The sequence below is a fragment of the Dipteris shenzhenensis genome, chromosome 8 (assembly GCF_047967505.1).
Source record: "Dipteris shenzhenensis isolate YYH24624 ecotype China chromosome 8, Dip_SZ_1.0, whole genome shotgun sequence".
NCBI classification, from domain to species: domain Eukaryota; kingdom Viridiplantae; phylum Streptophyta; class Polypodiopsida; order Gleicheniales; family Dipteridaceae; genus Dipteris; species Dipteris shenzhenensis.
The window spans coordinates 11,234,571-11,306,659 of record NC_141603.1 but is presented as its reverse complement, the minus strand read 5'-3'; the positions used below and the strand labels follow the sequence as shown (position 1 = coordinate 11,306,659).

At 41.4% G+C, this 72,089-nt stretch overlaps 1 protein-coding gene across 1 annotated transcript; it reads left to right on the top strand.

Moving 5' to 3' along the window:
• Window positions 1–58,607: 58,607 nt before the first annotated feature.
• LOC147899100 (65-kDa microtubule-associated protein 1-like) lies at window positions 58,608–62,597 on the top strand. The gene is made up of 12 exons (XM_087378240.1): window positions 58,608–59,056; window positions 59,143–59,294; window positions 59,378–59,575; window positions 59,753–60,010; window positions 60,127–60,342; window positions 60,437–60,592; window positions 60,670–60,829; window positions 60,931–61,082; window positions 61,309–61,396; window positions 61,509–61,582; window positions 61,761–61,835; window positions 61,933–62,597. The coding sequence occupies exons 2-12, from the start codon at window positions 59,232–59,234 to the stop codon at window positions 62,266–62,268; spliced, it is 1,776 nt and encodes a 591-aa protein (XP_087234366.1). The 5' UTR covers window positions 58,608–59,056; window positions 59,143–59,231; the 3' UTR covers window positions 62,269–62,597.
• Window positions 62,598–72,089: the final 9,492 nt, after the last annotated feature.

The following is a 72,089-nucleotide window of genomic DNA, read 5'->3' as shown; positions in this document are numbered from 1 at the left end:
ATATAGTCATTCAACCACTCAAATTGATCGGAACACCCCATTTGAGCACATCTATGGAGTTATATTTTGGAAAATCTTTCATATATAATATTAAATATTGCATTTATTTTATGAGAGTGATATATAAGCCTAAGTTAATACTTATTTATAGTAATTTAAACTTCTTTAGAAACATGTCCATAAATATGCTATAAAAACACTAAAAAGATATTGCCATATGATATAAATGTGTTAATAAGTAATTATATATGCATAGTATTATTACATTGAGAGTGATTATGAGGAATGTTTCTTAAAGGAATCAACACTTTTTTAAGGTAATAATAGGGGTACAAAGGGATGTCTCTAAATAAGAAAATTATGTTGGGTAAAAATGAATGAGTGACTAGTCTGTATATTTTTATGATAAAGGGATCTAGTTCTAGTGAAAATAAAATTGTAAAAACCATGTTTCCTAAAGAAAAACATTTTTAAAAATCTCTTGAAAAACACGCTCAGATAAACCTGCTCATAGGTTTTTGCTCGTAAAATTGACGCATCCCAAGGATGGCAATGGTAAGAGCAGTCATTGCTATGGCTGCATCAAAGGGATGGTCTTTACATCAGATGGATGTAAAGAATGCCTTCTTGCATGGTGATTTGTAAGAAGAGGTCTTTATGGAGCAGCCACTAGGTTATGTTCATGCTGTTCATCCTTAGTTTGTTTCCAGGTTGAAAAAAGCCTTGTATGGCTTGAAGCAAGCACCTAGAGCATGGTTTGACAAGATAGGACAATATCTTGTCACTATTGGCTTTCAGATTTCCAAGGCAGATTTCTCACTTTATGTGAGAAAAACAAAGAAAGGTATTATGCTGCTTGTCATTTATGTTGATGATTTGATCATCACGGGTGATAGTGATGAAGATATCCTTCATGTGAAAATGCTATTGAAGCAGAAGTTTGAGATGAAGGATTTGGGAGAGCTGCATTACTTCTTGGGCATTGAGGTGATTAGATCACCAAGTGGGATACAGCTCTTACAGAGGCAGTATAGATTGGACATGCTGTCTAAATATGGGATGACAGGCTGTAAACCTATTTCAGTTCCTTTGGAGCAGAATGTGAAGCTGAGCGTAGATGCAGGTGAGCTTCTGGAAGACCCTACTATGTAAAGACGCATAGTAGTAAGTTTGACTTATATGACTATTACCAGGCTAGATTTGAGCTATGCTATTGGATTGGTAAGTCAGTTTACGTAGGCTCCAAGGAGATCGCATTTGGATGCGGCTAGACGCATACTCAGGTATGTGAAGTCCACATTGCAGTATGGACTATTTTATGAGGCTGGGGTTCAGATACAGCTGCATGGATACATTGATGCTGATTGGGCTGGTAGTATTTCTGATAGACGATCTACCAGTGGATATGCGTTCTCTTTTGGGAGTGGTGTAGTCACTTGGAGCAGCAAGAAACAACCTACAGTTGCCTTGTCGAGCACAGAGGCTGAGTACAGGGGTGCAGCAATGGCTGCATGTGAGGTAGCTTGGTTACACAAGCTACTTTATGATATGCATCAGTCTACAGATGGGCGAGTTCTCATTTATTATGACAACATGAGCAGTATACACTTGGCAAATAACCTAGTCTATCATGCTAGAACAAAGCACATTGAGATGCATTATCACTATGTGTGGGAGAAGGTTTTACTAGGTCTTATTGATCTAGTTTATGTCAGCACAGAGGATCAGGTAGCTGACATATTCACAAAGGCATTGGGCACAGAGAAGCTGTGCAAGTTCAGAGACCTGCTTGGTGTGCAGGAATTGGGATTGAGCTCGAGGGGGAGTGTTGAGATATCGAGCTCCACTCATGATATGCCAGGGTGATCATTGTGCATTCATGTCACCGACTTGTTAGCTGCAGATGCGGTTGGTACACCACAATGAATAATAGCTAGATGACAGCTATCCTTATGTACTCTAGTTCGTGGCTCAGTTAGTATGCCACCTTAGTTATCTGAGTTTGGTTTGAGACCCACATACAGGGTTCTCCTATTTCTTTGTACTTGAGTTCTTTTGGCTTTCACAACTAAGAAGAGGAAAACTGTTTTCAGCCTCCACCTTTGTGTGTATTCCCCCATTGTGTATGTGAGAAAGCCGCAAGTGAGACTCCTTCCTTCTCTCCCACTATCTTCACATAGGAAGGACCACAAACAGGACAAGCATGGTAACCGGATGTAGTGAGACCTGATCAATAGATGCAATTAAGAGTTCAAGGTGGGTTCATGGTGCCACATCGATTGCCTACTCATAATTAAAAGTTCAATGCTTACCTGAACACTCGCCATAGCCTGGGAAGTCATGCATCGTCCACATCAAGACTCCTTTGGTGAAGTCTCATGATGAGGGAGGCTTGCTCATGTCATGCACCTCAATACCTCTCCAAAGTATCTCTAGCTCATCAATCAAAGGCTCCAGATAAACATCAGGATTTTTGACTTTATGTTTCCCTAGAATTGGAAGGGATAACATAACGTGTCCTTTCTTAATTGCTATAGAGGGTGGAAGATTATAATTCACCAATATCACTAGCCATACAATGTAAGAGGTGCTTTTGAGACCAAATGGGTTCACACCATCCATACCCAATCCAAGTCTGAAGTTCCTAGGCTCTTCCTTCAAGCTTGGCCATGTGTCTTCAATATGCTTCCATGCAGGAGTGTCTGTGGGAGTTCTCCATTTGCCATCGGTTGATCGATGGGAGGAATGCCATGACATGAGCTCTGCAATGGATTTGCACTTGAACATATGTTGGATATGAGGGATTATGGAAAAATGTCGCAGAACCTTACAAGGCACATCCAAAGTTTTGAGATCTACTCTATATCTTGCCTCGCCACAAGTAGGACACTCTCTTACATCCTTATGTGGTCTACGAAACAAAACACAATCATTGATGCACGCATGGATGCGCATGTAATCCAATCCTCCAAGAGAGGTCACATGTTGCCTTCCTGTATCTCTTGAGGTCGGTAATTTATTCTCCCTTGGAAGCATTTTACACAATAGCTTGCACATGAAGACCATAAATGAGAAAAAGCATTCGAGTTATTGACCCACTAGCATAATTCACCATGTTTGCAAAATAGACTTTAAAGCTTACTTGAGTAGTCATTCAAACTCTCGTTCAAACTTGCATTGCTCCATCCATATAGATGGTTTGCAAGTTTAGTAACTCAAGGGAGGCACTTAGAATAGAGAATATGCACCCCTCAAATAGTGGAGTCTACAATAACATAAAGCAACTATAGACGTGTTTGATAGATGCGCAAAATAATGGGCATGTCTATAGGCGCTACTAGAATAGCAAAAATACAGGCGCATCCAATAGTGCGTCTTTTTGCACATCTATTAGTGTGTCTATTAGTGCATCTATAATGTGACTTAGATGCGGATTTAGATGCAAAACAGAGAATACAGAAAGTGAAAATTTGGTGCAGGCTGGTAAATGTGCATCACTGCTTTCCTTACATTGCTCATGATTACCAAAGCACGTAATTTTAACAAAAATATCAATGCTTTTTGGTAAACTCACATATACAAAAATAAATTGAGGTGAGGAGAATGAGACAATATGTAAAATAGTTTTTCCAATATCAATGATGGGCTACGATTCAATCTCATCCTCAATGAGATCAGCCCTTGCCAAACTATCTACTTCAAAATCCAAACCAGTGTTGAGATCTACAAATACATTCACCCACCACTACTTGTGCTACTCATGTGCTCATCAAAATTAGCATCACCAATGGTAGGCTCATCCTCATGGGTAATGGCCTCAATATCTGTATCTCCTATCTCATGATCATCCTCCTCTCTCGTATCACGATCATCATCACCTCGATGGTGGCCATGATCATCCTCCATACGCTCCATATTAGTAAATGTACTATACATCACTTTGGAACGTGCCGTAATAGGTATGACATGCCACCACCTATTATTATCCACCATTGGTTGATAGCAGACAACCTAATTCAAACACAAATATAATCATGCTATTTTCCTTGCATCAAAGGTATCAAATATTCAAAAGTGAGTATTTTTAAATGTGTGTACAATACGTGTTCACATTGTTGCGATAGTACTAATGTGTCCTTACTTTGCCAAAACTTTGTGGAGTCAATAGTTACAAAGCCACTCGCATGGCATTTGATTGTTGCATTAGGGCCTCTTTCCACCAGTTCCTTAAACCACTTTACATCCAAAACATACACAAAGAAGCGTAAAAAATCAAGCTTAATAATATCTTGGATTATGCCAAAATAATCATCCATGGCTCCATTGGCTCCCTCAAATCTAGAAATGATGCCACAATCTTGTGTGTTTCTCTTATCATCAATCTGTTATGTTCGAAAATGCTTGCCCTCACACCATATAGCATTGAACATAGTACACTACACCAAGACAAAATCAATTAAATAAGCAATCTAAATTGTTGAAATCTCCTAACTTATGCATAACATTCTATATACTGACCTTGCTCATGCATCCCCTAACATAATCCCATTCTTCCATTGTGATATGCATCCCCTCATCTCTCTCTATTCTCTCTCCATTTCGCCAAGTAGCCAATCCACATGAATATCCTTTGGAAGTGCTCTTAGATGCTGAGGGTATGGCACACGAGATCCGTGGTGTGTACGAAAGAGGGCCCTTTCTCCTTGTCTTCTTGCCTTTGCATCCTCATATCTTGTCACCCATCTTTTCATCACTTTACTATTAAGCATGCAATAGAGGTTGATATTATTAAGCAACTCCGTGTCCATTACTTTTTTGCATCCTTTCCCTTGAGGCACAATAGAGGTCATCCTTAGGTCTTCATCATCCCTCCATAGTCATGGGAGAGAGCTATCCACATCAACAAGAAACTCAAAAATATATACAAGTGACTCTTGTACCAACCAACCCTCAGCCATGTTACCTTTGGGTCTTGCATTTTGTCTCACGAAACCCTTCAAGGTCTTCATGAAGCGCTCGAGGAAGAACAACCATCGTGCATGTACAGTACTGCATATAGCAATCTCATCCACCAAATGCACTATGAGATGTAGTTGGCTTGTGAGAATAGAACGTGGAAATGTCTCCTCCACTAAACAAATCACCTACACTGACATAACTCGAGCATTCTCAAGTGTGGTGGATCTATTTCCTTTGAGCTCACATACCTAGAGAGGAAAAAGTATGCAATATTAGCAATATGAACACCTTGCATCCTGTAAAGTACCTCACGAGCTCGCCCATCTTGTAAATACAATATTCACTTTTGTATCCTGTAAAGTACCTCACAAGATTGCCCATCTTGTAAATACAATCCTTCACGTCCTTCGATGCACTACGAGAAATGCTAGTAGGTAGTATGACCTAAACACATGAGGAATGGTTGATTAGTTGCTTCTAATTGACTCACAAATTTGGAAGGAAAATGATTTTATGCACATAAAATACTTACTTGGAGCATCTTGTGCCAATCATGAGATTTCAAGCCTTATAATTGCTCTACACCTCTTTTCTTGCTCTTTGTGAAGACCCCCTTCAAACACCGCATGCATCTAGTGGGAGTATGAACTATAGTGATAGCTTGCTTCATTGTCACCATCTCTAGATTTGATAACCTCCACGGTGCACGAGGTAAAAAGACACATCCATTTGACCTCTCTTGTGGCCAAGCTTCATGCATCCTCCCTATGGTGCATAGATCCTCCCTTATGCCTGCGGAATCTCATGTCCTATTTAAATGTTCCCAAATGGTAGATGCCACATTCTTGAAGATATGCATGGGATCAAGCAGGTGATTGGTCTTGAGGTGGGACCAATATGGCAAACGATAAAACATGGAGTATCTAAACAAAAGTTGGTGTTAGCAAGCCATCTTTATTTCCAGCCAATATAGCACACAATAGTTACAAACCCTTACCGGCTCATGCCAAGTGGTGGAGGAGTCATGGATCCATCCCAAATTCTCATCTAATCTTCCACACTGAGTGATTGTGGGGGGACTTCATTCCAAGGGACGACACATCTAGGATGATCAGGTGAGAGAAATCGATGGTGATTCTCACAGATCATCTTATTCAATGTGTCTGCCTGTAAGGCAACTAGCGAAGGACCACAAATAGGACATGCATGGTAACCCGATGTAGTGAGACCTGAACAATAGACACAATTAAGAGTTCAAGGTGGGTTTAGGGTGCCACATGGATTACCTACTCATAATTAAAAGTGCAATGCTTACCTGGACACTCGCCATAGCCTGGGAAGTCATGCATCACACGCATCAAGACTGCTTTGTAGTTGAAGTCTCGTGATGAGGGAGGCCTGCTCACATCATGCACCTCGATATCTCTCCAAAGTATCTCTAGCTCGTCAATCAAAGGCTCCAAATAAACATCAGGATTTTTGACTTTATGTTTCCCTGGAATTAGAAGGGATAACATAATATGTCCTTTCTTAATCGCCATAGAGGGTGGAAGATTATAATTCACCAATATCACTAGCGATACACTGTAAGAGGTGCTTTTGAGACCAAATGGGTTCACGCCGTCCATACCCAATCCAAGTCTTAAGCTCCTAGGTTCTTCCTTGAAGCCAGGCCATGTGTCTTCAATATGCCTCCACGCAGGAGTGTCTGCGGGAGTTCTCCACCTGCCATCGATTGATCGATGGGAGGAATGCCATGACATGAGCTCTGCAATGGATTTTCTCTTGAACATATGTTGGATGTGAGGGATTATGGGAAAATGTCATAGAACCTTACGAGGCACATCCAAAGTTTTGAGATTTTCTCTATATCTTGCATCTTCACAAGTAGGACACTCTCTTGTATCCTTATCTTGTCCACGAAACAAGACACAATTGTTGACGCATGCATGGATGTGCTTGTAAGCTAATCCTCCAAGAGAGGTCACATGTTGCCTTGCCATATCTCTTGAGGTTGGTAATTTATTCTCCCTTGGAAGCATTTTACACAATAGCCTGCACGTGAAGACCATACATGAGAAAAAGCATTCGAGTAATTGACCCACTTTCATAATTCACCATGTTTGCAAAATAGACTTTAAAGCTTACTTGAGTAATGCATTCAAACTTGCATTGCTCCATCCATGGTCTGCAAGTTTAGTAACTCAAGGGAGGCATGTAGAACAGAGAATGTGCACCCCTCAAACAGTGGAGTTGATGCTACAGCAAAAAGATCGTCTTGCTCCATGCTATCATCCCTACCTGAGGATTGATGGACATATAAATCCTGCACCATATCATCAAACACCTCCTCCTCCACGGCCTCATGAGGTAATGGTGGAGGGCTATTATCACCATTACTCCATGCATCCATAATGGTCACTCTTGAAGATCCCACCTCATATCACTGACGCTTCGCCTCCTCATGACGAGCATAGGGCAACATATGTGGGTGTGGCACTGCATCCTGTATCAAATTAAAATGGGATCATAACTCAAACACATGAACACCCATAGGTATCTCAATCAACCTTAACTCTTTAACACTTACCATGTTTACAGTTGCATCCCATTCTCCATACTTTGAGACGTGATTGAGTGTAATTCTATGTGCATGATACATGTTTTCTCGACATTGATCACATATACATTTGATTTTTTGCTCCAACCACATTTCACAATGGTGGATACAGAGGGATTCATCATCATTGGAGCTACTAGTTGAAAATGAAGACATCCTCACTACAGGGCATAGGTCCTCTTCCGATGAAAATACCGACGATTTTTACACTATTTTTTTTTAAAGAACGGGCGCAAATGTTGTTTTTAACGTTGTTATAAGTGTCAAAAAAGAACGGTCGCTATATAGCGACACTGGTAAACGTTGCTATATAGCAACGATTGACAAAACTTAAAAAAAAGCATCAGTGGGGCTAAACAAGGCCATAGCAAGCCCTGTTTTGCCCTACTAATGTTTTTTTTTGGTAATTACCAAAAAAAAAATTTAGTACAAAATTTCTCTTGCGAAAAGGGTGACCCTAAGAGTGAAACCATATTAATTGAAAACTAGATTGGAACTCAAAGAATAAACAATTTAAAAAGTGAGATTACAAGTAGGAGTAGACTTATACAGTGCGAGCAGCCAACTCAGCCCAATCGACCATCGCTCCCATTGCCTTTTGCTCAATAAACGACGGCTTTGTTCCTATGCGAAACGCGCGTCACATCTCTACATCTGTAGGAAGACGACCCATCGCAGCTTGTTGTGGACCCAATTTATGAGAGCTAGATAAAGTGCATGTAATATGTAGTAAAACAAAATAGAACAATACATTAAATGAGAGGAAGTAGACTTACCATGATTGCCTCGAATGCCAACCGTTTTCTTGCACCAAAGTGTGAAGTACCTACGGCATCCAGCCATCTCCTCGCAGCCCTCCTCTGACCCTTGAACATTTCGGGACGGTTCCTATTCTGCTTCTTGAAGAACTTCCAATCAGCTTTGTCTGCCTAGCTGGGTGTAGCCATCCCCTTTGCGATGGAAGTATGCAAGGTTGATCTACGATATTTCAAGACCAAACCCATGCGCTCTCACATGTAGTTCTCATTGAACTCCCAATTTGGTGGGTTAGGGTATTTTTCTTTTAATTCATCGATGACCTGATGGGATATCTCAAGGTGTATGCCCCAGGCACACCTTGGTTTCTATGTGTGTGTGCTAGAGGCACACTTAGGTGCCCATAAGCACTATTAGGTGGTAGTAGATGCCACATAGGATGATTGAGAGAATCTAGGAGCAGATTGAGGAGATGATTGTGGAGCTCAAAGGTCATCAGTGATGTCAGTGATCATGTAAGAGGTTCCTACTTAAGGACCTCACCTCTCTTCATTCTATAAGCAAGACTTCTCAGTTTGTGTTCACTCCATGCTTTCCTTTCAGTTCACCAACATGGTATCAGAGCCCTTTTATCCTCCTTGAGCCCATGTGTGCCACATCATCTTCTTCTTCTTCTTCTTCTTCTTCATCTTCACCATTTCTTCCCTTTCTTCCCAAATCTTGCTAAAGCTTGTTCTCCCTCATTTCTTTGCCATTCTCCAAGCCCTTCCTGTTGGAGATACCCCTCGAATGGGCAAACTTCCACCTACAAGCAATTGAAGAAAGGTCGTCGCTATTGGTGGCCATTCCATGAAAATCATCAAAACTGTCTTCTGTGTTTTCTCTGTGTCTGCTCCACCTTTCTCTAATTCATTTCAAGGGAATATTCTCCATACCTTGGGCTATCTTGTGTTGAAATCTGAGTAGCAATGGTTGCATATTCAAGGAGAACAGAGCCAAAAACTAGTCGATTTTGACGACGCTCCAGCCAGCAATATCGCACACCATTTCGCCCAACCTCTATGTTGGATCTTCTTTGGTATATGAGATTTCTTTTGCTTTAGAAATCCCTATTTTCTTTGCTTTGAAGAGTGAGACACAAGCCCTCCAATTTCAGGCCTCTGTTTTGGACAGTTTTGACAAGGTTGTGAGTTTGATGCTACATTAGATGCTACTTTAGCATTTTTGAAGTTTTAAAGTATTGAAAAGCATCAGTACAACTATGGCTACAACTTTCTTTTAAGTTGCTATACCTGGATTTGCTTGGAATACTTTCATTTAGTCACCTCTATGAAGCATGCAAGTGAAAGCATCATTGATTTATAGTATGGATTTTGGTTGCAAGCCTTGCTACTCTAAATGCTTGTATTTTGAAGCTCTTCAACTCTTTCTAGTCTTATAAGAGAGTAGACACTGCCCATTTTGGGTTAGACCCTCTCATGGCTACCATCTTGAATATGGATAAGTTCAGTGGTAAGGGCTTTCACACATGGCAGATGAAGGTTAAGTTTGCATTGATGAGGGAAGACCTCTAGGGGCTTGTCAAACCGGCTACAACTTCTTCAACAGCCTCCAATGCTGGAGAATCCTCAGCTCCGACATGCCCGACAAGAGATCCTGCTAGAGAGGAGAAAGCCTATGGCATCATTGCTCTTGCCTTAGGAGATGACTATATTCATCACATCTCTAATTTGGAGTCTCCTTCTGAAGCTTGGCAAAAGCTTGATATTATTTTTGGTGCTAGCTCTCACATCTCAAAATTGTCACTTAAGATTTCTTTCTTTGAATTAAAGATGACTAGTGGCACTCCTTTGGCTGCCCATGTCAATCATATGCAGAGTCTCATGACTCAACTTGCTTCTATCAACTCTCCAATCACTACAGATGATGCAATGGCAGTGTTGCTCAAGACTATGCCTGGAGATTATGATTATGTTGTTACCACTTTGAAAAATCTTCCTAATCCTAATCTTGAAGGTCTTATTTCTGCTCTTCAAGAAGAAGAAAGGCACATGGAACTCTGGAGAGGCGATGACACAGCCTATGCTGTGAAAATCTAGAAGGGCAAGTTTTCACCTTGCAAACATTGTGGGAAGACTAATCGCCTCTCAAAAGACTGCTTCAAGATCAATCCACACAAACACTGTGGCAAAAACAATCACCATTCTTGCTCTTCTTCATCAACCTGTTTTGTCAATGACTGTGAAGTCGATGCTTCTATCTCCTGTGTAGGTGAGGTTTTCCATTCTGATTCCTCATCAAAGATTACATCCTTGGAGATAATGACTTTGCGGTTGATGGGATCATACAATTTGTATGCTTTGCTTTCTTCACTATAGCCAACCATGATGCATTTGCATGACTTTGTATCCAATTTCTTGCGATGATCATCATGTATGTGGGCATATGCTATGCAACCAAATTTTTAGAGATGCCGAGGAGATGCCCAATGTGTGGCTTGTGTCCAGTGAATGCTTCATAAGGAGTCATACCCTGTATCGGTTCGGTAGGAAGCTGATTAAGCAAATAGTTTGCAGTGGCTATTGCTTTTGCCCAATACTAATTCGAAAGATGCTCTTCACTAAGCATTGCTCTAGCACTGTCTGCTAAAGTCCCATTCTTCCTTTCAGCTCTTGCATTTTGCTGAGGAGTATCTCCACATGTGAATTGTCTTCGTATGCCATGATTTTTGCAAAAGTTCATGAATGCTGAAGACATGTATTCACCTCCTCTATCTGATCTCATGACCTTGATCTTTCTGCCTGTTTGGTTTTCTACCATGGCTTTGAATTCTTGAAATCTAGGAAACACTTCAGGTTTCTCTTTCAGAAAGTAGACCCAATAATATCTACTATAGTCATCGATGAAGGTCAAGTAGTAAAGTGAACCATTGATGTTGTGGGTCTGGGCATAACCCCATACATCTGTATGAATCAAATCAAGAATACCTCATGCATGAGAGGTACTTCTGACAAAGTTGGTTTGCTTTTGTTTGCTGAAGCAGCATGCTTCACAAACTTTTCCAAGAAACTGTAGCTTCGGAATCCCAATTGCCATATTCTGATTCCTGAGATCTAACAAGTACTTGAAATTGACATGACCATATCTCTTGTGCCATTTTGCCGATAGTGGCATCTATTGCATTTGAGCTAACATGGCATGCTTATCTAGTACTATAGCTAGCATTCTGTCTAAGCAACCTTCCTTGACACCTTTTGCTACTAGCTGACATCTTTTGGATTTGTCTCTGATAGTGCATTCATCATCGTCGAAGATGACTTTGTAATTGTGTTCCGTCATTTGACCTACCGACAAAAGGTTCTTGCCGAGCTTCGAAACATAGAGCACATCTTTCACTAATCCTTTTGTACTGGTGAAATTGTTCAGAGGGATAACACCTGTCCCTTGAACTGGATTCGGTGTATTGTCTACTGTGTAGATGACATTTTTCTATCCTTCTAATGGCTTCATTTCTGTGAACTATTCCTGATGATTTGTCATATGAGATGATGCACCACTGTCGATGTACCAAGGATCCTATTCCACTTGGTCGACTTGATAGCTGAAATCCTCTTTGGGATTGAAATCAGTGTGTAGGTACAATGTATCAGTCTGATGCAATTTCTCACTTGTAAGAAACATATTTCCATGAACTTCATTTGCAAAATGACTGTGACTAGAATGTCCACCACGATGATCTCCTTTGCCTCGATAATTTCCTCGATTACTGCTGGATTGACCGCCTTGGTCGTACTTCTTCTTGCAGAAATCTCTTTCATAGTGTCCAAACTTGTGACAGTAGTTGCACTGGATGTTTGACACATTGGTGGATGCATTCCCTCATCCTTGGAATCTTCCTCAATTGGAATGATTTCATCTTTGCTGATTTTGATGTTGATGAGGATGATGCTGATGCTGATGCTGATTCTAACTTTGGTTTTGTTGATGATGAGCACTTTTTTGGTATGATCTACCTCTGCCTTTTCCTTTGCCTCTGCTTCTGTCTGAAGCTGTGAATGCCTGATCATTAGAATGACCTTTACATGCTTGAATGGCCTGAGTCCTGAGTTCTTCACCAAGTAGGACTGCTAACTGAAGTTCTTCCAGTGTTGGACCTTGCCGTTGGATGGCAATACTCTGGACTAGATTCTCGTATCCCTCTCCTAGTCCATTCAGGATTACTTGAACCATTTCTGCGGGGTTCATAGGATCTCCTACTGCTGCAAGTTGATTGTTGTAGTCTTTTATGTGGAGTACATAAGCATGACTGGTTTCACTACTGTTGCAAAAACTTTGGTTGATCTGGTTTCTCAGTGTGAGAATCCTGGATGTGTTCTTGGACTCGTAGAGAGCTGCGAACATATCCCATGCTTCTTTTGATGTCTTGACTGTGTTGAGCTGTCCTAGCATGACCTCGGGGGGGTCACTCATCATATGTAACCCTGTCACGTGAGTTCAACAGAAGGATATTTTTTATTTCTAAAATTTACAGAAATAAATATACATAAGGGACTATTTAAAATAGTTTTGGAAAAAATTTATAGATTTGTATAGAAAAGGGGTACATTTTATTAATTAAAAAATTTACAGATAAGGGATTTTAAATATAGGCCTTGAACGCACATTATATAGAGGGTTTATACATAGTGACCCCCCTGAGAGCATGACATCTTGCACATTCTGCTTGATCAGGTGATAGGCATACTTGTCTTTCTTATCCCATTCTGCTTGAGCTCGGATCTGCTACTGGTGTGGAAACTGTTTGTGTAGATGTAGATCCCGTTGCTGGTGTTGTGACAACAGATGGAGTAGAGCTACTTGTGGCTGGATCGTCCAATGTTCTAGGTATAGACCCATTGACATACTCCCATTTGTCTTGAAGCACAAGAATGGTCTCCATTCAATATTTCCATGTACCATAATTGGAGTTGTCTAACTTAGCAGATGCCTCTAGATTGAGGTTGCTAGTCGACATGGTGCAAGAAATGTACTCAAAAGTGTCGTGAAGATCTCTGTATGAATCAACTGCAAAGACACTGAATATGCCAAGTGAAATCTCTGTACCGTCAATGAAGATAGAACTGCAGTATATAAAATCTGATCTGTATTACAAGGCTTGTGGCAATGATGCTGGGAATAGCCAAGAGGTTTTACAAGGCTGAAATGATGTGCACGATTCCGTGAGATAGCCAAATAGGCTTTACAATGGTGGCATGTGTGTGTGAAATCAAATGCTATATGCCCACTGAAACAATCTGCAATGCCTCTGAACTCTGAAGTCTGCTCACTGAACTGATGAACGTAAGGTTTCATGTAATGTAATGATGTGAAACCGTATGTGAGCATATGGACTAACTCCAAGTAGGTACTAGTCAGGAATTTTGGGCATGGCTTAGATTGGCAACTTGGGGTATTTCAAAGCGTCCCCTCTATGGCGATCTAGTCTACTTTGATCTAGATCTAAACCAACCATCGATCGATGAAAGAATAGCAAATAATTCCTTTTCTTTTGTTCCTTTTAAGTGCTGGGTCAGATGCATCGATGCAGAGGCAAATGTGCGTGAAGGAAGTGGTTTTGTCGGTGAGGCTCAAATGTGAGTGTAACTTGTGCCAAAATGTGCACGTGATGTGATGAGCATGTAGAGCATGAAAAAACATGCTTCTTTCCTTTTTGAAACACCCTCAAATTCTTCCTGGATCAAGAGATACGACTTGATCTAAGTGGAGGGACAAAAGGAGTGCAAATGTGCTCAATGATGATGTGTCACTGTGAGTCACATGCAGTGATCTTGTGGTAGGAGTGGTCACATGAAGTGATTGTGAAGCATTGTGTGTGCCTATAGAGGTCAATGCTGACTGGATAGCTGAGGTGGCACTACTGAGGTGGTATAGATGATGATGTCAGCAGGTGATGTGGCAATGCTAACATGGCTACGATGATGTGGCACTAATGATGTGGCCAGATGATGTGGTGGTGATGACATGGATTGCTGACGTGGGTAAGCTGATGTGGCACCTGACATGGCAATGATGATGTATCAACTGACGTGGTTGATGATGGGGGTAAGCTGACGTGGTAGCTGACGTGGCAATGATGATGTGTCAACTGACATGGCACGCTGAGCGAGGGCGATGATGTGGCAGATAGGGTTTGCCACGTGTCACAATGTTGACCAAGCTCTCTGACCTATGATCAATCTAACTGGGATTAACTTACCCTGACCCAAGTTGGAGCTTATCTGCCACATGGCACATGATAAATCTAATCGGGATTAACTTACCCAGGTTGGAGCTTATCTGCCACATGGCACTCTATTGACTAGAGACCTCTACCCCAATCTAACCAGGGTTAACTTTAATGTGCCACGTGTCGATAGAAGGTCTACCAAAATCTTTTGAGATTTTGACAGAATCTTTATAGATTCCATCCTCGTTTCCATCGAGACTGTGTAGGAAATGGCACTAGGCAAGGCGGAGCCATCGGCAATCTGTCAGTGCTGTAGGTCACGGGTGGCACTTGAGCCTTAGGAGGCTATGTCGACTTAGAGCTGAGCATGGGAGGCGTTCGATGAGAGTTGGAGCTACATTGCATAAGAGCCGCTGACAGAGCGGCTGCAGAAGGAGCGAGCGCTGCTAGATGCAGCTATGCAGATTTGGAGCTTTATCCTTCATGTCAAGGATGCTATGAATCATCTGTGGGGCTGCTTTTGCTGAAGGTCCGTCTAGCCGATGGGTTCGTTTGGGCAAGTCACTGCAGATGCGACTACAGATGCATTGGCATTGCTCGTTGCAAGGCTGGCGAACTCTTCTCGATCACAATGGGAGCAAACAACTTTCTCAACAATAGTAGTAGAGTTGTAGATGACCTGGGAGCCACATCGGGTGGCTATCGCTCCTTTAGGCTCGTGGAGGCTCACATTTGACGGTGACCTACTGGTGGACCTTGTAGCTAGACGTAGAGGCATATGGAGGCAACTTGAAGATGCAACTCATTAGAGGCACCCGTGTATGTAGTAGTGTGCACTGTAGAGGTTGAAGAAGCAGCCTTGAGTGTTGAAGAGATGCCTTTGCCTCGTCTTTTCCTTGAGTCAAAGCTTTGTGCTCTCTATCGTCGATGAGCGGCCTATGAGCTGGTGCTGAGCATGAGGCATTGTGAGCTTGGAGCTCCTTCGTTGTCGGTTGGAGGAGCCTTCGGTAGGCTATGGGGCTCCTTGCTTGTAGGTTTAAGAAACTATGGCACTCTCTCTCTCCTTCAAAGGCTCACTAGTACTAAGAGAAAGTACAGAGCTCTCTTTCCTACATATTTGGAATTAGAAACCTCTGTGACAAGAGATGAATCTCTTCACAAAAGAGCTCTCAAAACTAAATCTCAGGAACTCTCCCGAATGGATTTCGTCTTCAAATCTCTCTCACAAGCAATGGATTCCTATATCAATGAAATCTCTCTCTCACAATAAGAATGAACCACCAAATGAATTGAAATCCTTACAAGGAAATCTCAAGAAATGAACGGAAATCTCTTAAGGAATGACGGAAATTTTCTCTCAAATGGACGGATGAAGATCTCTCACCAGAAGTGGACTCTCACGGAGAACATTCAAGAGAACTCTCAATCTCACAATCTCTCTCACACTCTCAAGAATCACAATGCCTTAGCGGAAGGCAAGGGAGCTCTGATACCATGACAAAATATGAAGAGGGGAGAGGAGAAGAGTGGAGATGAGGATAGAGGGCACAGCTAGAGAGCACACCACAAATGACTAATTGTACACTAGATTTAGTTGAAAAAATAGAATATATACAAACCCTTTTAGGGTTAGGGTTAGGGGATCTAACCCTCTCCTTTATAGCACTCTATAAGGTTAGTGCTATGCACATATGATCACATGATGGTGCTATGCACACATGATCACATGATGTTGAGCGTGAACTCTCAACAGATGTTTTGAATGGTTTTGTTTCATGTCAATGTCAAGTTTTTCCCAAAAATTTTATAATTCTTTTTATTTTTTATATTTAGAACATTTGGGTATATATAGGTTATAAAGTTACTTTAGTTTCAAAGTTTCACTATCATAGCCATAGTTCTCCTAGCTACAAACTACCATGGATTCTGCTTGGTCTGCCTTCCACGATTTCATTTGCTGTACTCCCTTTCACATGTGCCAAGTTTCAAATTCCAAGAGATTTGGGTCCCACCCACATGTGTGAAAAAACGACTCCATTCCACACATGTGAGATTTAGCATCTGCCTTGTTTTTATTTTGCACTAATCTTTTCCCTCCTGTTCAATCTCTCCTGTGTCAGCCCTCCCGTCTCAGCTCTCTTGCCTCCCTACCTCGGTACTCTGCACCATCAGCACCCTGACCAGTAGCACAGGTTCATCCCCAGCACAGGGTACTCATCAGTAGCACAGCACACCCACATATAGTTTCTAGGTCTGTAGGACTCTTTATATCCTGATCTTCTTGTTTAATAGTATAACACACATGGCTATAGGATGTGATGTACCTTGGATATTAGGATAAAGATTATAGGTATTCCTAAGGTTTTTCCATTACAACCACAAGCAGGAAGACTTTTGAATTGGGCTGGTTGAGTGAGAGATTGATCATCTCTATAGATTTAGCAATGTTTGCAGATCTTAATGTGTGACAATTGCATTTAAGGATAAAACTTTATCTATGGGTTCCTCCTTTAGTCGGTGCACTCTTCTTGCCTTTCATAGGCTCAATCCATCCTGCATGAACTTGCAAACACATTGAAATGACTAAAGGCATGTTCCAGCATGCTGCCTCATGAATTTGCAGGAAAATGCGAGGAGAAGGCTTTAGGAATTTCAAACAGCCGAAATTGCGTTTTGTTACAAATATTGAACTATTGCTTCATCCAACCCTGTTATTCTGGTTTTGTGTCTTTCTAAGTTGTCCATGACTGGACTCTCCTTGCATAAACTCAATCCATATTGTATTTTGTTGTAAGGATTGTTGTAAGGATAGAGAAATCACTATAGGAATGCACCAGCATGTCAATCTAGGTATTTGCAGGAAAACACGATTTCGAGCGGTTAGACATTTTAAACTGTCCATATCGCGTTTTATTGAAAATTTGTATATGTTGCTTCAGCCACCCCTGTCCATGGCTGTACTCTCCTTGCATAGACTCAGTCCATATTGTATTTAGTTGTAATGACAGAGAAATCACTGTAGAAATGTACTAGCATGTCAATTCAGGTATTTGCTTCATCCGCCCCTGTCGTTGTGGATTTCTGTCTTTCTCCAGTCAAATCCTAGAATGATCTACCAGATTCTTGGATAGTGAGAGTTGGATATGTAGCAAGAAGAGGGGAGCTGAGTAAAAATATTCATAGGAATCTGTCTAGGAAGGGGTGATTAGAGATTATTGTTGCAAATATCTGGGATGTTCTATGAGATTATTGGACAGCAAGACTAGGACATGTGACAAGAAATGCTGGAGCTTAGTGGAAAATGGGATATGGGATGTGGTGGATGGAAATTACCCAGATATCTGGACATCAAGAAGTCTATGTATGGAAGAAATATATATCAAAAAACATTGAAAAGAATCTAGAACTCTGACCTTTCTTTTCCTGTGAATCTCCTGCTCTCTCCCAAACTTGATCTGTAGCCTTGGTAACCTGGAGCTCTGGCAGTGGTAGTATCTTTAGGCAGGTTGCAGTCTAGATGGAGTGTGGTGGGTAGGAAGGGATCCAAGAGGGAAGGAAAAGGATGATGGGAGGGTGCTGGTAGGGATGAAAGATTGGGAGGCAGGGGAGGGAAGAGTGGTTATGGAACTGATTATGAAATCATGAATGGCACAAGTTCCAAGGCAAAAAGTGTCCCTTTCACATGTGCCAAGTTTCAAACTCCAAGAGATCTGGGTCCCATCCACACTGTGAAAAGACGACTCCATTCCACACATGTGGGATTTAGTAGCTGCCTTGTTTGTATTTTGCACTAATCTTCTCCCTCCTGTTTAATCTATCCTGTCTCAGCCCTCCAGTCTCAGCTCTCTTGCCTCCCTACCTCTCTACTCTGTAACATCAGCATCTTGACCAGCAGCACAGGTTCATCCCCAGCACAGGGTACTCATTAGCAGCACAGCACACCCACATATAGCTTCCAAGTTAGTATTTATGGGTTCTTCCTTCAGTCTCTGCAATCTTCTTGCCTTCCATAGACACAATCCATCTTGCATGGACAGGCAAACACATTGAAATGACTGAAGGCATGTTCCAGCATGCTGCCTCATGAATTTGCAGGAAAATGTGAGGAGAAGGCTTTAGGAATTTCAAACAGCCGAAATCGCATATTGTTGCAAATATTGAACTGTTGCTTCATCCACCCCTATCATTGTGGTTTTGTGTCATGGTTGTACTCTCCTTGCATAGACTCAATCCATATTTTATTTAGTTGTAAAGACAGAGAAATCACTATAGGAATGCAGATCTTCAAGTGTGATAATTGCATGTGAGGGTAAAACTATACTTATGGGTTCTTCCTTCAGTCTGTGCACACTTCTTGCCTTCCATAGACTCAATCCATCCTGCATGGACATGAAAACACCTTGAAATGAATGAAGGCATATTCTAGCATGCTGCCTCATGAATTTGTAGGAAAATGCGAGGAGAAGGCTTTAGGAATTTCAAACAGCCAAAATCGCGTTTTGTTGCAAATATTGAACTGTTGCTTCATCCACCCCTGTCATTCTAGTTTTGTGACTTTCATAGTTGTCCATGGCTGTACTCTCCTTGCATAGACTCAATTCATATTGTATTTAGTTGTAAAGATAGAGAAATCACTGTAGGAATGCACCAGCATGTCACTTTAGGTATTTGCAGGAAAACGCGATTTCGAGCTGTTAGGAATTTCAAACTGTCCATATCGCGTTTTATTGCAAAATTGTCAATGTTGATTCATCCACCCCTATCATTGTCTTTTTGTGTCATACCATGTTCTCCATGGCTGTAATCTCTTTCCATTGCTTTGTATGCAGTTTGTCAGAGTGATGGCAAGAACCAAGTCAACTGCAAGGAAAGCTGGCAAAGGTCCAGGGCTTGCAGCAACAACAGCTGGGGCAGGTACCAAGAAATTTAGTGTGCCTCCAAAGGGAAGAGGTGCACATGGCAGGAAGGGTAAGCCAATGAGGCTGCTCTAGCAAAAGGCCAAGAGATTGAAACATGGTGTAGGTGTGCTAAGGGAGATCAAGAAGCAATAGAAAGCTATAGGCTTTGCAATCCCCAAGGCACCTTTTCAAAGACTGGTGAAAGACATATGTGATCGTTGGCACCTTGGGTTCAGGTGGAACAGGACTGCCATTCTTTCCTTATAGGAAATGCCAGAGGATTACTTGGAAAAATATTTTGAAGATGCAATGCTAGTAGCAACCCATGCTCACACTCTGCTCACAGGGTGACTCTAATGGCCAAATACTTCAACACTTTGTCCAGAGTGAGATGGAGGTATGACAAGCTTGTTCATCCTGTGGAATGGCAGGACATAAAGATGAGAGACATATTATTAATTCCACCTACAAGGAAGTCGAAGGTAGATGAGGTTAAGGTTGTTGAAGTAACCCACTCAAAGAACACCAGAGGGAAGGCTGCTTATGAGGAGTCACTGAAGCAACAAATAAAAGAATCAAAATCTGTTATAGATGTGGAGACTGGAAAGAGGGAGTTGTAGATACAAAGAAGGTTGCAGGAGCTGGGCCCTAATATAGTTGTCCATATTGAGGATGAAACTTTAGTGAATGATTTTGACTTGACAAAACCATGCTTGGCAGCATTGGCTCATAAGAATGAGTATTGCTCAGATACTATCATTCTTGCAGTGCTCTAGTAAGTGTCTATTATTTTACATTTGTTTGCAAAACAATCCTCCTTGTACCTCCTTTATACCCTACCCTAATTATTTTTTGGTCCCATGCAGCATGATGAGAAGCTGGCTTCACCACTTTGTACAGCATATAGTTCATATTATTGATCCTGCCATTTCTTCCAAGTTAAGAGATGCAAAGGAAACTCCCATCGGTATTTCCAAGTGGTTCAGACACTGCAATTTTGAAGTTATCGATATTTTGCTACTTCCATACCATAACAAGTATGTGGGTGACTGCTTCTTTTGGGATTCTTCTTTAAGATTGAGAACTCTTGTAGCCTTTGATTTCTTAATGCTTTTTTCCTTACGCAGTGACCACTGAAGCAATGCTTTATATTCAACTCTCTTAAAAAAAAACACACAGAGAGCTGAAATTGTAAGTGCTGTGTGTGCTTTTTTTAACTTCAAACTTCATTATTTTGATTTCATACTAACTAAATTATATGTATTGCAGTTGTATTAGAAGGCTTCTAGATGCATTGGATCACTGTCCTCCTAATGTCTCTCTTTTGGATTCAATAGAGCCAGTAAATCTAGAGGTAAAAATCGTTCCCTCTATTGATGTCTATTTCATGCTATGCCTTTGAACTTATTGAATAGTTTTGTTTTGTTCAGATGTTAATAGTTTCTAATATATCTTTCCAACTGTACAGACACCACAACAAGATGATTCAAGTAGCTGCAGATGGAGAGTGCTGATCAGTGCCAAATATCTACTTTCAAGATATTTTGAGATAGGACAGCTAGACCTTGTAAGAAAAAATAATTTTCATTTGGCTTCAAGATAATTGATAGTGGTACAAAGTGTTCTAAATCATCATATGCCATTGCAGATGAGAGAAGATAGCTTCAGCTCAAACTATGTATATAATTTCAGAGCTGATACAATTTGGAAGTTTTTGAGCTATGCCTCCCCCAAACATATTGTACCAGCTACTATCGAGTTGGGTGAGAGCTCTAAAGTCCGAGAAGGTGTCATACACCTTGATGACACAGATGAAGCTAATGTGGTGCCACAGGAACAAGGACCTACTGCTGATGTTGTTGAGGAGAAGATGGAGCAGTAGCAAATAGATGCTCTAGGGGCAGTAGAGGAGACAATGGAGCAGCACCAAGATACTGTACAGGACAGGATGGAGCAGCAGAAAACAGATTCTCCAAAAAATGATGATACAGAGAGCTTGGACCATGTAGAGCAGCCTTTGGATCAAGCTGTAGATAAATAGAAAATGGTTGTTAAGAATATGTTCTACATGTACAATTAAACACTTCTGTACAAAATTTTACTTTATTGAATACAATACCTTTGTTTATGGAGTCTGTGTTATCTCAATTTTCAAATTTTCAATCTCTTTGCATTTTATTGAACTCTCTCTTCTTTTGAGCACCTGCAAAAAAGCAATATGAATCAATAGGGTAAAGTAAACTAATGGCAGTGCTTAATGAGACTAGGATAAATCAGATGGTGTACCTTTTTATTGTTGTAGATAAATAAAAAGTCCTTTGAAATAGAACCTTCTGTCTCAAACAGAATGTCATTGCACAATTGAGCTAGGGAGCAACATTCTCTTAATGAGATATTGACTAGCACATCACCATTCTCAACAACATCAATATCAAGAAGTTTATTTTCTGCACCAAAAGAATCTTCATCTCGATCCATTGGGATTAGTTTTGTGCCTAGCATTCGACTGCGCTTATAATAAAAAGAAAAAATAAAATTTTGTGATGCAACCATGTATTCAGTTGCATAGAAGGTTGGACAACCTCACAAAACACTGAACTATATGTCTTCTTATCCCAACTTTTATCCAAAATTTGTGGCATGCATGCCGAACTTGTTCCTTTAACTATGAACATTGTTTTTGAAACCTTCACTGGAAAGGTATTAAACAAGTCCACAAAAACTGTGAGAGGCATGCATAAAGAAATTTTTATTACCCTTGTGGCAATATTGGGCCTCAGAGATTTCTGTACTTCTTTGAAAAGCTTGGCCCTATATGCCTCTGTAACACTAAAATGTGGGTGAGGCCAATCCACTGAATTCCATGCCGGAAGGTGTTGTTTCCTTAACACACCATGTGTGTTAGCATTGTCCAGCAACTGATAAAAATGATCAATAAAAAATATACCCGATTGAGCTAGCTCTATTGCACATCGACCTTGGTATTGGTGTTCTCCTATCGATCCATGCAAAACATCTATAAATCCTAGAATGCAATCGATGTTTTGCCATGTCTCTTACGATGAAGGATAGAGGATTACATAAAGGCGAGTGACAAAAAGCGAGTGAGCCAAAAAAAGCGAGCAATAAAAAACAATAAAATATTTATAAATCCCCCATTTCAGTAGCAAAAAATAATAACTTATTCAAAAGTCCATATGTTTCCTCAATGCTAGAAGGTTAAATATGCATATAACTTTCTGAGCTACTAACACTAATTTCACATCATCCATGAGATAGTTTGTATGTTCAATTTCCAATTCATTGTTTGTATTGAAGACAAACCCTACAGTAACTGCAATCAAGTTCTCTCTTTCCACTAGAGTAATTGAGATCATCAATGCAACCTTCCACACAAGTGGGGTGTTTCCAAGGCTCTTCCAAGGACTCCTTGCATGGATTAGTCTAGATTCCATGCATATGTAAATGCTTAGATTTTTTAACTCTGTTCACTCTTGGAATGAAAGCCATGTTTCTTTGTTACTGGAAAAATATCCTTTCCTAATAATTTATTCTTAGCTCCCACTAATCTAACCAATGCAACACATTAACCACAAATTCATATTTTGGTGCATAAAATTTTACTAGAGGGTGCACAAAGACATGGTAATCATCTAAAGTACACCTTGCCATTTGATTTGATATGTAACATGACACTGTTTGGACTTGTAAATCAAAAGATACAAGGACATGAAAATGCCCTCTTTTGGGCCAAAACAGGGAGCGCGTTAATGCGCTCCCTGTTTTGGCCCAAAAGAGGGCATTTTCACATCCTTGTATTTTTGCAAGATGTCAACATATGATTTTTTTGGCACAAAAGATGACTTTTTAACATCCCTACATCTTTTTATTGTCAAATATAAATGGCATAATGTTACATATCAAATCAAATGACAAGGCATGATTTAGATCAATATCATGCCTTTTTGCACCATCTAAAAAAATTGTGTGCATCAGAATATGAATTTTGTGAGATTTTGTCTAATTTTTTGCACCAAGTTTAAAGCAAGATCTCCCATATTAATGGGGAGCGAGAAGACCTTGTCTATTTTGGCAAAAAAAAAACCAAAATTTAACATCCTCTACCTTTTAATTGCACTCTGGGGATCACTCTTCATAAACCCATAGAGCATGTGCAAGCAAGCATGTATTAAAAATTACCCCTATTTTTGCAATTTACATTTTGTCATGTAAATGGTTGAACCCATGTATGTGTTTACATTTTAAAATATCTACATATATAAATTACATTAAGTTGCTATTTTATAAATCCCCTCATGCACACAAACAACATGTAAGTCCCCCCACTAAAAAATACCCCTCGATGCACAAAAGTGGTATGTTACATGTTTATGAGTGACCCCCCAGGATAATTACCAAACCCAAATGGGGTCATGCTACAATAGTCCTTAACTTTAGACTACTCAATTTCAAGAAATGTGACACATAACCACTCTTTTGAATACTTTATACTTCAAGCAATTATTTTATAAAAAATTTAGATTCTTTCTTTGCTTGCTTGATTTTCCAATCACTTCAACTAATTGTCGCTCACTTTTTTGGGCTTGCTCGCTTTTTCTCGCTCGCTCTATTGACTGCCTCGGATAGAGGGTATAAATCTGAAATAAAACAACACAAGAATGTCAATAAGCAAAGAAAGAAAGCTTCATCTTAAAAATCCATACACCTCGTAAAGCAAAAAACCACAATAGAAAAATATACAATTAGGCCTGTGTCGCGAAAGATCATTTGGATAGTCTCGCAAGACAAGTTCTTTATGCATGTACACATGCTGAATCAAAACTTCTTTCACTGATATCTTCCCTTTGGTGATTTTAAAATCTCGTACTCTTCCTTTCCATGATGCCAAGAAAATGTTTTTTGTCTAGGGTCTTTTTCTTTTGCTAGGTTGCATGAGCACCCATGCTCCTTTCAAAACACTAAACCTTTCCCAAGTTCCTTCCATTTTGACTGTACTTTAATTCTCTACCAAAGAAATAGAAGAAGTAGGTCGACGGGGTAAGGATGTGTGGTATAATTCTACCTTCATAGCATTATCATCCACAGAGTGTCTTCCACAAGAACGGCCATGGTTTTTATTCACCATGGAGACCTTGTGAATCTATAACAACAGCAAAGTAATGTAAACAAGATAACAAATTGAAGTTTCAAGAAAGAGAAAGTGGGCAGACAGACAGTTGACAAGAAACATCTTACTCTACGCCAAACAGGATCAAGGGAGCAGTTTTGGAAAAGAAGAGGCTGCTGCACAATGAGGCAGTGGTGTAGAATGGTAGACCTTTGGAAGGAAAGGTAGCACAACATTTCAAAGTTCAAAGGAAGGTGGAAGCGGGAAGGCCCTTGTCAGATAAAATGTCAGACTAGATTCTATCTTCATGTCCAAAGATCTTGTGAGAATAAAAATCAATCTCCACATTAATGTAGCACGCTTGTACCTACATAAAGTATTGTTTCTTTTTCCTATTTTCTCTTATTTTCATGAATTTCCAACGTTATGTTGGCCCTCTATTGATTGGTTGAGAGCTTATTTTTCCAAACTGTAAAAGGCCCCAAAATGAGCTCCCTTTTTTCGTAATGTACCTTGCTTTGTTCAAGCTTCCATTGCTTTGTGACTAGTGATACTTCCACCTCTACCCAGAATCTCAATCGAGATGAGTAAGATGATCTAAAAGATCACGACAGTTTCTTTCCTACTCATGATCTCGTCTAGAACTTGACTATTTGTGCCCAACCTTCTGAACGAATAATCTTCTAAACCAAACTCATCCACTCTGAATCCTTCACAAGCGACCACCACGAGCCCACAAATGGAGCTATCAACCAAGAAAAATTATAATCTTGGTTTAAAAGCATAACATAGAACAAGAATCAACTAGTATATTGCAAACCAAGGTAGGCAAGCCCCACTATAAATGGAGATGAGCAAAAAGCTCAAGATAATATGATCAACTGCCCTCTTCAATATGGAACGAGCACGAAGATGATTTGAATCATCCCACCACCCTTCTTTATGAAGCGCACATTGGCAGTTTCCTTTCATGTTTCCTACCTCATGTCCCCTCCTTTTCCATGCAAATCTTTGGCCATTGATTGGCTCTTTTTATCTCCACCAATGGGAGCCATCCCTTTAATTCTCTTCCCTTGTGGCCCACTCTTTTGGTCTATGGTTGTGCAAAGCGCTCCTTATCTGTAGTCTTTTTAGGAAAACACTAGTCCTTCTCTAGTACTTTAGTGACCACTCCTTCCATCATCCATTCCATGTGCCAATGCAAGATCCAAGGTCCACATCCAAACTCCATGGGTCATCCAATCATCAATTTTGGTCGCAAAGTTCTTGTCATCATCTCCTGCAATCAGGGTTCTTCATATAAGCACATAGTTATATAAATTCAATACAAAAATCTTCTCTAAAAATAAGAGAGGGCCAATGTCATGATAATCTCTAGCTACTATCTTCTATTTTATCCCTAATATCTACATGTGTGCCTATTAGTGCTACTGCCTCCTACATGTAAGTGCTCTTATATGTGATTTACATAGCATATTTCATCTGATACAAAAAGATACCAGTCACACAAGAAAAGCCCATCATCGTGATGGTCCACAGTGGCTCTTCTTGGGTTGCTATAATCACATGTACAAGGACTTCTCTAATTCCTTTCAGGGGGAGTTATTCCATACCTAGAGCTATCCTGTGCTGAAATCTGAGCAGCAATGGCTGCATATTCAAGGAGAAATCAGAGAAAAACCAGTCGACTTTGAAGAGGCAAGATAGGGCGACCTGACGCGTTTTGCACCTCTTCTTCCCAGAGGACGTTTTGTGGTATACCAGCTCTCTTTTGCCTCAGAAACCCCCTTTTCCTTTGCTTTGAAGAGTGAGCTACAAGCCCTCCAAGTTCATCTTTTCAGTTTTGACAGTTTTGGACAAGTTTTTGAAGATGATGCTACATAAAATGCTACTCTAGCATTTCTGGTTTTTTGAAGCTTTCAATAACTTCAATACAAGTGTGGCTTCAGTTTTGTTTTGAGTTACTAGACCTGGTTTTTATTGGAAAGTATTTATTTCACCCACTTCTATGAAGCATGTAAGAAGAAGCATCATTGTTTAAATATTGCTCACTAGTCTTTGCTACATCAAGTGCTCATATTTTGGAAGTCTTTCAGTTATTTTTGCCTTATAAGAGAGATAGACACTACCCAATATCTGGGTTAGACCCTCTCATGGCTACCCTATTTAATCTAGAGAAGTTCAATGGAAAGGGCTTCCACACATGGCAGATGAAGGTGAAATTTGCATTGATGAGGGAGAACTTATGGGGACTTGTCAAACCTACTCCTACCGCTTCTTTTACGGCCTCCAATGCTGGAGAATCCTCAACTCCGACACGACCGGCAAGGGATCTAGCTAGAGAAGAAAAAGCATACGGTATCATTGCTCTTGCTTTAGGAGATGATTATATTCACCATATCTCTGACTTGGAGTCTCCTTCGGAAGCTTGGCAGAAGCTTGACATGATTTTTGGTGCTAGCTCTCACATCTCTAAACTATCACTTAAAATCTCTTTCTTTGAATTGAAGATGGCTAGTGGTACTACTTTAGTAGCTCATGTCAACTATATGCGGAGTCTTATGACTCAATTAGCTTCTATCAACTCTCCTATTACTCCAGATGATGCTATGGCAGTGTTACTTAAGAGTATGCTTGAAGATTATGATCACATTGTTAGCACTTTGAAAAATCTTCCTAATCCTAATCTTGAAGGTATTATCTCTGCTCTCCAAGAAGAAGAAAGGCATATGGAGCTCAGGAAAGGCAATGACACTGCTTATGCTATAAAAGTCCAGAAGGGCAAGTATACCCCTTGCAATCACTGTGGAAAGACAAATCACCTTTCAAAGGACTGCTTCAAAATTAATCCATGCAAGCACTGTGGCAAGAACAACCATAATGAGAAGTTTTGCAGAGCCAAAGCAAAGATAGAAAATGCAAATCTACTTACAGTTAATGAGCCTCCACAAGATGAGGCATCCTTTGAAGATTATGCATTTTAAACACATCTCTATGTATGCTCCAGATCTCTCTTTTTATGTCAAGGTACTCAGCCTAGATAGTCCTCCAAAATGAATGAAAATAAACTATTGTGTTTTGTGTGTTTTGTAAACACCTCTGGTTACCTTATGATGTAGGCCATGTGTATGTTTTGTTCCATGGTACCTCCTGCAGACATTGTGTGCATGTACATGTAGGGGAGATAACCATTGGAAGGTCTTTCTATATCCCTTTTTTGTTTACCTTACACCCAAGGGAACTCTTGCTAGCATGAGAACCTAGCCATAGATTTATCCTTGATGACCATGAGATGGAATAAGAAACTATGAGACTAGATGTATCCTTGACATAGCCTGAGGCATTTCCTTGAGGGGGGGTTTGTTGGGATATCTCAAGGTGTATGCCTCAGGCACACCTTATGTTTCTATGTGTGAGTGCTAGAGGCACAGTTAGGTGCCCACAAGCACAGTTAGGTGGTGGAGAGCCACATAGGATGATTGAGAGAATCTAGGAGCAGATTGAGGAGATGATTGTGGAGCTCTGAGGTCATCAGTGATGTCAGTGAGCATGTATGAGGTGCCTACTTAAGGACCTCACTCTTCTTCATTCCACAACCAAGTAATGCAAGTATTCTGAGTTTGTGTCCATTCTTTGCTTTCCTTCCAGTTTCACCAACAAGTCCTTGGCGAGATTTTGAGTTTTCTCATTGGGCCTAGCGGGAAAAGCATATTTCTCGAGGGGCCCGATAGGAAAAGCATATTTCTCAACAGGCCCCAGCGGCATTTTGCCAAATCTTGGTGGGTTTTTGTAGGTTATCAGGTCACCCTAAACCAGCTTGTTACCAAGCTCTTAATAATGTGATGATGTGAAGTTGTTATTGACACACATTATTAACAAAAAAGGCCAGTGATTACATAACTACTTGAACCATGTACACACATAAGCTGGAAGCATAGTCATGCATATTTTGTTTTGTTTCCTATTTTGAGGGATGGTTGCTTGTCAAGTAAATTATTTTATAAGGAATTAAATTCTACTTTCCATTTCCATTGCTAGCCTTTGTTTCTTTGAATGTAGGATTTCACTCTACATGAGGGTTCAAGTGTGCATCAATGGGCTATTAAGTTTCCAATTGTGCATCAACAGGCTACAACAAAGTAGACTAATGACTCTGGAAGAGATTTAGAGGCATAAGAGAAGATATCTTATGCATCATTTTCAAAAAAAGGTGTATCTTTACACCACCTCTATGTTGATAAGCAACAACTCTTGGATTATCATATACATGTTATTTAATTTATTTACAATTCAATTAATAAATAATAACAAATTAATTAGTAAATGATTAAGAAATAATTTGATAAATAATTAAGGAGGTATTTAGCAATTAAAATTATATAACAACTAGTTTGATGATTAATTAACAATTCATTATATTTTTTAAGAGAAGTTAATTAGTAAATATTGATAATTATAAAATTAAGTAATAATTATTCACAAAATTAATGAGAAGATAAAATTAATTGGAAATTATGCTTGTCTCTTTGAGCTTATGTACTTTGTGATTTTTGGTTGTACCTTAGTGATAACCCCCAATTTTTAACCTTCCCCTATTTCCATCATAACTTTCACTAGAAATTTGAGAAAGTAGTCATGTTTGTTGTCAAAACAATGGGAAAAGGCACAAGACTTTATTTATGAATCAAATGTGCAAAATACTATACTAAAAATGAATTTTCCTTCCCCTCACATTCTCTTCCCTATGCACTATACCTCTACTCTTGTTTTGTAGGCCATAGTTGTGTGCAAGTGAATATATGTAGTGCTCTAACAATACCATTTTTTGAGTGTACTAGGTGAATATGATGTGGAGGTGACCTATTTGGAAAAAAAGTCCAAAATAAGAGAAAAAGTTCAAAATTTTTTAATACAGTGTTTCAATACAATCAAACACATAAAATATAATTTAATGTATTTTTGTCATGAGCAAGCCATTGACTACTCACAATGAAAGTAATGGAAAAGGCTTGATCTCCAACTAACTATTTTTAGGAACTTGAAAGACCTAGATTTATGGCCACAGTACTTAAAAGGGACTTTTTTGTTGTGATATGTGTTGAGATATCAAGCTCCACTCGTGATATGCTAGGGTGACTGTTGTGCATTTATGTCACCTACTTGTTAGCTGCAAATGCGGTTGGTACATCACCCATGAATAATAGTTGGATGACAACTATCCTTATCTACTCGAGATCTACTCTAGTTCGTGCCAGCTCAGTTAGTATGCCACCTTAGTTAGTTGAGTTTGGTTTGAGACCCACATATAGGGTTCTTCTATTTCTTTATACTAGAGTTCTTTTGGCTTTCACAACTAAGAAGAGGAAAACTGTTTTCAGCCTCCACCTTTGTGTGTATTCCCCCATTGTGTATGTGAGAAAGCCGCAAGTGAGACTCCTTCCCTCTCTCCCACTATCTTCACATGGTATCAGAGCTTGGTTCATGGTAAGGAGCTCAAGAAAGCAAACCAAGTTTGCGGTGTCCTGGTAAGAGGACCAGTGTTGCTTTCCTTTTTTGAGTTTGGGAGCAAATCTCTATAGGTAGCACAACCGGAAGTGCAAGAGTGCACTATCTTAGATTGAGAAGCCCTTCATGGTGTGGCAAGAGGGCAATATATGCTACGGGTAAGGGCGACGCCCTTGGTGACTTTATTTTTCTGATTCCAGGCCATTTTGGGGCCCGTTTTGAAGGCGGAAGTTCTTCGCAAGCACTCATAAAAAGCCTCGATTTTTGCTATGCGACCACTGTCCTACAGGTCAGTGAAAAGTTGCCACACAAATTGCATCGTATGCCTATGCGCAGAGATACTGGGAGTTATAGAATCGTCCTTATTGCCTGTTGATGTAAAATTGTCACTAGGAAGTGACTGTGTGGTCAAATACCACTTTCATCAGTTTTGCAGATTTGCCCGTGTGACGCAGAAGCTATGTTTTTTGCAGTGACAGAATTCTTTGCAGTGTTCTGTAATGGCGTATGATTCTCTTTCACAAATTGTCACTGAAAAGCTTGACAAGAACAACTTCCAAGCATGGAAGTTTAGAATGACGAATTTCCTTATGGGAAAAGGCTATTGGGAGTTCATTACAGGAAATGAAGAAGAACCACTTCTTTCTAATGTTCCAATCAACAGGAAATGCAGGCATTTAAAGGATGGCATGAGAGAGCCAAAAAAGTTATGTACTGGCTGTCTATCAGTATTTCGAATTCTATGATTATGCATATTCAGGATGCAAGTATGCCAAAGGAGGCATGGGATACTTTGGCAAAAATGTACAGCACAAATACGCAAGCCAGGAAAATGCAGCTCAAGCAGAGTTACACAATGTGCAGAGAGAAAATATGAGCATCAATGACTATCACATGAAGGTGAAGAAAATTGCAGATGCACTTGCTTCCATTGGGTCGCCAGTGGAAGATGATGATTTAGTTTCTGTGACATTGAATGGTCTAGGAAAGGATTATGCACAGTTTCGGACATCCATTGCCGTCCGTGAAAATTTTCCTGATTTTGAGGAGTTGTTTGCTCTTCTAATTTCTCGCGAAATGTGGTTGGAGCAAAAAATCAAATGTCTGTGTGATCGATGTCAAGGAAACATGTATCGTGCATGCAGGATTACACTCAATCACATCTCAAAGTATGGAGAATGGGATGTGATCGTAAACAGGGTAAGGGTTTGTAAGTTAAGGTTGATTGAGATACCTTTGGGTGTTCATATGTTTGAGTTATGATCCCGTTTTAATTTGATACAGGATGCAATGCCACACCCGCATATGTTGCCCTATGCTCGCCATGAGGAGGCAAAGCATCGGCGATATGAGGTGGGATCTTCAGGAGGGACCGTTACGGATGCATGGAGTGATGGTGATAGTAGCCCTCCACCATTACCTCATGAAGCCATGGAGGAGGAGGTGTTTGATGATATGGTGTGGGATTTATATGTCCATCAAGGGAGGGATGATAGCATGGAGCAAGATGATCTTTTTACTGTAGCATCGACTCCACTGTTTGAGGGGTGCACATTCTCTGTTCTACATGCCTCCCTTGAGTTACTAAACTTGCAAACCATCTATGGATGGAGCAATGCAAGTTTGAATGCATTACTCAAGTAAGCTTTAAAGTCTATTTTGCAAACATGGTGAATTATGCTAGTGGGTCATTACTCGAATGCTTTTCCTCATTTATGGTCTTCACGGGCAAGCTATTGTGTAAAATGCTTCCAAGGGACAATAAGCTACCGACCTCAAGAGATATGGCAAGGCAACATGTGACCTCTCTTGGAGGATTAGATTACAAGCGCATCCATGCATGTGTCAATGATTGCATTTTGTTTCGTGGACTACATAAGGATGCAAGAGAGTGTCCTACTTGTGGAGAGGCAAGATATAGAGCAGATCTCAAAACCTTGGACGTGCCTCGTAAGGTTCTGCGACATTTTCCCATAATCCCTCGCATCCAACATATGTTCAAGTGCAAATCTATTGCAGAGCTCATGTCATGGCATTCTTCCCATCGATCAACCGATGGCAAGTGGAGAACTCCCATGGACTCTCCTGTGTGGAAGCATATTGAAGACACATGGCCAAGCTTCAAGGAAGAACCTAGGAGCTTGAGACTTGGATTGGGTATGGACGGTGTGAACCCATTTGGTCTCAAAAGCACCTCTTACAGTGTATGGCCAGTGATATTGGTGAATTATAATTTTCCACCCTCTATGGCTATTAAGAAAGGACATGTTATGCTGTCCCTTCTAATTCCAAGGAAACATAAAGTCAAAAACCCTGATGTTTATTTGGAGCCTTTGATTGACGAGCTAGAGATACTTTGGAGAGGTATCGAGGTGCATGATGTGAGCAGGCCTCCCTCGTCATGAGACTTCAACTACAAAGCAGTCTTGATGTGGACGATGCATGACCTCCCAGGCTATGGCGAGTGTTCAGGTAAGCATTGCACTTCTAATTATGAATAGGCAAAGGATGTGGCACCCTAAACCCACCTTCAACTCTTAATTGCATCTATTGTTCACGTCTCACTACATCGGGTTACCATGCATGTCCTGTTTGTGGTCCTTCACTAGTTGCCTCATGGGCAGACGCATTGAATAAGGTCATCTATGAGAATCACCATCGATTTCTCCCACCTGATCATCCTAGATATGTTGCCGCTTGGAATGAAGTCCTCCCACAATCACTCACCACGGGAGATTGGATGAGAATTTGGGACGGTTCCACGACTCCTCCACCACTTGGCATCAGCTGGTAAGGGTTTGTAACTATTGTGTGCTATATTGGCTGGAAATAAAGATTGCCCACTAACACTTTATTTTTTTTAGATACTCCATCTTTTATCGTTTACCATATTGGTCCCACCTCAAGATCAATCACCTGCTTGATCCCATGCATATCTTCAAGAATGTGGCATCCACCATTTGGGAGCATTTGAATGGGACACGAGATTCCACAGGCATAAGGGAGGATCTACGTACCACAGGGAGGATGCGTGAAGCTTGGCCTCAAGAGAGACCAAATGGGCGTGTATTTTTACCTCGTGCACCGTGGATGTTATCAAAGCTAGAGATGGCGATGGTGAAGCGCGCTATTACTACAATTCGTTCTCCCACTGGATGCATGAGATGTTTGAAGCGAGCCTTTACAAAGAGCAAGAAAAAGGTGTAGAGCAATTATATGGCTTGAAATCTCATGATTGGCACAAGATGCTCCAAGTAAGTATTTTATGTGCATAATATCTTTTTCCTTTCAAATTTGTGAGTGAATAGTTATAAGCAACTAATCAACCACCTCCTCGTGGGTTCAGTTCATACTACCTACTAGCATTTCACGTAGTGCATCGAAGGACGTGAGAGATTGTATTTATTTGAGGATATCTTTACATATATAGATAGCTTTTGCTAAAAAATATAGCACCAAAAAATGTCATGCATGACATGTCATACAATATTATCAAATATTTCTCCCATACCTAATTAAACATATATTTTTTACGTATAAATCTTATGCATACATAAGATACCATCAGGAAAAAAAGCACAAACAAGCCACATGCTCAAGAGGAGATGAATTTGGACCCATATATTCCTCTCTCTTGACTCTCCAAGTTCTTAGAAAATTTTTGACTCTAACCATCCCTTATCACATGAGTGTAATTATAAAACAAGTGAGCAATGTCAATTAAGAGAAGTCCCAAGACATGCAAGTGTATACCTTGTACTACACCAAGGATGTAAGGCAAGCACCATTGGACAAACTTTTGATTCTCCTCATCCTTGAAGCTATCATGGGTATACCTTGTACTATACCAAGGATGTAAAGCAAGCACCATTGGATAAACTTTTGATTCTCCTCAGCCTTGAAGCTATCATGATACTTGCTAGGATTATAGGCCATCATCCAAAATGAACTAAGGTCAGAGAGACCCTGAAAACCTCTTGGCAAACTCCATCAATTTCCTTTTTATGATCATTTGATGATCCCTTAATAAGAGAAGAGATATAATTTTTAAACAAGTTCAATGATAGTATGTGCATGACATAAAAAAGATCCAAGGAAATATTAAAGCCATATAAGTCATACAACCTCCAAAGATTTGACTCTCTTAACAAGCCTACATCTTTTAAAATAGCCTCTCTCTAATGTTGAGTGTACACTCTCTTCGACAAGGGCAATGCATGTACCATTTCAAAGACTGGCCTTGTAGGAGGAGGATACCTTGCTTGATACCTATTTCCATCATAGGGAGATAGCAAGCTAAGGGTGTCCACTTTTTGTTCACTCCCCAATCCTTAGGAGGTGGAAAAACAAGCTTTTTGGCACACAAAAGTGCAAATCTCACCTACTTCCCTATAAATCTAGTCTTTGAAGTCTTTAGACACAACATCACACATGCTATCGTGCACACAATGGTATGGTCTGATTGAAAATTCGATGCACGCACAAAAAATTCCTTTGTGTCACATGGCATGGTTCTAGGGTGGTCACACCTTTGTCACGAACAGAGAGTGTCATATTAAATTCTGAATTTCTCACTCATTTTAGATCAAATGTTATTGAAACTTTGTAGGTGGTCTCTTTACATTATGTAGAGCTTAACTTGATTTATTGGTAATTATTTGAATGATTTATTTAATTATAAATAATTACTTACAATAAATAAAGTCATAAAATACATGCATTTTAGTAGCACACCACATTTTTTAAGTACTTTGAATAATTAAGCAAATCTAATTCAGTGGAAGGTTAGTAGGCACATAAGGGTGTGTGGTTCAATCATCACATCCCAAATCCAACAGTTAGATTTAGGGAGATTGAAGTTTAATTTTTACTTTTACTCCTTAGAGGATCAGTAAACAATATTAAAAATAAATCTAGTAATTCTTAAACATGACCAAACATCTCAAAAATGTCAATATTTTCATTCCTCCATGTGATGAATAAGAGGAAAAAATTTTGGTTAAATTTGAGTAAGGGAAGGATACATTATGGCCTCCACAAGTGAAATCTCCCTTTTGTGGGGGAAAAAGGGCCACCCAAGCCTAATACCATGACAATGTAGGCTTGGTGAAGTAGGTTAAGAGCATCATCGACCGTAGTGGCAAGCCTTTGGAGTGTGCATCCTGCCCATGTGGAAGGCTAAGTCATCTATTTTTGCCTTGCCACCATGCCACATTGTTAGACTGCATGGTGCAATGTCATCAAGGAGATGTGACGTCACTCGTTGCCATGTCACCTTACATTGCCACATGTGCTACTACATTAGCCACATGTGCCACCTCATCATAGCAATCTAGTGGATGAGTTTAGGCTCTCTATAAGACACCACGTTTTGCTAGTCTTGGTGCATGTAGAGATAGGGTTGTATGTAGCGAGGTCCTTAGCAGTGTTCGCCGTTCCTATGCTTCTATTAAGCATAGGGACTCTAGTGATGCCTTGGCAACATGTCGTGCTATTGTGGCTGCCATTAGTAGACCTCAAATGACAGGCCATGTGCGTATCGCTTCACGTCTTCTTGAGATTGCACCGCGCACATTGTGAGCAGGCATGATTAAGAGGTAGAGTCTAGAGGATAGTGAGACTAATGCTCTTTGGGCTTTGAGTGGTCATGCACCTCGTAGCGATCAATTGTTGGATGATTCCACTAGGTCCTTCATAAAACAGTTTTGGGAGGAGCATTGCAGAGCATTCCCGATGTTCAAGAAGGCATTGTGGAAGAGGATGTCATGCGGTGTGTACATTGAGCATGGTGCATGTTTTTTGGAGTGTACTGAGACTGAGTTGTACACTCAGTTTGTAGAGGCACACCTGGAGTTCAGGATTGGGCAGAGGTCATTTGAGCAATGCAAGCCATGCTTTGTGTGATGCTCTCAGGAGCGTGACACGTGCTGTTGTCACTACCATGTGGATTTTGGACTGATGTATGACGTATTCCATTCCCTTGATGGTCATAGGGGAGTGATTCCTACTAGTCCTCCTGACTTCATTCATTCCATATTGTGTACACGATATGGCAATGCTTTATTCCACTCCTTTGATTGTGTGGAAGGCAGGTGTACTTTGTGTGGTGACTTTGCTACAGTGCCACAAGTTGCACTAGATACTTGTGACATGCAGATGGCTCGTTGGCAATAGTATGAGTACAGTACCCTGACATTAGATGGTGGTGCATAGTCGAGGAGGTTGCAGCTTGTGGAGAAGGAGACTCCATGTGTTGTATTCATTGACAGTTTTTGAGGGAAGCTGTACCGCTACATACACCACTCACACATTGCAAAGTGGGAGGATCGTCAGTTCCGTGCATGTTTGAGGACATTTCCTATAGGGGTGGTTGTCTCAATGGTGGACTTTGTGGAGAATTATACCTTTGCACCACAGCATGAGATCCAATCGGAGTATTATTTCTCCAAATAGGTGGCGTGTGATTGAGTTATTGGTTTTTTTATGGCCTCATTATATTGAATTATTTCAATAGTCATTTTTTTTTCAATGCCATATTGCAAGTTGCTATATTTGTGCACATTAGCTATCGTCATGCACAGGCTCATGTGGATGGCATTGATAGCACCATGGACTCATGCGTCATTGTGCAAGAGTATCACTTCTACGTTAGCGATGATCGATCACATGATGCCCATTTTGTGTAGCATTGCTTCACTTTGCATGATAGTTTCTTGAGGGATCATGGTGTCACATGGCAGCGGTGCTGGATTTGGTCAGATGGTTGTGGTGGTCAGTTCAAACCTGCTAGATAGTTTTATTGGTTTTGCAGATGGCACCGTGAGATAGGCATTCCGATCACATGGAGCTACTTTGAGACAGCGCACGGTAAGGGAGAGCATGATGGTGCAGGTGCTTGTGTGAAGCATGCTTTGCGTCGATACCAATTGCATCACAGTGCCGATCGCTTCAAGGATGCACATGATGTGATGCGGTGGTGCAGCCAGCACTTATCCCCACTAGTGCTATCTCCTTGTTTCAGTCGGGTGACGATAGGGTGGTGAGCCAATATTTTTGGTGCATGGACATTGGGAGTCTTGATTGGTCTAGGCCTTTTGATTATCATTCAGTGTCTGGCACTCTTGATTTCCATTCCATCAAAAGCATAGGTGAGTCTCACCCCGTGATCTTTTCTCGACATTTTGCATGTTTTTGCTCCGCATGCATAATTGATGATTGGGGAGGGTGCTCCATGATACCATGGGCCAATCCATGGGCATGGTGAGTTCTTTCTCCCTTCTAGCCTTGGGAGGAGGTACATGATGATCAGGATGCGGGATTCAATTCCTCTAGAGATTATGACTAGCTTATAGATATGTTGCATATTGGTAATATCTTCACGGTCATTGCCTCAGAGGGCAATAAGGAGGGTGTGGATTATTACTTGTTGTGATGCTCTATGCAAAGAGTGTGCTGAATGAGGATACAGTGGATGGGCATGGGATGCACTTTGATGCTCATAGCATGATTGTAGGTGGCTACTATTTTCAGTAGATACAGAGGCGTGGTCATTATATTGAGTTCCAGGAGTACATGGCGGCTGGATCAGGAGGCATACATGTATTCTCATCTTGTTGTTGCGATCAAGATTACTTTGAGTCATGTTCACACTCACAAGGCGACATCCACTCCATGATGGCGCCTTGCAGTGGAGGATCACGAGAGCATACTTGCAACTATTGGCATGAGAGCCGATCCTGAGGAGTAGCACATTACATATCATAGTTTTGGGGATCATCAATTGATCAGATAGATTTTTATTGGGTATCACTAGTTGATTACATATTTTTGTATTAGATATGTATAGGCTCACTGTGTGAGCATACCATTGTAATTTTCATGGACTTATATTTTACATTTCACTATGATGGTTTTATACACATCATTATATTAGATTCTATTTTATACATGATGTCCATTGTTTTCTCAATGGGATTTGTTGTTTCTATAAAACAAAAAATTGTTTATTAATAGTTATGTTGTAATTGTAAATTGTGCTTTAGGACATTTTAAAAATGTGACAAAGAAAATTTGTGCACGTACTAACCAAATATGCATGTGGACTTATCTATTGGGGATGAAACTCTACACGGACCTTAAGCTACCCTAGACCTACATCCATGCAAGATTTGGTTGCCAATCAATTTGGTATGTGCCGCATGGAAGGTATAATGCGTACATTTTTGCATGCACTCCCTACTAGTGACTACGTATGAAAAATGGTGCACGTACTGACCAAATATGCATAGATACCACCATATCATGGATCCCCAACTTCTATGGCTGCTACAAGGGTTATATCAAGGCACTCCTCTAAATCAATCAAAGCATTCTTCAAGTTGGAACAACCCCCTTTTACAATTTTGAAAGAAAAATCATATTCTTGTAGAACTACCAACCATTTGGCCAACCGGCCCATGGGATTTGGTGATTAAAGAACCTGCTTTGCAAGACCAGTGCTAGTGAGTATAAAGAAGGACTTTCCAGCCACATAATGCTTAAATTTCTCAATGCAAAACACCAAAGACAAGGCATGCTTGTCAGCCTCTGAATAGCATCGCTCAGTGTCGAGCAATTGTCAAGAAGCAAATCGAATGGGATACATGAACCGATCCTCCCCTTGCTGGAGAAGAATACCTACCAAAGTGTGCTCACCAAACCGAGGATTGATATAGAAAGTCTTTGACCAATCTGGATTGCATAGAATGGGTTCTGAAGCTAGAGCATTCTTGATTTGTGCAAACCCATGATCACAATCCTCATCCCAAGAGAAATCAACCCCATCTTTTAATAGCACAGTCATGGGTCGTGTCAAAGCAGCATATTGATCAATGAAGCGGCGATAGTATCCTGCTAGATTGACAAATGAGTGTACCTGACGTTTGGTTGTAGGTGGGGAGAGCTTGAGGATGGCTTCTACCTTCTCGGGGTCAGGCTTGACACCCTCGGATGAGACAATATTCCCAATAACCTCCATTGAGTGGCTCCAATGGTGCATTTCTCAGGGTTGAGACTACCATTTCTCAGGGTAGAGGATGATGATCCCTCTTGGTGGCGGCATTGAGTTTCTTATAGTCGATGCAGACCCGCCACTTGTTGTTTTTCTTTGAGGTGACTACCACTGGTGAAACCCATTCAGTATTGTGAACCGGAACAATAAACCCAGCCTCTACAAGCTTCTGCAACTCTGAGCGCAAAGCATCGGTCTGCAGGGAACCTAATCTCCGATACTTCTAAGCCACAGGCTTCGCATCAAGCTTCAGCTCTATCTTGTGCTCTATGGCAGTCACATGGCGAAGGTGGTGGTAGCTAGTTGCAAAGAGGTCAGGGAAATCTTTGAACATTTCTAGGAACTCATCTTTCTCACTTGGAGTGAGGTCTAGGGAAAGCATAGATTCAAGCTGTTGAGGACTAGCTGTTATCTTTTCTGCAGGTGGCAGGGTCAGAGACACCCCCATCATGTAAACTTTCTCCTCTGAGAATTCCTCCCCCCCGTCTGATTCTTCCATGGACTCAAGAGGGACTCAAACACCAAGGATGAGAGAGTATCACTGTCCTGCTCCTCTTCTTCTTCCGGTTCCATGGCACCAGGTTGCACTGGGATCTTCTCCTTGGAAGCACCAAAAGACATGTGTCCTGTCTTCCAATAGCTGACTGCATCACTCTTTCTCAACCATGGTCTCCCGAGTATGGCTGGGTAACTTCTGCCTGTATCTTCAATGTCCTCTACATAGAAATTGATAGTGGTGGTCAACCCATTGATAGTGATGGGCAAATCCTCAATGACTCCCAAGGTGGCGAGTCGTCGACTATCTGCTACCTTGATTCGAGTGGAGGAACGCCTTGTACATTTCAAATTCAATTTCTTCATGATTCGGGGCACCATGATATTACATGCAGCTCCCCCATCAACACACACATTTTTGACATGGCAATTATCTATGATGACATCTACTGTATGTGGGTGCCGATCAATTTCTTCAGAGATAGAAGATACCTCTCGTACCTTTCCCTTTTTCTTGCTCTTCCTTGTTGAGAGACCTTGCTGCAGCTCACGTCTCACCTTAGGCTTAATGCTATTAGTTGAGGGAGCGTGATGCTTAAAGACCGATGAGCAAGGTCCTGAATGACTGAATAGTCCTCTTGCCCTGAGCCGATGGGAAAATCCGAGGGTGACCACTTACTCCTGTGAGATCTTTTAGTCTTCTCTGTTGGTGGGTCTGCCATCTCAGCATCTAAGGGCTCTGAGAAGGACACCTTCTTCCTGGGGCGGCCCGGTCCACGGTTTGGAGAGGGGTCTGAGGTGGCACGACTTCTTTTCCTGAGGTCAAGGATCTCTACATCAGAATCCTCAGTGCCTAACTCACTTAGAAGATTTACCCTTGGAATATTGGGGCATTCTGTGTGATAATGACCCTTCTGATGGCACTCGTAGCATACAACATTAGCACGGTCTCTTGGAGGGCGATTGGCTTGATTTTTGATGCCCACCAGCTCAAGCCGAAGATCATTCAGGCCTTGGCTAGGTCATTGACTCCAGGTTCTATTGCAGGGGGGGCCTCTTTAGCTGGAGGGGCCGCGGGAGTAGAGAGGAGGGGGGCTCGTGGGCGAGGCTGGGGAAATCTTCGAGGCGGAGGGTGAGGATATACACCTTGTTGAGGGTAAGCATATAAGGGAGGACCATACATTTGAGGTGGAGGCGGTGGATACATCCTTGATGAGGGGTGGGGGTATGGCCCTGAGTTAGACCCCCCACGTTGTTGTTGCAGGAATTGAGGGGGTTGCGAAGGGACAATCGTCTTCTTTGAAGCGGGGTCAGACTAAACTTTGAGAAACTTTTGAGCAATCTCATGTGCTAGCACCATAGTTTCTGGATTCTCCCATTTAAGCTTGAGGCGCAATTCATCACTTGCTCCTACTACAAGGTAGCCCAACACATGCTGAGTCATTCTAGCTCAAAATCCGGCATTGTCCTCCTGTGTGGCAATTAAACGGTCCAAGAGCACGGCCGCTCGATCCACATATCAATGTGCCATCTCAGCTTCTGACTGCTTCAAGTTTGCCACCTGCAGGTACACATTCTCCGGCTCCTCTTCTTTGCCAAAATACTCAATCATCACTGCTGTCAACCTTGGCCAGCTTTGGTGAACGTCTTCAACTTGCTTCTCATACCACACTTGAGCCAAACCCTATAGAAATGTGGGAAGAACCAACCACCATCTGTCTTCAGTAAGAAAGTTGAGAGAAACACAACGGCGCTTGAAGGCCACAAGATACTCATTTGGATTTTCTTCCACCCATCCACAAAACACAGGAATGTCAGCCATGCTTGGAAGATGGAAAAGAGAGGCTTATCTATGGACAAACAATAGAAAGAGGAAGCTTGAACTGAAAATCCGGTGAAGATACATCCACAAAGCACACATAGGCAGGGTAGAGTGTGACTGGTGTAGTGTGAAATACTACACGGGAAGAATCTTCAGCATAGAATAGCACATACACAATCTTAAAAGGACCAACCCTCATGATATCACATCCATCTTTACAAACGAGGGTTAGAGGCATGGCGTTGCATGAGGTTGTTCATCAAGGCAAACAAGAATGCCATGACAAATGTCAACAGTTGGAGAGCTTGCACATCACCTTCAACTTCTTCCAGTTCTTGTAGTCGCCATGCTATTTCTTCAAGGGGTGTGCAGTTTAGCATCCTTCTTTTGAGCAATGTCCTTGACCGAAGTCGGTGAACTCGTATCAAGTATGCCTAACACTTAGTTTCATGATGACCACAACCTTTGCATTCCTTGCAAATGATCACCCTCCTTCGTGGCTTGCGGCTTCGTTGGGGTGGTGCTTCCACTCACGTCATGCGTGATTGAAGTACAAGCTTCACATGCCAAGAAATCAGCAACTAGATTTCGAGCTCGAGGGATATGCTGAATTTTTACCTCTTCAAATTGGTTGCAAAGTTCCAATGCTTGTTGATGTCATGGAACCAAGCCTTTGCTCCGCACCTTCCACCTTCCACTAACTTGTTCACAAACTAGTTGAGAATCTCCTTGCACTTCAAGTTGCTTGGCATGATGTTCTTGTGCCTTTTGTAGCCCAAAAATGAGCGCCGAGTACTCAGCTTGATTGCAAGTACTTGCAGGTGCAGACTTGATGTAACAATACTCCTCACCACCCGGTGAAGTGAGCTTCACACCCACGCCAGCAGCCTTGGTCGAAGGTTTGTAAGCTCCATTAAATTGAAGGATCCAAGATGTCATCACACCAAGACTAAAATTCGGACATCCCAAGTTTCTCGGTAGTCCAAGATAGGTAGGAGGAGAGGGTGGGGAAAATTCAACACTTGAGCCAAACGTTCAGCACCAAATAAACTTGCAATCCTTTGTTGATAGTTTATTTTAAGACAAAAAAGAACTACAACTTGAAGCTCGAAATCAGGCACAAAAGGTTGATTAGGTACAAATGGATTCCTTGGTCAAAACATTACCAACCATAGCCGAGGCCTAGAAACCTTTGTAGTGAGATTGAGAATAAACCATTTAGGACGATCTTATTCACAGGAATCAACAAGCAGATGCGCCAAATCTCCCCCTAAGCTTAGGGAGCATCCCACCCTTCGATGAAGGACACCATTTTAATTACCTCTGAAGCAGGAAGTAGTTCGATCACCGCACGATGAGTAGAAGTAAAATCAAAGTTCTCCCAGCGTATCAGTAGTTCTTCACCATGAATCATCCACAGTGTATCATTCCACCCGTCATCTCCTTGAACAATGCACTGGTCAATTAGCCATTGAAGGTCGACATGAAGATCAAGGAAGAGATCTCGTGCATTGGTAGCCGTAAGGTGCAGAGGACCAGGCACCAAATCCTTAAACACGTCAAGAAGTGACATAAATGCCCACCCTCCTCGTGTGGCGTGCGTCAGTGAAGTGAGCTTGAAGAAGTTCTGAATCGGCGATCTAGCAGGAGATGTGAATAGAGCACATGAAATGAAGTACTTTTGCTTTTTACAGCAAGAGCAAACTCCCCACAGTTAGAGAGTTTCAGTTCCCGAGATTTCAATATATGAACAAAAATCATTACATTTTTACCACTTCCAACTTGTTGGCCCAATGATAAGTCTCCCTTTTGTGAAGGGGGAGGTCTTGGGTTCAAATCCTACTCTTTAATAAAAAGAGAGGAGAAGAGAAAGAGAAAGAGAAAGAGAAGAGAGAGGGGCGACCAGAAGGCGCAGCAATCCAAAAAACTGTCACGCGGGTGAATGCAGTAGACGCGCGGAGCGAGAAGACTGTCCGCAACCAGAAGCCGCAGCAGTCCAGAAAACTATCACGTGGGTGAACGCAGTAGATGCACGAAGCGAGAAAACTATCCGCGACCAGAAGCCGCAGCAGTCTAGAAAACTATCGCATGGTCAAACATAGTAGACGCGCGAATCGAATGCGTGCGCAGTAGCTTAGAAGGAGCACAGATGCTACAGTTTTGCAGATGCGACCGGTTCGAGTAGAAGATTCACCACTAGCCATGGAGATTTCGATCCCAGCAGCCACACCAGTTCTATTAGCCGAAAAAGAAATCAAGACCAGAGGCTAGAGGCTAAGCATGGCGATGCATACCCAAAAGAGGGGGTCTCTCCCAATTAATGTATCCTCCCACATGCATGGTGTGTGTGGAAAAGTCTCCCATGTGGGCTAGGCGGTTACGCACTCTCAATTGTGTGCGACAACCCTTTGCCTCAATTTTCCACATAAATCAAGCCCCATATCTCAAGTCTATGATACACCCTTGGTCTCCTCCTAATTTTATAATATGTTCAAACCTTTAGGAGGACAAGTGGAGGGTTGGCACAAGGAATCTTGCCACCTCATCCTACTTTCCCCATTATTTAACTTGCTCTCTTGGACCTTCTATACCTCCCCCACATGGGCCTATCCCATATGGAGGGAATAACTCAATATAATATCCATCTCCACCTATTTTATATTACTTCTCCCATGGACTTTGAGCCATATCTCACTAAATGCAGCCTAGGTGGAGGGGTGGCACATGGAGGAGCCATGCCACCTTACATTTTATAATATTACTATCATGGATTATGTACAAAATTTCAAATATTTTATAATTAAATTACATTTTCCTATAAACTAAAATTTAAATAAATTTTTGCCAAAAAAAAAAAGCTACACTTAAAAATCCTTACCTGGAATCTCCCGCTCCGTCCATCTCCGTCGCTCCATTGTTCTCCGTTGATCTCCATCTGTCGTTCTCCATCGCTCCAACAATTCTGTCGATTTCAATGAGGAGGAGCTCGATCGAGGTTTGAACAATGAGGGGGTCCCTCTCTTTATATACAAAAATTTAGGGTTTCAAAATACCATGATCGAGGTATGTGGATGCCACATACCTCGATTGTGGTAGTTCACATGCCACGTACCTCGATCGTGGTATTTGACATGCCACATACCTCATCAGTCGAGCATACGATGTAGGATGCCACATACCTCGATCGTGGTATATGACATGCCACATACTTGGACCACCTGCGGGGGAGTGTGACACACCCTTGAGTGAAAATACAAAGGTTTTGCTTTGGTGTGAAATACCTCGATCGAGGTATTGTGTCCAATAAACTTGGCACGCGTGGACATCCAAACTGAGCCCATACCTCGATCGAGGTCTTGAATTTTAATCAACCGAACCGAGCTTATACCACGATCTAGGTATCATGGCACGACAACTATACCTCGATCGAGGTATCATGGCAAGTCCAAATACCTCGATCGTGGTATGCTGGACCGATGACATGGAGGCATGTCAAATACCATGATTGAGGTATGTGGCAGCTGACATACCTCGATTGAGGTGTCGTGGCAAGTCCACATACCTCGATCGTGGTATTCTAGACCAATGACATGGAGGCTTGTCAAATACCTTGATCAAGGTATGTGGCATCCGACATGGTATTCAGTGTACAGTGCTGGCAGCTGACATACCTCGATCGAGGTATCGTGGCAAGTCCACATACCTCGATTGTGGTATGTTGGACCATCATGAATATTCCACAAACCTTACACTTTTGTTTCATGCCTACAAAAGCTAAATACATTGTTAGTCTACGATTAGGTTTAATATTTTACATTTATTTTATTAATTCAAATTTATTTAAATATTTTTTATTATTTAAAAAAAATGTAAGATAACTCAACGACTTTTATTATATAGAAAATAAAGAAAAAGCAGGCAACGTCTGACCCCCATAAGACCCAAACAAAAAATGGCCCACTACAGGGCTAAATCCCTATGCCTACACTCAATAATTAGGAGAGAAACATTAGGAAATAAGCCTATCAAAACTATAGAGAGGAAGCCACATCTGCTGCTAAACACTAGCTTACCACCACTACATCAGAGTTAACCATGATCATATCAAGATCACTAATGTATGCTTTGAATAGTCCCAAGATTTGTGATTCTTTGTATCCCACAAAGGGATTTTCACCAAAAACCATGTGGTTTTGAGTGATCTAGATGGCATAACATAGGATTTAAAACTTTTATGCAAAAAAATTAAAAGTTTCGCTAGGATTTACAAATTTTCGTTCAAAATTCAAAAGAAAATATATTAAAAAGTACTACATTCTACCAATATTGTGAAACTTAAAAAATGAGCTTGAAAACTTTTGCCAAGATTTGATATTAATATATAAGCATAGCTTCGATAAAAACATCCCTGGAAGGGACAACAATGGAACCCATAGCCTCATCCTCATGGACCCTTTCAGTGCCACTACCCACTCAATTCATCGAAGCAGAGCTCTAGCCCCCACCAAAATGTGAGACTTCAGCCCACAATCAACCACCCAAGCCTTGAAGAAAAGGAAAATGGAAGCCCTAGACATGGAAACCGAGCACGCCATCCAACTCCGCATGCACTCACCACTGGGTGCAAAAATCTAAATGGAGTCTCTATGCATTCACGATACAAGCTGCATGCAGACATCGAATTCAAAGTGTACTACCAGAGTGCCGCATGCGAGTAGGCACTCTAGGATCTAGATGTCCAAATGCATCTCCAAGCACTAGGTCTCGCCTACATGGCAAACAAGCTCCCATGCTATCTGGACCTTAAAGGTCGTGGCCAATTTGTGCCCAATTACAATGTAAACATGGACATCACCACCATCAACAACCACTGCGGCAATCCACGATACTTTCAGCTCAACCTCGATGCAATGGAAAGTCCCTTCGGCCTACTAATGATCTCTGATCCTTTCTGCTTCCTTTGAAATCTGGATAAAAACCTGCTCGGCATGGTGCATTTTTCATCAAAGAAACACAAAGGTGGAGTTTCCTTCAACGAAATCAAGGACCCGACCCAAGCCTAAAGAAGGTTGCCCGAGTCCTTCATCTCCTCACCAACGTCCAGATCTCCAACCATCATCAAGTAATATCGCCCAATTTGTTGGTCTGCCTCCACAACCCCTAGTTGTACACGACCAACTAGGCCGACTACTTCTTCCAAGAAATGAAGACCACATGCATCCACCAAAACCACAAAATTTGAAATCCCATGCTATTCATGCGTATCATCTATCATATGGCAGCATGGGATTTGCTAATCAATGATTTTGGATACACTATGAAGGGACAAGCCGCACCCCAGCCCAAACCACAAGACCCCCTCCCTAGTCCAAAAGACAAGGGAGTAGTGAAGATAAAAGAGGCCACAAGGGAAATCAGTGCAGAAGAGAAAGTTGCCCAAGAAGCCATGGGGAAACAACAATGGGATCTTGAATGGGCAGGAGAGGGTTGAATGGTTTGTTTTGCGGCACTGGCTTCCTTCTCCTTTTGTCTTTCAGTGGCTTCTTGGGTAGCTTTCTCTTGGGAGCCACTGAAAGACAAAAGGAGAAGGAAGCCAGTGCCGCAAAACAAACCATTCAACCCTCTCCTGCCCATCAAGACGCTACATATGGTATTCCAAAACTTCCACCCATGGAACCAATGGAACCCCCTTCGGGCATCAATTTGCCACAAGCAACCTCTCTTCTCACAAGCCTTAAGGACAAAGCCCTTGTAGAGGAACTAGCTCCCATGCTGGAAACTTTGGCAGTCGCCGGTTGGAGTTCATGCTTGGCTTGTCTCTTGTTGATTTGCTCCAAGATGAGATGAGTGTTCATGTACGTGGCCTGTTTGTCGCGTCACTTAATGTTCAAGGCTAATTGCTGGAGCCGAATCATGGTCTCCATGAATTGGGACTCCAAGACAAGGTCACCACCCTCCAAGCATAGCTCGCGAATGTACAAGCAGTACAAAGTTTGAGAGCAAGCATGGAGCGAGGCCTTGATTAGAGACAAGAAGCATCGTGACTATCTGGTTGCCAAGATGCAATTTACGTAGTTGAATGTGCTGTAGCTCCAGTAGGCTCTTCAACAAGCACAAAGTGCACCCGATTGGAGGCTGAAGTTGATACAAGGCAAGAGGAGGAGTTCGACTGCCAACATCACATAGACCTAACCAACCCACTTTCACCACTCACAATCCTCACACTCTTGCAAAAGCACACTATATATACCCATCATATTATAGCCATGTCATTCTTCAGTGGAGACATCATTTTTAAAGATGATTCAGACATCCAACACCTCCCCCTACACCCCATTGTTCACACATTCCAGGAACGGGTGCCAGATAATCCAAGAGTCATCAGTGTTTCGAACGATGAGCCCATGCTCAAATCGTATAAACCCAAGGACTTGGATACTTGGGCCTACTCCCTAGATTCCTTGGCTGCCTTGGTTGGATGCATGTTCATGCGGTAAACTCGAGGCCATCAGGACCCATGATTATCTTGTGTATAACAATGTCTCTCAGTATTATCCAAACGAGATCATCATTCTCTATAATAGGGTATGTGAAGTGCTAAGAGACATGCAAGACACTGGCTTCAGCAATTTTGACACTTTGCACCTAGCTTACCCTTTCTTGACTTTGGAGGTCGATGAGAGGAGACCCACTTAGCTATTTTTCCCTCCACCAAACCTCCAAAGAGAGGCGTTGATGAGCTTGATGATCCAAATAGACCCCTTGCAAGGCATATCCCTCCACACTATATTTTTCTACGCACAACAACACCATCCATCCACACACATCACATACACTCATTCCCTCCATCCTCTTTCTCCACACACAACACAGCCCCACACACATCTACTGCAACCAACCCACTACATGCACAACACATTGGAGGAGAATAACACACTACTAAGGTCCCATCTACCCTCAACATCGACTCAAAATTTTTGTCCACGTTATTGTGCCCCGCTTGCCTCTTTGATTGATGCTCCCGAGACCAATTTTTCGGATGAGGATGTCAATTTTTTATCCAAAAGGATGATTGAGACATACCAGGCACCCAACCCAACGACTCCACAAGGCATTAGGCCATCACTTTGTTCCAAATTTTTCATGACATCCCCAAGCTAAGCCATTGGAAAACAACCATAAAGCCATTCAATGTGCAGTCGTCGACTTAATGGAACTCCGCACCCTCACAGACATAGTGGAATGAACCCCAAAAGAACCCACAGGGGCTACGAGATGCCCAACCTCTCACATGAGCCAACTATAGATTTTGACGCCAGCTTGCAACCAAAATGGGGATAAATTTTTTGAAATGGCCCAAATTTTGGTAGATCTACTATTGCGCCCCACCATGATGATGATTCCTCCCCACATACATGCCCATGCTCTGTCGCTGGTAGTGGTCTGAGTTCAGGAGGTTGCAAGTAAAAGACAACAATGTACTCTATAATTTTCCCTGCTTCAACTTTCCCAAAGTTCTCATCACGCTCCGGCTAGTCACTCAGTTGAAGGATTTTAACACCAAGCATGCAAAAGATGCGCTACCAAGCCTTGAAGCAATGGGTTCAACAAAAACAAGAAAAATTTAAGGTAGACAAGATGGCAGTAGTAGAGGTCAGAGCACCATCATCACCCAGCATTGACACGATGATTGATCCCAACAACTTCCAACATGTAATAGAGCAACATGCAAAACATCCCCAAATGGATGGCATCACACTAGGGAAGAATGAAAAGACTAATAGCAAAGTGTGATCCCTATCCGGATGACAAGTACCTCATAGCATGGTTCATCTCTGGCCTGAAAAAATCCATTCGCAAGGACATGAAAAAAGTCAGCAGCAGGCTATGCACATTTCAGCGATGCTCATGAAGATGCAATTGACATTGAGGATGGCATGACTAGTACCTAATCCGCAGTAGTGGTTGCCTCCATGCACTTTTTTAGGCTCCTAATCATTTCCTTCGTGAACACGCCCCCACAATGGAGGAATGGTTGCTATGACTCTAAAATAAAATTGCTTTTGATCCAAATAAAGGACTGTCCTTCAAGCAAAGGCTCTGCCTCTATCTTTGCATGTGGAGTCTCCATGCCTCTGCCATATCCACACATTCAAAGATATGCACGACACCAAATTTTGGGAGCCCCGCCAAATCTTCTGCCACATTTCTCAAAGGCTACTCGATCGGCATAATGTCATATGTGCTATGTAGTCCTCCAATGTCCTTTACACAACTTGATCCAAGGATGGTGGATCAACATTAGGCAGGGGGGCATGTTAACCCCAATGGGATATTGGTATTTAAGTAGGATTTTGCCTTGGAGCCAGATTGGACCCAAGAAGTTAGATAAGGAGAGAAGAGAAGAGAGAATAGGGTTGGCCCTCCCTTGACAAGGTGGCATGTATAAAGGCATGTCCTCACCGAAGGGCAAGACCTGAAGAACGGTATCCTAGTTATTAGAGAGGAGAAACTTTTAAAGTTTGAGGTCGAGAGTAGTCCAATGCTCTGCATGCTAAGGAAGGCCGCTATGATTAGGGTTGAGATTATCCACACATCCCAACACCCAAGCAAAGGTCCCTCTCTAGTTGAGAACAATGTGTGGAAGACAATAGCCAGGAGCACAACCTAGCACATTTGGACTCACCATTATAGCCTATTGAAGGTAGAAAAACAAATGGACCAACGATGTCCTTGGTGGGCATTTAACTTGACATTTGTATACCTTGTCTTCCATTTGTGAGCAAGGTTAGAATGTCATAGGAAATATGAGTACTGTGAATGCTTTTGTAAGACTTGGCCTCTAGAAGCTTTAGATTTGTGGATGGAGGTATCCAGTTCATAGCAATGTGAATTCTCGACAACCCCTTATGGCTTCTCCAATGTTCTTATAGGCACTAAATCCAAAACCATGATAAGTAACCTACAAGGTTCCGATACACAATAGGCCCTAGTAGATAGTTGACTTGTACTCGCCTATCAATATTAATCAATTGCAATGGGGAAGATGTTATGCAAGATTGTCATGCGGTGGCTAAGAGGAGGAGAGAAGCGAAAGTGGACTCACAATCATGATGCTTCTAAGAACGAATTGTCATTGTCTATGATTCATGCCCTAAAGTATGGAAACACTTTTTGCTTAGTATTGAATTTCTAGTTACCAATATTAGAGTGTTATAGTGTTAGTTAGAAGGGTTGGGGGCACTTTTTCCTTATTTAAGGTTTTTTTCCTAACCAGAATTAGTGGTTGAGATTAGGGGGGGTGTGGGATTTAACCCTAGTTTGGGTTGCCTAGGGTTTTGTGATGTTGATGACCCTTGTAGTCCTTATTCTTCATTCTTGCAACATCCGATCTCGTTTTGCTTCTCTCTCGTCCTTTACACTATCGATTCTCCTCCCATTTGTGGCAATCGAGTCCTCCATATCCAAATCCTTGCAAGTATTTGTGTAGTCCAGTGGTGACTCACGTGGGGATCTTACAGGAACACTGATGGAGTACTCCTCCAATCTACTCTAGGTTGAGAGCAATGCATGCAAATGCCATCCACTAGTGCCACTCTAGCAACTCTCGGCTTGTTGCAATTGTGAATCCATAATGATAAGAAGAGGGAGGGAATTGGGAACTAGAGGAGGGAGAGGAGGAGAAGAAGATGTTAGATATGCTCAATGCCCCACCCTCTTGGTAACCACCAGTGGTCCAAGGTGCTCAAGTTGTAAGGCCCCCGTATGAGGAGAAGCCATGTGTGAGTGTGGGACACTGGATGGATCCTGACTTACATGTCAGATGAGGTCTTTCAATGAGACTGTTGATGGTAGAAAGGTGATTGTGTGGGAGCCCCTTATTCTTGTTGGGGCCTGGGGGCTAGCTATCCCCCCTGGTGGGGGTTCGGGGGCGGGAGCCCTCGAGGCGACGGTATAGGGAATATTCCTTGAATATTCCATGGACGTCTGGTCGGCTCCACCGATTAGGTTGACTGGTCGACTCCACCGACTAGGTTGATTAGTCAACTCCATCGACTACGTTGATCTGACTACTACCCTTATAGCTATAAAGAGGCGACTCCCCCAGTCCATTGTATTAGATCAGTTCAGATCAGATCAGTTCTTCTAGCTAGTAGCTCTTCACCCAGTATCTATCTAGATCACCATCTAAGCTCCATTGTGGGAGTGCACGGGTGGACAGAGCCATCATTTGTACTACATCAGTATTGAAGAAAAAGTTTGTTCCTCTCCAGTTTGTTGTGTTCTCTCTATTCTTTGTTCAGTTTCTATTCTACTGCACCGTGTAATTTAATAGAAGAAGGGAAGGGGAGAAGAGAGCTAGGAAGATGGATATTGCATTTGGTAGCATTGATTCCACTATAATTGGCATGGCATGGCATGAGTGATTGCAATAGTGGAGGGATTGGGGCCGAGTACTTGTGACCTTTCAAAGGAAGAAAAGGAAAAAGAAGAATCTAAGGTGTAAGTTACTAGGAAGAAGGTGTTAGTTGGGGTTAATGTAAGATCCTAGCCCATCCTAGTGGTGTTAGTGTTAGCAGAGTAAGTAAAGTGCATTCTCATGCTCCTCCTTAAATCCCATATTAGATTTCAGTGGGACTTGTATTGGATTCTCATTAAACTATGTCTTTGACTTGCGTCCGAATTTTTGCATGACATTTTCCCTTGCTTCTCTACTTTGAAGTTATTTCAAAATCCATTTTATGGATGATATTTCATTTAGGAATTTGCTTGAAAGTATTTGAGCCCAATAAGATCGTGGCACCATCTGGAGCTTTATTTGTTTGAGTCATCAAATCAAGAGTTTGATAATACACCATACAAAGTCCTAAAATGAGGACTATGGCTAAAGAGGTGTATCACATTTTTGGTTCTAGGAGAGTCCTCTAAATTAAAACTGATATTACATTGGGAGGCTCAAATGGTTAAGTGGGCACTAGTGTTAAGCATTTTTATTAAAAAAGAATAAGAAGAAATAAAATGAGGAGGGAGAGTTGGAGTTAGCTAATGAAGGGTGGGGTTAGTAAATGAAAGTGGAAACAAATCTTGAGGATCATAATCCAGACCCCTTTTTATGTCATCGGATTCACCTGCAATCAAACTCATCCTATAGAGCTATTGGTGTAGGATCACTTGTTGTTCTGGATGTGGAGGAGTGCCTTGGGATACTGGGGATTGATGTGTCTTTGAGTAGCCCCAGACCTTTGTTGGTGAGGAGCTCCTTCCATGGTAACAACGTGTTGCTAAGGGCTCTAATAGAGCGGGAAAAGCAAGCGAGCCCAAAAAAGCGAGCGTTACAAGTCCAAATGGGGTCATGTTGCATATCAATTCAAATGGCAAGGTGTGCTTTAGATGATTATCATGCCTTTTGCACCATCCAGTAAAAGTTCATGCAACAAAATATGAATTTGTGTGGTCAATTTGTTGCATTGGTTGGATTAGTGGGATCTAAGAGAAAAATTGGGGAGGGATTTTTTTCAAAAACAAAGAATTATTCCAAGAGTGAATAGAGTTAAAAAAGCTAAGCATTTACATATGCATCATGAAATGTAGACTAATCCATTCAAGGAGTCCTTGGAAACACCCCAAGGTTGCACTGATGATCTCAATTACTATGGTGGAAAGAGAGAACTTGACTGTGAAGTGGCGTTTGCATTTGATACTTATGATGACTTGGCAATGAAACATACCAACTCTCTTATAAGTGATGTGAAATTAGTGTTAGTGGCTTTAAAGTTATATGCATATTTAACCTTCTAACATTGGGGAAACATATGGACTTTTGAACAAATTATATTTTTTTGCTACTCAAATAGGGGATTTATAAATCTTTTATTGTTCTTTAGCGCTTGCTTTTCTTAGATCGCTCGCTTTTTTGTAATCCTCACTGCTATGGAGCTGGACTGAATGTTGTATTGAAGGAGTGGTTTTGTATCTCCTTGTGGGAAAGCTGATGAAGGCCTTGAATGATCATTGCCTTGCCCTTTGTGGACCTTGCAATAGGTTCTTGTGTCACTACTCCTCTTTTAGGAGTAGGTTATTGTGTATCTACTATCGGTGTATCCTTGGTTGTTGGTGTTGTAGCCTCCAACCTTTTAGGTCGATCTTCTAATTTTTGTAGGTCTAGAGGGGTGAAGTCCACCATGTACAAGCATGAAAAGGTGGCTTGCCATGTTGATGATGCTTAGGGATCCACATTACCATCATAAGATCCTTGAGCTTGTAGTAGTCCTTGATCCCATCTTTTTGGTGCCTTTGTCAATTATCCTCTAGCCTCTTCAACTTCCATTGTCTCACTGTAATGAAGTGATGTATGTCCTCTAGAGCAAATGTGAGTAGGACCGTAGTGTCGTGGAGATCTTCTATTTTTGTTGAGCCCAAGTTGCTTGTGAGAAAGTTTCTAGTGAAAATAACTTGTCATTTTGATGCACTTTGCTTGGCATGGTTGGTGTGACATGTCTAGTTGTCACAAAGCTTGATGCGAAATTTTATACTAAGGAAGGCTCTTGTGTAGTGAATCCATTCTTATCATGGCAGGTTCTTGTTTTACTGTCTTTTTTTTGGAGACAGGTTCTTGTGTAACTGCCATTTGCCTTGAAGATGATGTAGTGAATTCAAAGGCATTTTGGTTGACTGGTGGTCGAATAGGTTCTTATGTTACTATCTCTCTTTTTTAGATAGGTTCTTGTGTAACTACCGATAGGAGGTAGAGGATGATCTTTGTGTATGATCCTTTTGTATTGGTGCTTTGCCCTTGTCCTTGCCAGCAAGTTCTTGTGGTTCTACCTTTGTCAAGGTAGGTTCTTGTGGTTCTGCTCTCCAATCTTTGCCTTGTTTTTTCATAGTTGGTAGGCTTGAATATGATGTTTGCCTCTCATTTGTTGTTGATGAGGATTTTAAAGGCCTTGGCCTCCAGTCTTTGTTGTGGACTTTATTAAGCACATTTTCATTACTACTTGAAGATGATGAATATACCTTTCTTTCTTTCTTTCTCCAAAGTAAGTGAAAGAAGGCACACCTATGAGTTGGGAAACGACAAAGTTTCTATACACTATTGCAAGAAGGCACACCTATGTGTTGGGAAATGACAAAGTTTCTATACACTATGCTTGTGGTAACAATGATCCTTTATGGGTGTCCATCTTGGGCACCTGGGCTCATTAGGACCTACTATAAAAGAATAGAAACTATACATAAACATTTTCTTACAAGGGAGCTAGGGGTTAAGGTACTGATACCATACCCCATTTTACTAGTTGAGACAGATATGATACCTCTCAAAGAAGAAGCACTATGCCAATTCATGACCTACCTCAACAAGGTTGAGAAGATGGATGCTCGTAAGATACCATAAAAGGCAAATGGAAGCTACACAAATCACTGGATGGCATAGAGGGGGGATGAAATGGAGGGAATTAGCAACATCAGGGAGTTGGTAAAGCAGAAAATGCTACAAAAATTATGGCAAGAACGGAGTGCAAAAATGCAGTTTGTGTGTTGTGTGTGCAAGCGCTTGCGTGCATGGCTATGTGTGTGAGTGTGAGCGTGCATGTGTGCACGAAACTATGCACGATGTGTGTGCATGTTTATGCATGTATGGGTGTGTGTGTGTGCGCATGCGCATAGGTGCATATGCACATGCATGCATGCATGCGCATGTGCATTGACATGCATGCATGCATGTGCACATGCCTATGCTTGTGCATGTGCATGTGTGTTGGCATCTACACACACATGCATGCGTGTTTGTCTGTGTGTGCAATAATTTGGTTATTCTCACTTAAATGTTGAAATAAGATGTTAAACATTATAAATTTTATATTTGTTCTACATACTTTTGCATTTCCTTGATATTTTAGGATAGCCCCATATATGTAGAAGACCATACATAGCAATGGTAATAATGAATAATGTGTAGAATATATTGTTTAATTGATCTTGCCACGAACTTTTACCTACTAATTAAAGCTACTTGATTGTAATAAACAAAATGTTTTTAATCTTTTAAGATATTAAAGATGTAGATCCTCTTATACTCATTTAAATTTCATAGGATATATTTTCATCACAATGGAGAGCCAAGTGCATCTTACTACTTCATTGTGAGATACCACACCCTTGATAAGAAATTTATAAAACTTTTGACATTTGGTTGCATTTGCCATCACTCTTAAACCCTTATCCATTCAACTACTTGTATGGCTCTAGTTTTGCTATTGAGTGGTAGATATATCACTTTCAATACGTTACCTCTTATCCACCTTATTTGTTGGCATCCATGTGCCTCCCCTCCCTAGAGTGCAAGCATACATTTCTTTTATAGGCGAGTGGGTTATCTTCCACCTCATGGGTGCAAAAGTATGTGAAGGGAGGTGAGTGCTTTTTCCCATTTAACATGAGGTGAGTCTGAAACCTCCTAGCAAAAAAAGAAAAAATGACAAAATTTCCCAAATATTAGTGAAAGCTAGGAGTCGGTGGTTAAGACTAGATGACCATGATGTGCATGATTTGAGAACTTGATAGTAACAAGTTTAGTGTCACATGAGCCTACTCTAAGCCTTGTGGATCAAAATGATTAACAATAGCAACCAAGCGATCCGACAACATTGACTTTCTAGTAACACCAAGAAAGTATGGCTTCTATACTGAGAAAAGAATTAAATATGTGCATTAGTTGGATTGTTGATGGAGTGAGTAACTTATGACTAGGCAAAATATCATTAGATGTGGTGAATCTAGTGCTCAACTCCTTACGGAGAGAAATGATTCAAGTTGTGATTGAAAGGACATGAAGCGATTACTAAATTGTGATACATAGCTATTGCTAGATGGAGAAAGGGGCAATATCAACTAGATCATCGAAAAAGGAGTTGGGAGCTCTACTTGTGAGGGGATGGAAGCCATCTTTGAGGGAAAGGGTGACCCTACCCTTTTCCATATGTTAAGTCTTGTCTGAGATAATTCTACAAAAGTAGGGAAGGTTTTAAGGTTTCTCTTAGGGTTTTGGGTCCTTTTTTGTTCCACGTCATTTGTGATGTGCTAAGCATGGCATTGCATGTTGACCCCTGAATTATGAAACGAAGTTGTACATGCTAAGGTAATTGGCTTTATTCAGATGACTTTAGGGGGATTTTCTTTGCAAAAGCAAAGTTGCATGCCACTTGGTTTCATTAGACTCCCAATGTTCATTAAGTGCAAATTTATAAAAATGATTGAATTGAAGGCTTATATTTTGGAGAGAGATAGAAGGCTTACGTTAGGTGTATGTGTCCAAGAGTAAGGTAGGTAGGAATTTGGAGTTTCTAATGCTTAGGTCATGGGTTCAAATCTTGCTGTCAAGCTTCCATTTTATTGCTAGAAAGAGCCTGTGGCCCTTGGGGTCCTGAACGAGGGGGAGGGTTAAACCCTCTAGTGATCTCAAGAGATAGGGGGGGCGAGGCACGGGGGGGGAGTAAGCAAGTAAGAAATTGGATTCAATGCTCAAAGAAACTGGTTTATAATGTATTTTTCTCGAGTGAAATTTAGAAATGACTCGAGGGATGGAATGTACACCTTTTCTTGAAAATCCTAGTATTTATATGAATGTTGGAAAATTTTAAGGTCAATCTGAATTTAGCATTAGGATTGCATCTTTTTAAAAAAAAGTAAAATAAATAAACCTCACCCCACTCCACTTGTCACCTGGTCCTATCGAGGGACACAATACCCTGACTAGTGGGCACAAGGTCCACATCTGGGGTCAAACTTACTAAGGGTGGGTTCACACCATGCGCCTGGACATGGAGGAAGAAGGTGGAGAGGAGGATGGTTGCCGAGAGAGGTGGTTCTGGTCATGATATAATTAAAGGCTGCCACACGAAAGATGATTGGCCAAGAATCTTGTAGGTCCCTGTGGTAGAAGTTCAACCCCCAACCAGTGCCCTTTTCTTTTCTTTGGCCAAAAAGTTGGGTGGCCTACTACAGTTGAACACCATTTCTTTTCCTCCACGTTCGGGCTATTGGTCCAAGTAGGACTAGGAACTTGTCCTCCACTTTTGTCCATGTTCGGACGCATGGTGTGAACCTTGCCTTACGCACACCCCCGCGCCATCCCGTTTTGACCACCTGGCTAGGACACCAAGATGCCCTTGATAGTAATGGCTCTAAATAAAGTTTCTTTAAGAGCACTTGGTAGGGTTGCTCCATGAAAAGTTTTGAATGGACACCGCTTGAATTATGAAAGATATGGGTAACAAGAGTCACGTGTGGAGGTACGGGATATGATGGGAACGGGGATCATTATGAAAGGGGATTAAAGTCTAATTCACTAATTAGTGCCCTTAGAATCTTCTTCTTTTTTGAAATTAAAAAAAATGCGTGGTACGAAGCGGGAATAATTTATATTTTGAATTAGGGGTGACGGGGCCCGGTGTGCCAGCGTGGCGGGCCCCGAAGTGACGTGGAAGGCAAGGGCAACGTGGCAGGCGGTGTCAGAGGGGTGCCAGCGTGGAGGGACCGGACGACGGGGCGGCGACGTGGAAGACAGGTCATCATCGTCTTCTTTGTTTGGGTTTGAACTTTAAACTTTGAAAAGATGCAGACCTCGAGAAGAGCGCACTTCGGCGTTGGTTGCATCGCCTCGGGAGGACGGGAGCAGCAGCACAGCAGACGCCGGAACGGAAGGCAAGGCAAGAGAGAGAAGGAGATTATAATTAGAGCGAAAGAGATCCGGAGAGCTCCTCACTTTGCGAAGGCAATTTTGCGAGCGCCTTAAAACCGGGCGAGAGCGAGCGAGATCCACAGCGAGAGATAAAGTCCCATTGTTTGGTTACAGCACAGCAGCTCAAGCGAGAGGTCAATCAAGTTGAGTGATTATAATCAGAGCGAAAGGGCTCCTTCGTCAATGTCCTCAGTTTGCGAGGCGATTTTGCGACTGGCGTAAAACCAGCCGGCTCAAAAGATGCGAGGAAATTAAACTGGGCGCGAGCGAGCGAGACACAGAGACAGAGAGAGAGAGAGAGAGAGAGAGAGAGAGAGTGTCCAATTGTCTCGTAACTCGTTACGTTGAGAGGTGCATTGCGAGTTGCGACGAGCAGGCAAAGAGAGCTGAGAGGGGGGGGGCGCGGGGGGTTGAATAACGGCGCGCATTGCAACTGGGGGAAGCGGTGAACTGATGAGACGGGGAAGCCTCGCGTCAAGTGACAGAGAGAAAGAGAGCCTCGAGGAGTAGAGGGGGAGAGAGATTTGAGAGGGAGAGGACGTCGGGGGGGAGGGAAGAAGGCTGGCGGTGAAGAGGGTATATAATTTTCTTGGATCAGGGGAACAAACAAAGCACACGAGAGGAACAGCTGTGAGAGAGTGTGTGTGTCTGTGTACAACAAGAAAGAACTGCGCAGGGTTTCAGTGAAGAAGACGAAGACTGAACTGCAGTAGACTTGCGATTTACCACTCAGAGAAAACCAGAAAGGAAGTCTCCCAACGCCAGAATTGTTGCGAGATCCACCATAGCTCGCCACCATAGCTCGCCAGACACACAGCCAGCTTCAGCCTCCTCCATCGCCTCTCTCCATGGAGACCTCGGTCTGCTTCCCCTCCCCCCCTTCTCCTTTCTTTGCTCAATTCTTCCTCCCAATCTTCTCTTCTCACCCCCTCCCATCGCCTTGCAGGATACCTTGGACGCTTTGAACCCTCAGTGATCCCTTCAGCTTCTTGCCGCTCCCGCTCGTCTTCCCATCTCCCGCTCTCATCATCCTTCATGGCGCCATTGCCCGAATTTCCGCTCGATACAACCTGTGGCTCTCTGCTCCGCGAGTTGCAGGTCCGCATTCGCTCAGCTCCGTCGTCTCGCCTTTTCTTAAGAAGCTTTCCTGTCCAACTGAATGTGCTCTCGGTTTGCTGCAGCACATTTGGGATGAAGTCGGCGAGAGTGATAGTGAGAGAGATAAGATGCTACTGCAGCTTGAGCAAGAATGTCTGGAGGTGTACAGGCGCAAGGTTGAGCAAGCTAGTCACGCCAGGGCGCGCCTTCACCAAGCCCTTGTGGACGCTGAAGCTGAGATTTCCGCGCTGATTTCAGCTTTAGCAGAACGCCCTCGAAAGGTACGTTGCCAAACTCGCGCAACTTCGCTGTGCTATTACTCGGCCTTGCTTTGCCAGAAACTCTCTCAAGAAGCTGTTTCATTCTGTCAATTGGGAATTCCTGCTCCCTTCTTGAAGTGCATTTCCGAACGGCAAGGAAGCGCGTCCTTGAATTTCATGGGGCTTGTCTTTGAGCAGGGTGACAAACGAGGCGGGACTCTGAAGGCACAACTGGTCGCTGTACAACCCCAATTGGAAGAGCTGCGGAAGAAGAAGGATGAACGACTGAAACAATTCGCGGAAGTCAAGTCCCAGATCCAAGACGTGCTAGTGGAAATCTCAGGCTCTACGCAATTAAGTGATGCTGCGGTCTTTGCAACCGCAAGCGAGCAAGACTTGTCCCTCGCGAGGCTTGAAGAGTATCATGCTCACCTGCAAGCACTTAAAAAAGAGAAGGTAAATCTCATAGTCTGACCGCGTACATGCGGCAACTTCACTAGCTTTCAGATTGTACTAACATCTTGCCCGAAGATGATGGATTACACATGACGAGGTGCAAAACTGAATTGCAGGTAGAGCGACTACAGAAATTGGCAAACTACATTGGCCTGATACACGATCTGTGCGCTGTTCTGGGTATGGATTCGGTAAAGTTTGTCGCGGAGGTGCACCCGAGCTTGGTGAAAGCTTCGGATGGCCATTCGAAAAGTATTAGCGACGCTACTTTGGATGGATTGAAACAGACCGTGCAATCTCTCGAGCACCAGAGAAAGAAGCGCCTTCAGACGGTGAGCGACAAATTTTATGCAAGCTTTTCAGTCAGTCCAAAGCTTGAGAGAAGTGGCGACTCTTTGCTAATGTAGGAGAGTTCATTTTTGACAGCTCCAAGATTTGGCTGCTGCCCTGATAGAGCTGTGGAATTTGATGGACACTCCGCCAGAAGAGCAACATCAGTTTCAGCACATAACGTGTTTTGTAGGAACACCAGAGGATGAAATTTCTGCCCCGGGGCTTCTTTCCATTGAGAACCTGCAGCAGGTACTTTTACCCTCCTCCTTTCAACTTCCGTCTCATTTTCCTATCAAACTTCCCTATTACCGCTCTCTCTAATGCAGGCAGAAGCTGAAGTGGAACGATTGGATCAGCTCAAAGCCAGTAAAATGAAAGAGCTTGTACTGAAGAAGCAAGCAGAATTAAATGAAATTTGTAGGGAGGCACACATGGACCCTTCCCCAGATGAAAATCTAGACAAGATTATGACTATCATCGATTCTGGTCAGTGCCTTGTTCCTCAAACACGAGAATGCATCCTTGTAATGCCCCGATTGATACGCATATTTGCTAATGAGGTCTTCTGTGTACTTAAAAAATTGAAGGGTTATTTGATGCATCGGAGCTTTTGGCAAGTATGGATCAGCAGATCGCTGATGCCAAAGAGGAGGCACTGAGCAGAAAAGAGATCATGGAAAAAATGGAGAAGTGGATTTCAACCTGTGAGGAAGAAAGCTGGCTGGAGGATTATAACAGGGTACATCGAGCTGCTACTTTTGTCCCGTATGTTGCCATGTAATGCGTTGGAATGAGTGAAATCACGTATCTGAAAGGTTGGAAGGGGTGGGATATTGTCTGAAATCGGACAAATTATGCTTTTAGTTGTCCCCTTAATATGAGGCAGTCTAGCAAATCAGTGGCTGTCCATACTCCAAGTGGGAATTATTCAGTGTTAAATCTGGAAGCCAGGCTTTATTTTGCAGGATGAAAACAGATATAATGCCAGTAGGGGTGCACACATCAACTTAAAGCGTGCTGAAAGAGCTCGGGCAACCATTCAGAAGCTGCCAGGTAACTTCCAACTCAGGTTGCATTGTTTACATTTGATCCTTTCAAAGTGAAGCTATGTTGCATCTTTGACAGGGAATCATATTCATTGAAGCATGTTCTCGTATTGCTGCAGCTCTTATTGAATCTCTGATGGCAAAAACTAAGGCTTGGGAAGATGAGCATGGAATGCCCTTCCTTTATGATGGGGTGAGAAAAAATTTGCATGACCTCATTGTGCATTGAATATGAGCGTTTTTATAGCTAATTCATGTTGTGGGACACAATCCAGATGCGCTTGGTTGATGTCTAGATGAGCATAACTACCTCATTGTGCATTGAATATGAATGTTTTTATAGCTAATTCATGTTCTGGGACACAATGCAGATGCGCTTGGTTGATGTTCTAGATGAGCATAACTTACTTAGGAAGGAGAAAGAGCAGGAGCGAAGAAGGATGAGGGTATATTTTCAGGCGGACCAGTTTTCACAATTATTAGATACGACATCTCACAGTTCCAGTCCCATGCATATTGATCTTCATCATGTCTTGTTTGCAGGATCAAAAAAGGTTACAGGAACAGCTGATGACGGAACAAGAAACCCTGTTTGGGTCAAGGCCAAGTCCTCATAAGCCTGTGAGTGCCAAAAAGGGTCTGAGCCTTCGAGCCAATGGCAATGCTCCTGCTGGCACACCTAATAGGCGTCTCTCTCTTGGTGGAACAATGCTGCAAAATGGTGTCACTCCTGTACGGTTAGGAAGAGATGGGAAAAAGGATAAGACCAGACCAATTGCTCCCGTAAACTATGTTGCCCTTTCAAAAGAGGATTCAGCATCTTTATCCTCAGTTGCGGGTTCAGAACCGACATCTCCCATGACAGCCATACAGCTATGAGGTATATGCAGGATAGAGGATGGTAGGCTTTTATGTGATTAGGTCAGTTCATTGGCTCAGGTATTACTTCTGTGCTGAACAAGGGCAAGACCTTGTCCATAGGGCCTCTAGTAGATGGTCACAGGCAAGCTTCTCTTGATCCTCTTAACTGATGAACATAAATCATGCACTTCGATAAGAGGAATGAGATTGCTATCCATGGTCCTCGATCTTACTTGCCAAGGGCTCACATGGTGTAGATACTTGCTTCAACCTTTGGTGCAGCCTCATAGCTCAGTATGGAAAGATCTCACTACCTTTCCTGTACAACAATTCAGTTGTTTTGACTCGATTGCTGGTTTTGTTTCAATACATCTGAGCCTTGAAAATATTGCATGTTTGAGACTTAATCTTGAATGCACAATTTTATATTGATCATAGCCATAAAGTCCGTTGAACTTTGACACATCAAAGGGCGAATACTGTTGCATAGCATTGAAGTTCTGGAGAAACTAGGCCAACTCGAGCAAGATGGTTTCTTTGACAGAAGAAGGCAGTTATGAAAACAGGACAGGAGTAATATAAAACAAAACAAAGCAACTAACTAACATAATGACAGGAACCTCATTGTAGTTGACGTAGTGGACATACTAACGTTGTACCTTGGTCAGGGTTGAATTATAGACCTCAAAGGGCTTCTAAAAATTTCAATAATTCATTAATGAGTTGAAGGGAAGTAGGTTCTAGATCCTATCATGAATCGTCCTCAAGGATTAATACGGCCTTGGTATATTCATTAGTAATTTAGGACCTTAGGGTCTTAATGTATAAAATGTTTTGCAGTCTGCCGTTTACGTTCCTAGACACCTTAGCGGTGGCATCTTGTGCACTTTAGACGCTCGATGCATAGTGACCTGGTTGGACGGCTTTTATTACAAAATATTCCCTCTAAGGTTAGTCTCTACACCAATGTCTACAAGCCTTTTATTTTTTGCTTTGAAATTTACATTAAATGTTGAATGGTAGGGGAAAGGGTACGCATTTCTTTCCCCAAAGGTTAAGGAAGTATCTAAGCCTTGATCTTCTATCCCACAAGTTTGGAATGGACAAATATAAATGACCCCTCTCCAATCCCATGCTACCTCTCTTTGATGCCCCCCTTATTAATGTCCCCTTAATTGGCACACCTCCTCTCCCTCCCTTACTCCTCCCCTTTGCTTTGATTATGCACTTGCTTTCTTCCTCCCCCCCCCTTCTATGCTTCTCCGCAACTAATAGTCCCTTAACTAATTCAATTTTGTATTTTTGTTTGATGTGGAGACATGGTCATTCAATGTGAGAAAGTAATAGTTCCTTGTATTTTTGTTTGATGTGGGAATATGATTATTCAAAGTCAAATTTAGTTGTCTTCGAGGAAAGTGAATTCTCTCTTGTGTGACAAAGCGTGCTTGATTCTAAGTTAATGCATGTCAAGTTACACAATTTTAAAGATCAATGAGCCATTGTGAGCCTACTTCCAATGAGTTCTTACTTTTCCATTTTGCGAGTTGTGCTTGTCAAATAAATGATTAATGATGATAAAATGCTTATGGCATAGAAAACAATACTTAATTTGGAAGAGAACAAATTAGACATTATGTTTATTTTCAAAGGAAAATAAAAAATCAATTAGTATTAGTCTCTCGGCCCTCTCGTGCATGAATTGATTAAGGTAAGTTAGCATATGCTTTCCTTGAAACATCAATTAACGTATGTTGTTCCAAAAATAAACAAGGTGGAGAATTCATCGAGGCCCTCCTTTGAGAAAAGGCTTTGTCTTTGTCAATGTGAGATCTACATGTTGAGGAGGCATGGAGCAAGGTCATTGGTTCTACTCATTAGGAAAAAGCCATGCGCACACCTATATAGTTGAGTGTATGGGGGAATGGGTGAGTTGGTGTTAAGTCTTTGGATAAAGGCATGTCGATCCACATCTCGAAGGAATAGTTGGTTGTTTTGTAGTAGGCAAAAGAAGTTGCACTCGACCAAGTAGTTGCCATGAAAATGGTATACAACGAGGAATACAAAGCAAATTAAGAATTAGTTGAGAATGGGACATGAACTTTGTTTTGATTTTGCCAAAGTGGGCATGTTTTTTAAAAAAAATTTAATGGTCCTTGTTTTGTTTTGATTTTGCCAAAAGTGGGCATGATTTTTTTAAATTTAATGGTCCATGCACCTCTGTTCTTCTTTTTCCCTAATTTTCTTCACGTTCAATTGCTTTTTCTCTTTTTATTTCCTTGGAATTTATATGTATTGGTTTCTTTGAGTACTTGGGTAATGTGGGTGGATGGTGGCTAGTATATGTTAGGAATTGCATATGTTTTTTGAGTTGCTTGAACAAGAGTCGAGGTATTTCAAATTTCAAGGTATACAATATTTGTTTTGTTTTTCAAAGGCAATGTTGTTATGTTTTAGGGTGGAAGTAGAGTGGGTATCAACCCATTGGAAAGACTTGGTTAGTGAGTTGTTAATTAGGCTCATAGGTTTGTAGTTCGTTTGTTTAGAAATTGAAAATGTGCTTGATCTTTGTTTGTGAGTTAATGCTTTTGTATTCCGATAGGTATGTGTTTCTAAACATGGAGGTTTTCTTTGTTTTTTGTATGAGATAAATTTATTTTTGATTTCGTCGAATTGGGTACATTTTTTTTTGTAATCAATGGTCCATGGTTCTCTGTTTTTTCTCTCTTTCATTCATGAACTTTGTTTTGATTTTGCCAAAGTGGGCATGTTTCTGTTAAAAATTTAATGGTCCTTGTTTTGTTTTGATTTTGCCAAAAGCATGCACCTCTGTTCTTCTTTTTCCCTAATTTTCTTCACGTTCAATTGCTTTTTCTCTTTTTATTTCCTTGGAATTTATATGTATCGATTCTTTGAGTACTTGGGTAATGTGGGTGGATGATGGCTAGTATATGTTAGGAATTGCATATGTTTTTTGAGTTGCCTGAACAAGAGTCGAGGTATTTCAAATTTCAAGGTATACAATTTTTGTTTTGTTTTTCAAAGGCAATGTTGTTATGTTTTAGGGTGGAAGTAAAGTGGGTATCAACCCATTGGAAAGACTTGGTTAGTGAGTTGTTAATTAGGTTCATAGGTTTGTAGTTCGTTTGTTTAGAAGTTGAAAATGTGCTTGATCTTTGTTTGTGAGTTAATGCTTCTGTATTCTGATAGGTATGTGTTTCTAAACATGGAGGTTTTCTTTGTTTTTTATATGAGATAAATTTATTTTTGATTTCGTCGAATTGGGTACGTTTTTTTTTGTAATGAATGGTCCATGGTTCTTTTATTTTTCTCTCTTTCATTCATGTACTTTTCTCCATTTTACTTCACGCTCACTTGTTTTTGTCTTTTATTTTCGTTCGACTTTATACGGTCCATTTGTCCCGAACAAATTATTGTAAATGGTTTATTGAGTTTGGTAAATGTGTGGAATCATAGAGGTATTTATTAGTCGTGAGTATTTGTTTGATGATTTTTTTGTAGTAACGTTGACTCGAGTATTGTACGTTTTGCATATGAGTGAATGTTTAAGTTCATGTGTTTTTAAGTAATGATGAATGTCTGGTGGAATGTGGACTTGTGGTATTCATTTATGTAGATATGTAGATCATAGAATGATCTACCCAATACGAATATGGGTTATTTATGGTAGGTATGCTTTGAGAAAAGGCTCTTGTATTTTGTGTTTGAGAGAAGGCTAAGTCTTTGCCAATGAGAGGTCTACATGTTGAGGAGGCATGAAGCAAGGTCATTGGTCGTACTCACTAGGAAAAAACCATGCTGACACACCTATATGGTTGAGTTTATGGGAAAATGGACGAGTTGTTGTCAAGTGTATGGATAAAGGCATGGCGATCGACATCTCGAAGGAACAATTGGTTGTGCTGCAGTAGGTAAAAGAAGTTGCACTTGACGAAGTTGGTTGTTTTGCAGTAGGCAAAAGAAGTTACACTCAATGAAGTAGTTGTCATGAAAATGGACTACAATGAGGAACACAAAACAAATTGAGAACTAGTTGAGAGGTTGACATAAATTTTGTTGTAACTTGTGATTTTGCCAAAGAGGGCATGCCTTTTTTTAAGTTAATGGTCCATTCATTTTTTTGTTTCATTCATGTGCTTTTGTATATTTTTCTTCACGTTCAATTGTTTTTCTCTTTTCGTTTCCCTTGAATTTATATGTCGTTTCTCTTGTACAAGTTGTTGGAAATAGTTCACTGAATTTGGTAAATGTGCGAAAGTTTTTAGATATTTGTTGGTAACGAGTAATTGGTTGATGTTTTTTTAAAAGTAATGGTGACTTGATGATTATACAATTTGCATATGAATGAATGTTTAAGTTCGTGTTTTTTTTCGGAATTATTTGTTGGGAATGATTTTTTAGCGTTATGATTTGTTTGTGTAGATGTACAATTCGCACTAAAAAGCGTTCATATGTCATTTTGAAAAAGCATGGGTTTTGTATTTTTTTATGTGTGCCGAAGTTGTATTTGTAGGTGTATGCGTTGTGGACTACAATTTGTATTCTGTACTTGTGCTATGCACATACGAACCATGTCACGAGCATGTCAATGTTGAAGTCTCCTATCAATATGACATTCTGTGTGGTAGAAGTTAGAGATAGTGTTTTATGGAGTAATTGAAATAATAATTTCGTCTGTTACACAAAACAAATTAAGAATTGGTTGAGAGTGTGATATAAAGTTTGTTTTGATTTCCTAAAGTGGGCATGGTTTTTTTATAAGTTAATGGTCCATGCAGCTGTGTTTATTTTTCCCTTTCATTCATGTACTTTCCTCTGTTTTTCTTCATGTTCAATTGTTTTCTCTTTTTGTTTCCTTCGAATTGATATATGTTGTTTCTCTTATGCAAGTGACTGGAAATAGTTCAGTGAATTTGATAAATGTGTGGAATTTTTAAGGTATTTATTGGTTGTGAGTACTTGGTTAATGATTTTATAATAGCAATGTTGACTCGAGGATTGTAAGATTTGCATATGAGCGAGTGTTTGAGTTTGCATGTTTCTCCGAGATTATTCGTTGGGAATAACTTTATAGCGGTATGATTGGTTTGTGTATATGTTCAGTTCCCACTATAAAGCATTCATGTTTCAGTTTATAAAAATGTGGGTTTTGTGTTGTTTTATAGGTGCTGAAGTTGTTGGAGGTGCAAATCTCTCATGGACAAAGGGGATAAGAAGAAGGAGAAAGGGTTGAATTATCCCACATACAAAGGTGTGTGGAAGATGAAGGGACATAAATAGTCCAAGTTGCCCCTCCTATCTTCAATTCCCCCAAGCTTGCCTTTTGTGGAGGTTGGAGGGCTGGCTAGGCAAGGGTGCCTTATGGCAGGGGTGGGGACCTGCCATACACACATGCCAGAGCCTCCGTAGTGGCCATGAAGGTTGTGCACTTCCGTGAGGTGCTAGTGGTCTTGGCGGGGGGCACGCTAGGCACATGCTCTTGGATTCTAACATGGTATCAGAGCCTGGGTCTGATCCCCGGCCACCTCTCTCCATGATCGATTGGAGGGGGGTGTTGGAGGTGCAAATCTCTCATGGACAAAGGGGATAAGAAGAAGGAGAAAGGGTTGAATTAAGGTGTGTGGAAGATGAAGGGACATAAATAGTCCAAGTTGCCCCTCCTATCTTCAATTCCCCAAGCTTGCCTTTTGTGGAGGTTGGAGGGCTGGCTAGGCAAGGGTGCCTTATGGCAGGGGTGGGGACCTACCATACACACATGCCAGAGCCTCCGTAGTGGCCATGAAGGTTGTGCACTTCCGTGAGGTGCTAGCGGTCTTGGCGGGGGGCACGCTAGGCACATGCTCTTGGATTCTAACAGAAGTTGTATTCGTAAGTGTATGAGTTGTGGACTACTTTTTTTGTTTTGTTTTTAATACCGAGTGCTCTAAAGTAGTGACAAATATATGATGGAATGTGGACTTATGTTATGCATGTATGTAGGTTATAGAATGATCTGTCCAATATGCATATGCAGATCCACAGTGGTTATTTATGTTAGGTATGTTACTCCAAATATGATTCAATTGTGTTCCCTATATAGTTGTGATGTGATAATATTGTAGTCTGTAGCCGAAAGTATTCATAATCTCTTATAACGTTTGTAACTCTTTTGTTTGTTGAAGCATGTCAATGTTGAAGTCTCCTATCAGAATCACATTATGTGTGGAAGAAGTTTGTGATAGTGTTTTGTGTAGTAATTGATAGAAAATTTTGGTCTATTTGGATGGTGGCCTCCGTATATGTTTAAAATTTCATATGTTCTGTGTTTTGCATTGAGACAAGTTGTTGTGATTTCAATTCCATGTAATGAACTTTTTTTTGCTTTTTCAATGAGAATATTCCTCTGTATTAGGGTGCAGCTGGAGCGATTGTTTACGTATTGGAAATTTGGCATGAGATATGGTTCACAATATTTAATTCTGGTCTCTTACAAACATATAATATTAGAGTTCATAAGTGTCTCTATGGCTTGTATGTCCTCTTTGTATTTTTGTAATGACCTATGTTCAAAGATTGTATTAATATAGTTGTGTCTGTGTTTTGTTGAATTTTATTATTTAGGGTTTCCCATCTTGATTGAGTTGTTAGTCATTCCATCTCTTCATGAACATCTCTATCCATAAGGAAATGTTGTTGTTGGAGTGGTTAAAGTAAGTAAAGGTGATGTCTAGTTAAAATAGGTTTGAAAGAGAAAAATAAACGATGGAAATAGACGATGGAGAAGGAGAAGAGGACGGAAATTTTTAAACTAGATTCCCCTGCCCACCACTTGTGAAGAGAGTGGGAGAGAAGGAAGGAGTCTCACTTGCAGCTTTCTCACATACACAATGGGGGAATATACACAAAGGTGGAGGCTGAAAACAATTTTCCTCTTCTTAGTTGTGAAACCCAAAATAACTCTCAGTACAAAAGAATAGGTGAACCCTACATGTGGGTCTCAAACCAAAATCAACTAACTAAGGTGGCATACTAACTGAGCAACTAACTAGAGTACACAAAGATAGCTGTCATCTAGCTATTATTCATGGGCGATGTACCAACCGCATCTGTAGCTAACAAGTCGGTGACATAAATGCACAACGGTCACCCTGGCATATCACAAGTAGAGCTCGATATCTCAACACTTCCCCTCGAGCTCAATCCCAATTCCTGCACACCAAGCAAGTCTCTGAACTTGCGCAGCTTAGGCTGCACCCAACGCCTTCGTGAATATGTCAGCTACCTAATCCTCTGTGCTGACATAAACTAGATTAATAAAACCTACTAGAACCTTCTCCAGCACATAGTGATAATGCACCTCAATGTGCTTTGTTCTAGCATGATAGACCGGATTATTTGCCAAGTGTATACTGCTCACGTTGTCACAATAAATGACAACTGGCCCATCTATAGACTGATGCATATCATAAAGTAGCTTATGCAACCAAGCTGCCTCACATGCAGCAATTGTTGCACCCCTGTACTCAGCCTCTATGATCGACAAGGCAACTGTAGGCTGTTTCTTGCTGCTCCAAGTGACTGCAGCACTCCCAAAAGAGAACACATATCCACAGGTAGATTGTCTATCAAAAATACTACCAGCCCAATCAGCATCAATGTATCCATGCAACTGTATCCTAACCCTAGTCTCATAAAATAGTCCATACTGCAATGTGGATCAATATGCGTCTAGCTACATCCAAATGCGGTTTCCTTGGAGCTTGCATAAACTGACTTACCAAACCAATAGCCTAGCTCAAATCTGGCCTCGTAATAGTCATATAAATCAAACTTCCTACTATGCGTCTGTACATAGTAGGGTCTTCCAAAAGCTCACCTGCATCTGCGCTCAGCTTCACATTATGCTCCAAAGGAACTGAAATAGGCTTACAGCATGTCATCCCATATTTGGATAGCATGTCCAATCCATGCTACCTCTGCAAGAGCCATATCCCACTTGTGGATCTAATTAGCTCAATGCCCAAGAAGTAACACAGCTCTCCCAAATCCTTCATCTCAAACTTCTGCTTCAATAGCATTTTCACATGAAGGATATCTTCATCACTATTACCTGTGATGATCAAATCATCAACATAAATGACAAGTAGCATAATGCCTTTCTCTATTTTTCTCACATAAAGTGAGAAATCTGCCTTGGAAATCTGAAAGCCAATAGTGACAAGATACAGTCCTATCTTGTCAGACCATGCTCTAGGTGCTTGCTTCAAGCCATACAAGGCTTTCTTCAACCTGCAAACAAACTCAGGATGTTCAAACAGCATGCACATAACCTAGTGGCTCCTCCATATAGACCTCTTCTTGCAAATCGCCATGCAAGAAAGCATTCTTTACATCCATCTGATGTAAAGACCATCCCTTTAATGCAGCCATAGCAATGATTGCTCTTACGGTTGCCATCCTTGCAACCGACTGAATGTTTCTTCATAATCAATGCCATATGTCTGTGCATACCCCTTGATAACTAATCTTGCCTTGTATCTGTTCACAGAACCATCTGCATTGTGCTTCACCTTATAAACCCACTTGCAGCCAATTGCATTCTTGTCTTTAGGCAAAGGCACCAATTCCCATGTAGCATTTGCTTCCAAGGCATCCATTTCTTCATCCATGGCTTTCTCCCATTTTTCTTCTCCCATGGCTTGCTCAAAAGAAGTGGGTTTTGGTTCATGTATCACTTTGACCATATAGGCATAGTGAATGGCTATAAATCCATCACATTTCAGCCTATCCCTAGGATACCTAGCTCTGGTAGACCTGCGCAAAATAGGCTCACTACCACGTGCTCTCAAAACATCCCTTGTCTTCCAACTCCAGGTGTAACAATAGAAAGAATACCCAACTCATCATCAAGGCTATGTTCTGAGCCACTGGATTCACCATCCACATAAGAGTGACCTGCATTCATGTCAACCATGGGCTGATGTACTTTCTCTTTTCCTTTTCGTGATACTTACATACCACTATTTGGATTGCTTTGAGGAGATCCTCCTGATCTCAATCTGCCTGTCCATGGCAAAGTATGTGAACCACTGCAGAGGACACTATATGATTGCTTTGAGGAGATCCTCCTGATCTCAATCTGCCTATCCATGGCAAAGTATGTGAACCACTGCTAGAGGACACTATAGGTCCACTAATATTTTGTGATTGCTGCTATGAATTCTGTGCAGCATTACCATTTTGTGCATCTACATCATCAATCACATTTACTGGTTTATACCAGCTGCTCATCTCATAAAAAACAACATCTCTCCTCACTATAAACTTACAAGTAGAAGGGTTATAGCATCTATACCCTTTTTGCTACAGAGAATAACCAATAAAGATGCACTTCTTAGCTTTTGGATCCAACTTGGATCTCAACTCATTTGGCACATGAACATAGGCAATGCAACCAAAAGCTTTCAAATGAGAAATATCTAGTTTTCTACCAGTATACCTCTCCTCTAGCGTCATGCCATGTATTGCTGCAGTGGGAGTCCTGTTCATTATGTAGACTGCTATAGCAACTGCTTCATCCCAATAATAATCTGGCAGCTCTTTTTCGTTAAGCATGGCACGAGATACCTCTCCAATATGCCTGGTTTTCCTTTCTGCAAGTCCATTTTGTTGTGGGGTATGACTGCATGAATATTGCTGCTTTATGCCATGCTCCTGCAGAAAACTTGCAACCCATTTGAGAGGTACTCTCCCCTTCCATCTGACCTTAGGCATTTTATTTGCAGGCCTGTTTCTTTTTCAACCATAGCTTTAAAAGCTTTGAAATGACCCAACACTTCACT

Bases quoted from the DNA above. Each gene is read 5' to 3' on its own strand.
- LOC147899100 (XM_087378240.1), top strand. From the start codon at position 59,232: ATGGCGCCATTGCCCGAATTTCCGCTCGATACAACCTGTGGCTCTCTG. The intron at 60,343-60,436 runs GTGAGCGACAAA...CATTTTTGACAG, and splicing joins GAAAGAAGCGCCTTCAGACG to CTCCAAGATTTGGCTGCTGC. The intron at 61,836-61,932 runs GTATATTTTCAG...TCTTGTTTGCAG, and splicing joins AGGAGCGAAGAAGGATGAGG to GATCAAAAAAGGTTACAGGA.